General features: G+C 39.2%; 1 pseudogene; it reads right to left on the bottom strand.

Moving 5' to 3' along the window:
- Window positions 1-32,693: 32,693 nt before the first annotated feature.
- On the bottom strand, window positions 32,694-58,703 carry LOC100582313 (annotated as a pseudogene).
- Window positions 58,704-72,089: the final 13,386 nt, after the last annotated feature.

A 72,089-nucleotide genomic window follows, 5' to 3' on the forward strand; every position in this document is an offset into this window, starting at 1 on the left:
TAGAGACTTGTTGAATGGCCTTGACCAAAATGCTGAGAGTGATATGGACAATAAAGTCCAGACTTAGGTGGTTTCAGATGGAGGTGAGGAACTTGTTGGGAATGGAGCAAAGGTGACTCTTGTTATGCTTTAGCAGAGAGATTGGCAGCATTTTGCCCCTGCCCTAGAGATCTATGGAACTTTGAACCTGAGAGAGATGATTTAGAGTATCTGGAGGAAGAAATTTCTAAACGGCAGAGTGTTCATGAGGAAGCAGAGCATAAAAGTTTGAAAAATTTGCTGCCTGATGATACAGTAGAAAGAAAAACCTATTTTCTGGGGAGAAATTCAAGCCCACTGCAGAAATTTGCATAAGTAATGAGGAGCTAAATGTTAATCATCAAGACAATAGGGAAAATGTCTCCAGGACATGTCAGAGACCTTCATGGCAGTCCCTTTCATCACAGGCCCAGATGCCTAGGAGGAAAAAATGGTTTCATGGGCTGGGCCCAGGGACCCCCTGCTGTGTGCAGCCTGGGGGGACTTGGGATGTCCTGCATCCCAGCCACTCCAGCTGTGGTTAAAAGGGGCCCAGGTACAACTTGATCCATGACTTCAGACGGTGCAAGCCCGAAGTCTTGGCAGCTTCCATGTAGTGTTGAGCCTGTGGGTGCACAGAAGTCAACAATTGAGGTTTGGGAACCTCTGCCTGTATTTCAGAGGATGTATGGAATGTCCAGGCAGAAGTTTGCTGCAGGGACGGATCCCTCATGGAGAACCTCTGCTATGGCAGTGTGGAAGGGAAATGTGGGGTCAGAGCCTCCACACAGAGTCCCCACTGGGGCACTGCCTACAGGAGCTATGAGGCCACCATCCTGCAGACCCCAGAATGGTAGATCCACCAACAGCTTGCAGCATGTGCCTGGAAAAGCCACGGGCACTCAACACTAGCCCATGAAAGCAGCCAGGATGGGGGGCTGTACCCTGCAATACCACAGGAGTGGAACTGCCCAAGGCCTTGGGAACTCACCTCTTGCATCAGTGTGACTTGGATGTGAGACGTGGAGTCAAAGGAGATCATTTTGGAGCTTAAAGATTTGACTGCCCTGCTGGATTTTGGACTTGCATGGGACCTGTAGCCAATTTTGTTTTGTTTGGCCAATTTCTCCCATTTGGAATGGGTTTATTTACCCAATGCCTGTACCCCCGTTGTATCTAGGAATTAACTAACTTGCTTTTGATTTTGCAGGCTTGTAGGCAGAAGGGACTTGCCTTGTCTCAGATGAGACTTTGAACTTGGATTTTTGGGTTAATGCTGGAATGGGCTAAGACTTCGGGGGACTGTTGGGAAGGCATGATTGGTTTTGAAATGTGAGGACTTAAGATTTGGGAGGGGCCAAGGTTGGATTGCTATGGTTTAGCTCTGTGTCCCCACCCAAATCTTGTCTTCAGTTGTAGCTCCCATAATCCCCACGTGTCATGGGAGGGACTCTGTGGGAGGTAATTAAATCATGGGGGTAGGTTTTTCTTGTGCTGTTCTCTTGATAGTGAATAAGTCTCATGACACCTAATGATGTTATAAAGGGGAGTTCCCCTGCACATGCTCTTTCGTGCTGCCATGAAAGATGTGCCTTTGCTCCTCCTTCATCTTCCACCATGATTGTGAGTCCTCCCCAGCCACGTGGAATGGTGAGTTCATTAAACCTCTTTTTCTTTATAAATTATCCAGTCTCTGGTATGTCCTTATTAGTAGCGTGATAACAGACTCTTAGACTAATCTTGAATTTAACCAGGCTAAATGCCCCGCTTAAAAGGCACAGAGTGGCAAGCTGAATAAAAAAAGCAAGACCCAATGGTATGCTGTCTTCAGAGACCCATCTCATATGTAATGTTACCCATAGGCTCAAGAAAAAGGGATGGAGGAAAATGTACCAAGCAAATGGAAAACAGAAAAAAGCAAGGGTTACAATCCTAATTTCAGACAAGACAAAGTTTAAACCAACAAAGATAAAAAAAAAATACGAAGAAGGGCATTACATAATGGGAAAGTGTTAAATTCAACAAGAAGACCTAACTATCCTAAATAAATATGTACCAAACACAGGAGCACCCAGATTCATAAAGCAAGTTCTTAGAGACCTAGAAAGAGAGATAGACTTCAACACAATAATAGTGGGAGATTTAAACACTCCACTGACAGTATTAGATCATCCAGGCAGAAAATTAACCAAGATATTCAGGACCTGAACTCAACATTGAACCAAATAGATCTGATAGACCTCTACAGAACTCTTCACCCCAAAGCAGCAGAATATATATTATTCTCATCAGCATATGGCACATACTCTAAAATCAACTATATAATTGGACATACAACAACCCTCAGCAAATACAAAAGAAACAAAATCATACCAAACAGTCTCAGACCACAGTGCAATAAAATAGAAGTCAAGACTAAGAAAATCACTCAAAACCATGCAGTTACATGGACATTAAACAACGTGTTCCTGAATGACTTTTGGATAAATAATAAAATTAAGGCAGAAATCAAGAAGTTCTTTGACACTAACGAGAACAAAGATACAACATACCAGAATCTCTGGGAAACAGCTAAGGCAGTGTTAAGAAGGAAATTTATAGCACCACATGTCCACATCAAAAAGTTGGAAAGATCTCAAATTAACAACCTAACATCACAACTGAAAGAATTAGAGAAGGAAGAGCAAATCAATTCCCAAGGCAGTAGAAGATAAGAAATAACCAAAACCAGAGCTAAACCGAAGGAAATCAATACACCAATAACCATTCAAAAGATCAACAAATCCAGGAGTTTGTTTTTTGAAAAAGTTAGTAAGATAGGCTGCAAGCTATAAAGAAGAAAGAGAAAAGAGCCAAATATACTCAATTAAAAATGACAAAGAGAATGTTACCACTGACACCACAGAAATAAAAATAACCATCAGAAACTACTATGAACACCTCTGTGCAAACAAACTACAAAATCTAGACTGAATCAGGAAGAAATTGATTCCCTGATGAGGCCAATAATGAACTCCAAAACTAAATCCGTAATAAATAGCCTACCAACCAAAAAAAGCCCAGGACCAGATGGATATACAGCCAGATTCTATCAGATGTACAATGAAGAGTTGATACCATTCCTACTGAAATTATTCCAAAAATCTGAGGTGGAGGGACTCCTCCCCAACTCATTCTGTGAGGCTGGGATCATTCTAATACCAAAACCTGGCAGAGACACAACAAAAAAAGAGAATATCAAGGATATTCAGGCCAATATCCTTGATGAACATTGATGCAAATATCCTCAACAATATACTTGTAAACTAAATCCAGGAGCAAATCAAAAAGCTAATCCACCATGATCAAGTAGGCTTCATTTCCAGGATGCAAGATTGGTTCAACATACACAAATCAATAAATGTGATTCATCACATAAACAGAACTAAAGACCAAAACTGTATGACTATCTCAATAGATACAGAAAAGGCTTTTGATAAAATTCAACACCACTTCATGTTAAAAATGCTCAATAAACTAGGTGTTGAAGGAACATACCTCAAATAAGAGCTATCTATGAAAACCCACAGCTAGCATCATAATGGGTGGGCAAAACCTAGAAGCACTCCCCTTTAAAACCAGCACAAGACAAAGATGCCCTCTGTCACCACTCCTATTCAATATAGTATTGGAATTCCTAGCCAGAGCAATCAGGCAAGAAAAGAAATAAAGGGCATCCAAATAGGAAGACAGGAAGTCAATCTATCCCTGTTTGCAGATGACATGATTCCATAGCTAGGAAACCCTATAGTCTTGGTCCAAAAGCTCCTTGATCTGATAAACAATTTCAGTAAAGCTTCAGGATACAAAATCATTGTTCAAAAATCACTAGAATTTCTATACACCAACAACAGTCAAGCTGAGAGCCAAATCAGGAAGGCAATCCTATTCACAATGGCCTCAAAAAGAATAAAATACCTAGGAATACAGCCAACTAGGGAGGCAAAAGAGCTCTACAAGGAGAACTATAAAACACTGCTCAAAGAAATCAGAGAAGACAGAAACAAACGGAAAAACATCCCATGCTAATGGATAGCAAGAATAAACATCAAAATGGCCAGACTGCCTAAAACAGTCTGCAGATTCAGTGCTATTCCTATCAAAATACCAATGACATTCTTCACAGAACTTGAAAATATTTTAAAATTCATATGGAACCAACAAAGAGCCTGGATAGCCAAGGCAATCCTAAGGAAAAAGAACAAAGCTGAAGGCATCACACCACCCGACTTCAAACTATACTACAGGGCTACAGTAACCAAAACAGCATGGTACTGATAAAAAAACAAGCACATAGACCAATGGAACAGCATAGAGAGCACAGAAATAAGTTGCACACCTATTACTATCTGATCTTCGACAAAGCTGACAAAAACAAGCAATGGTGATAAGACTCCCTATTTAATTAACAGAGCTGGGATAACTGGCTAGCCATATGTGGAAGATTGAAGCTGGACCCCTTACCCCTTACACCATATACAAGAATCAACTCAAGATGGATTAAAGACCTAAATGTAAAACCCCAAACTATAAAAACCCTGGAAGACAACCTAGGCAGTATCATCCTAGACATAGGAATGCAGAAAAATTTCATGACAAAGACACCAAGAGCAGTTGCAACAAAACCAAAAATTGAAAAATGAGCTCTAATTTAACTAAAGAGCTTTTGACAGCAAAAAAAAAAAAAAAAAAAAAAAAAAAAAAAAAAAAAAAAAAAAAACTGTCAACAGAGTAAACAGCCTGTAGAATGGTAGAAAATATTTGCAAACTATGCATCTGACAAAGGTCTAATACCAAGCATGTATAACGAACTTAAACAAATTTACAAGTGAAAAGCAAACAACCTCATTAAAAATTGGGGGAAGGACATGAACAGACACTTTTCAAAGGAAGACATGCATGCAGCCAACATACATATGAAAAAAAGCTCAATGTCACCGTTTGTTAGAGAAATACAAGTCAAAACCACAATGAGATACCTTGTCACACTAGTCAGAGTGGTAATTACTATGTAAAATTACAGATGCTGGCAAGGTTGCAGAGAAAAGGGAACACATATACATTGTTGGTGGGAGTGTAAATTAGTTCAACCATTGCGGAAAGCAATGTGGTGATTCATCAAAGAGCTAAAAGCAGAACTACCGTTTGACCCAGCAGTCCCATTACTGGGTATATAACCAGAGGAATATAAATCATTCTACCATAAAGACACATACATACACGTGAATATTCATTGCAGCACTATTCACAAAAGCATGGAATCAATCTAAACGCCCATCAATGACAGATTGGATAGAGAAAATGTGGCACATACACACCGTGGAATATTATGCAGCCTGAAAAAGAATGAGATCATGTGTTTTGCGGGAACATGGATGGAGCTCGAGGCTGTTACCTTTAGCAAACTAATGCAGGAACAGAAATCCGAATACCACATGTTGTCACTTATAAGTGGGAGCTAAATGATGAGAACTCATGAACACGAAGAAGGGAACAACAGATACAGGTCTATTTGAGGGTAGAGGATGGGAGGAGGGAGAAGGGTAGAAAAGTTAACTATTGGGTTCTGGGCTTCATACCTGGGTGATGAAATAATTTGTACAACAAACCCCTGTGACATGAGTTCACCTGTGTGACAAACCTTCACGTGTACACCTGAACCTAAAATAAATGTCTTTTTTTTTAAAGAAACAAAAGTGTTTGTGCCTCAAAGGACACCATCAAGAAAGTGAAAAGAAAACCTACTGAAAGGGAGAAAATATTTCTCATATATAGACATATCATATCAAATATATAAAATACATGATAAGGGATTTTTATCTAGACTATGTAAAGAACTTTTACAAGGGCCAGGCACAGTGGCTCACACCTGTAATCCTATCATTTTGGGAGGCTGAGGCGGATGAATCACTTGAGGTCAGGAATTTGAGACCAGCCTGGCCAACATAGTGAAACCTCGTCTCTAATAAAAACACAAAAATTTGCCAGGCATGGTGGTGCACTCCTGTAATCCCAGCTACTCAGGAGGCAGAGGCTGGAGAATCTCTTGAACCCAGGAGGCAGAGGCTGGAGAATCGCTTGAACCCAGGTGGTGGAGATTGCAATATGCCGAGTTTGTGCCACTGCACTCCAGTCTGGGTCACAGAGCAAGACTCCATCTCAAAGAAAAAAAAAGAACTGTTTTAAGTCAACAATAAAGACAACCCAATCAAAAAATGGGCAAACAGTTTCAATAAACATTTCTCCAAAGACTACATAGAGATGGCCAATAGGCAAATAAAAAGATGCTTAACATCATTAGTTATTGGGGAATGCATATCAAAACTACGATGAGATACTTCTTTGCACCCAGTAAGATGTCTAAAATGAAAAACACAGACAATATCAAGTGTTGACAAAGATTGAAGAAATTGGAGCTCTCATACATTGTAAAATGGTGCAGCTGCTTTAGAAATGTTTGTCAGCTTCTCAAAATGTTAAACTTAGAGTCAGCATGTGACCTAGCAATTCTATACCTTGATATATGCCTAAGAAAATTGAGAATGTACATTTATCAAAAACTCACAGGCTGATGTTCATAACAGCATACTCATAATAGTAAAAAAATGGAAACCACTGAAACTTCAACTGGTGGTATTCTGTAATGGAATATTCAGCAATAAAAAGGAATGAAGTACTTATATATAGATCAGACTTGAAAAATTGTACAGTGTAAAAGAAACCAGTCACAAAAGGCTTAATCTTCTATAATTCCACTTAAGTGAAGTGCCCAGAATAGGCAAATCTATAGGTTAGTGGTTGTCAATGCTTGGGTAGAGGGGAGAATTTAGGAGTGACTAGTAATGGTACAAGGTTTTTTTTTGGTGATGATAGTTTACTGAAATTAGATAATGTTGATGGTTGCACAATGCTGAATATACTAAAAACCATTGAATTATATTTTAAAAGGATGAATTTTATGGTAAGGGAATTATATCAACAAGTTTGTTACTTAAAATACTTTAAAAGGATGAAATTTATAGTAAGGGAATTATATCTCAATATATCTGTTACTTAAAAAAGAAGAAAAGTAAAGTAATGATTAATACACCCTCACTTATAATTCTAACATGCCGTGGTGGAGGTCTTATTACAAATTTATTCCTTTGTATGCTTTCTATGAAAAATTACATTTTTTGCCATGACTGTCCTACAAAGGAGATAGAAAAATTAATATAATTCACCATATTAACAGAAAAGTGTTTAAGAAACTATATGATTATCTCTATAGAAAAAGCATTTGACAACACCTAATACCCATTCTTGAGAACAACTCTCAGCAAACTGGGAGTATACAGGAACTTCAGTAACGAAATAAAGTGCATTTATGAAAAAAGCCCAACAGTGAACATTACACTTAACAGTAAGAGTTTGAATGCTTTCCCTCCATTATTTATTTTCTATTGTGACCATAGCAAATTGCCACAGATTTGGTGTATTTTTTTGTTTTTATGTATTTATTTTTATTATATTTTAAGTTCTAGGGTACATGTGCACAATGTGCAGTTTCATTACATATGTATACCTGTGCCATGTTGGTGTGTTGCACCCATTAACTCGTCATTTACATTAGGTATATCTCCTAATGCTATCCCTCCCCTTCCTCCCACCCCACGACAGGCCCTGGTGTGCAGTGTTCCCCCCCCCGTGTCCAAGTGTTCTCATTGTTCACTTCCCAACTATGAGTGAGAACATGCAGTGTTTGGTTTTCTGTCCTTGGTCCTTGCAATAGTTTGCTCAGAATGATGGTGTCCAGCTTCAACTGTGTCCCTACAAAGGACATGACCTCATCCCTTTTTTATGGCTGCATAGTATTCCATGGTGTATATGTGCCACATTTTCTTAATCCAGTCTATCGTTGTTGGACATTTGGGTTGGTTCCAAGTCTTTGCTATTGTGAATAGTGCCTCAATAAACATACATGTGCATGTGTCTTTATAGCAGCATGATTTATAGTCCTTTGGGTATATACCCAGTAATGGGATGGTTGGGTCAAATGATATTTCTAGTTCTAGATCCCTGAGGAATCGCCACACTGACTTCCACAGTGGTTGAACTAGTTTACAGTCTCACCAACAGTGTAAAAGTGTTCCTATTTCTCCACATCCTCTCCAGCACCTGTTGGTTTCTGACTTTGTAATGATCGCCATTCTAACTGGTGTGAGATGGTATCTCATTGTGGTTTTGATTTGCATTTCTCTGATGGCCAGTGATGATGAGCATTTTTTCATGTGTTTTTTGGCTGCATAAATGTCTTCTTTTGAGAAGTGTCTGTTCATGTTCTTTGCTTAATTTTTGATGGGGTTGTTTGTTTTTTTCTTGTAAGTTTGTTTGAGTTCATTGTAGATTCTGGATATTAGCTCTTTGTCAGATGAGTAGGTTGCGAAAATTTTCTCTCATTTTGTAGGTTGCCTGTTCACTCTGACGGTAGTTTCTTTTGCTGTGCAGAAGCTCTTTAGTTTAATTAGATCCCATTTGTCAATTTTGGCTTTTGTTGTTATTGTTTTTGGTGTTTTAGACATGAAGTCCTTGCCCATGCCTATGTCCTGAATGGTAATGCCTAGGTTTTCTTCTAGGGTTTTTATGGCTTTAGGTCTTACATTTAAGTCTTTAATCCATCTTGAATTAATTTTTGTATAAGGTGTAAGGAAGGGATCCAGTTTCAGCTTTCTACATATGGCTAGCCAGTTTTCCCAGCACCATTTATTAAATAGGGAATCCTTTCCCCATTGCTTGCTTTTGTCAGGTTTGTCAAAGATCAGATAGTTGTAGATATGTGGCATTATTTCTGAGGGCTCTGTTCTGTTCCATTGATCTATATCTCTGTTTTGGTACCAGTGTCATGCTGTTTTGGTTACTGTAGCCTTGTAGTATAGTTTGAAGTCAGGTTGCATGATGCCTTCTGCTTTGTTCTTTTGGCTTAGGATTGACTTGGCGATGTGGGCTCTTTTTTGGTTCCATATGAACTTTAAAGTAGTTTTTTCCAATTCTGTGAAGAAAGTCATTGGTAGCTTGATGGGGATGGCATTGAATCTATAAATTACCTTGGGCAGTATGGCCATTTTCACGATATTGATTCTTCCAAACCATGAGCATGGAATGTTCTTCCATTTGTTTGTATCTTCTTTTATTTCATTAAGCAGTGGTTTGTAGTTCTCCTTGAAGAGGTCCTTCATGTCCTTTGTAAGTTGGATTCCTAGGTATTTTATTCTCTTTGAAGCAACTGTGAATGGGAGTTCACTCATGATTTGGCTCTCTGTTTGTCTGTTACTGGTGTGTAAGAATGCTTGTGATTTTTGGACATTGATTTTGTATCCTGAGACTTTGCTGAAGTTGCTTATCAGCTTAAGGACATTTTGGGCTGAGACAGTGGGGTTTTCTAGATATACAATAATGTCATTTGCAAACAGGGACAATTTGACTTCCTCTTTTCCTAATTGAATACCCTTTATTTCCTTCTCCTGCCTAATTGCCCTGGCCAGAACTTCCAACACTATATTGAATAGGAGTAGTGAGAGAGGGCATCCCTGTCTTGTGCCAGTTTTCAAAGGGAATGCTTCCAGTTTTTGCCCATTCAATATGATATTGGCTGTGGGTTTGTCATAGATAGCTCTTATTATTTTGAGATACGTCCCATCAATACCTAATTTATTGGGAGTTTTTAGCATGAAGGGTTGTTGAATTTTGTCAAAGGCCTTTTCTGCATCTATTGAGATAATCATGTGGTTTTTGTCTTTGGTTCTGTTTATGTGCTGGATTACATTTATTGATTTGCGTATGTTGAACCAGCCTTGCATCCCAGGGATGAAGCCCACTTGATCATGGTGGATAAGCTTTTTGATGTGCTGCTGGATTCGGTTTGCCAGTATTTTATTGAGGATTTTTGCATCAATGTTCATCAAGGATATTGGTCTAAAATTCTTTTTTTGTTGTGTCTCTGCCAGGCTTTGGTATCAGGATGATGCTGGCCTCATAAAATGAGTTAGGGAGGATTCCCTCTTTTTCTATTGATTGGAATAGTTTCAGAAGGAATGGTACCAGCTCCTCTTTGTACCTCTGGTAGAATTCAGCTGTGAATCCAGCTGGTCCTGGACTCTTTTTGGTTGGTAAGCTATTGATTATTGCCACAATTTCAGAGCCTGTTATTGGTCTATTCAGAGATTCAACTTCTTCCTGGTTTAGTCTTGGGAGGGTGTATGTGTCGCGGAATTTATCCATTTCTTGTAGATTTTCTAGTTTATTTGCATAGAGGTGTTTGTAGTATTCTCTGATGGTAGTTTGTATTTCTGTGGGATCGGTGGTGATATCCCCTTTGTTGTTTTTTATTGCGTCTATTTGATTCTTCTCTCTTTTCTTCTTTATTGGTCTTGCTAGCGGTCTATTTTGTTGATCTTTTCAAAAAACCAGCTCCTAGATTCATTAATTTTTTGAAGGGTTTTTTGTGTCTCTATTTCCTTCAGTTCTGCTCTGATTTTAGTTATTTCTTGCCTTCTGCTAGCTTTTGAATGTGTTTGCTCTTGCTTTTCTAGTTCTTTTAATTGTGATGTTAGGGTGTCAATTTTGGATCTTTCCTGCTTTCTCTCGTTGGCATTTAGTGCCATAAATTTCCCTCTACACACTGGTTTGAATGCGTCCCAGAGATTCTGGTATGTTCTGTCTTTGTTCTCATCGGATTCAAAGAACATCTTTATTTCTGCCTTCATTTCATTATGTACCCAGTAGTCATTCATGAGCAGGTTGTTCAGTTTCCATGTAGTTGAGCAGTTTTGAGTGAGTTTCTTAATCCTGAGTTCTAGTTTGATTGCACTGTGGTCTGAGAGACAGTTTGTTATAATTTCTGTTCTTTTACATTTGCTGAGGAGAGCTTTACTTCCAACTATGTGGTCAATTTTGGAATAGGTGTGGTGTGGTGTTGAAAAAAATGTATATTCTGTTGATTTGGGGTGGAGAGTTCTGTAGATATCTATTAGGTCCGCTTGGTGTAGAGCTGAGTTCAATTCCTGGGTATCCTTGTTAATTTTCTGTCTCATTGATCTGTCTAATGTTGGCAGTGGGGTGTTAAAGTCTCCCATTATTATTGTGTGGGAGTCTAAGTCTCTTTGTAAGTCACTCAGGACTTGCTTTATGAATCTGGGTGCTCCTGCATTGGGTGCATATATATTTAGGATAGTTAGCTCTTCTTGTTGAATTGATCCCTTTACCATTATGTAATGGCCTTCTTTGTCTCTTTTGATCCTTGTTGGTTTAAAGTCTATTTTATCAGAGACTCGGATTGCAACCCCTGCCTTTTTTTGTTTTCCATTTGCTTGGTAGATCTTCCTCCATCCTTTTATTTTGCGTCTACGTGTGTCTCTGCACGTGAGATGGGTTTCCTGAATACAGCACACTGATGGGTCTTGACTCTTTATCCAATTTGCCAGTCTGTGTCTTTTAATTGGAGCATTTAGTCCATTTACATTTAAAGTTAATATTATTATGTGTGAATTTGATCCTGTCATTATGATGTTAGCTGGTTATTTTGCTTATTAATTGATGCATTTTCTTCCTAGCATCAATGATCTTTACAATTTGGCATGATTTTGCAGTGGCTGGTACCAGTTGTTCCTTTCCATGTTTAGTGCTTCCTTCAGGAGCTCTTTTAGGGCAGGCCTGGTGGTGACAAAATCTCTCAGGATTTGCTTGTCTGTAAAGGATTTTATTTCACCTCCACTTATGAAGCTTAGTTTGGCTGGATATGAAATTCTGGGTTGAAAAGTCTTTACTTTACGAATGTTGAATATCGGCCCCCACTCTCTTCTGGCTTATAGAATTTCTGCCAAGAGATCAGCTGTTAGTCTGATGGGCTTCCCTTTGTGGGTAACCCGACCTTTCTCTCTGGCTGCCCTTAACATTTTTTCCATTTCAACTTTGGTGAATCTGACAATTATGTGTCTTGGAGTTGCTCCTCTCGAGGAGTATCTTTGTGGCATTCTCTGTATTTCCTGAATGTGAATGTTGGCCTGCATTGCTAGATTGGGGAAGTTCTTCTGGATAATATCCTGCAGAGTGTTTTCCAGCTTGGTTCCATTCTCCCCATCATTTTCAGGTACACCAATCAGACGTAGATTTGGTCTTTTCACATAGTCCCATATTTCTTGTAGGCTTTGTTCGTTTCTTTTTATTCTGTTTTCTGTAAACTTGCATTCTCGCTTCATTTCATTCATTTCATCTTCCATCACTGATACCCTTTCTTCCAGTCAATCGCATCAGCTCCTGAGGCTTCTGCATTCTTCATGTAGTTCTCCAGCCTTGGAGAACTATCAGCTCCTTTAAGCACTTCTGTGTATTGGTTATTCTAGTTATACATTCGTCTAAATTTTTTTCAAAGTTTTTAACTTCTTTGCCTTTGGTTTGAATTTCCTCCTGTAGCTTGGAGTAGTTTGATCATCTGAAGCCTTCTTCTCTCAACTCGTGAAAGTCATTCTCCATCCAGCTTTGTTCCATTGCTGGTAAGGAATTGCATTCCTTTGGAGGAGGAGAGGCGCTCTGCTTTTTAGAATTTCCAGTTTTTCTACTCTGTTTTTTCCCCATCTTTGTGGTTTTATCTACTTTGGTCTTTGATGATGGTGATGTACAGATGGGTTTTTGGTGTGGATGTCCTTTCTGTTTGTTAGTTTTGCTTCTAACAGACGGGACCCTCAGCTGCAGGTCTGTTGGAGTTTGCTAGAGGTCCACTCCAGACCCTGTTTGCCTGGGTTTCAGCAGCGGAGGCTGCAGAACAGTGGATGTTTGTGAACCGCGAATGCTGCTGCCTGATCATTCCTCTGGAAGTTTTGTCTCAGAGGAGTACCCGGCCGTGTGAGGTGTCAGCCTGCCCCTACTTGGGGGCACCTCCCAGTTAGGCTGCTTGGGGATCAGGGGTCAGGGACCTACTTAAGGAGGCAGTCTGCCCATTCTCAGATCTCCAGCTGCGTGCTGGGAGAACCACTACTCTCTTCAAAGCTGTCAGACAGGGACATTTAAGTCTGCAGAGGTTACTGCTGTCTTTTTGTTTGTCTGTGCCCTGCTCCCAGAGGTGGAGCCTACAGAGGCAGGCAGGCCTCTTTGAGCTGTGGTGGGCTCCACCCAGTTCGAGCTTCCCAGCTGCTTTGTTTACCTAGGCAAGCCTGGGCAATGGCGGCTGCCCTTCCCCCAGCCTCACTGCCACCTTGCAGTTTGATCTCAAACTGCTGTGCTAGCAATCAGCGAGACTCTGTGGGCCTAGGACCCTCCGAGCCAGGTGTGGGATATAATCTCCTGGTGTGCCGTTTTTTAAACCCATCAGAAAAGCGCAGTATTAGGGTGGGAGTGACCCGATTTTCCAGGTGCCGTCTGTCACTCCTTTCTTTGACTAGGAAAGGGAACTCCCTGACCCCTTGCACTTCCCGAGTGAGGCAATGCCTCGCCCTGCTTTGGCTCGTGCATGGTGCCCTGCACCCACTGTCCTGCACCCACTGTCTAGCACTCCCTAGTGAGATGAACCCGGTACCTCAGATGGAAATGCAGAAATCACCCATCTTCTGCGTCGCTCACGCTGGGAGCTGTAGACCACAGCTGTTCCTATTCGGCCATCTTGGCTCCCTCCCCCCTGTTTCCTGACTTTTTAATGATCGCCATTCTAACTGGTGTGAGATGGTTTCTCACTATGGTTTTGATTTGCATTTCTCTGATGGCCAGTGATGATGAGCATTTTTTCTTGTGTCTTTTGGTTGCATAAATGTCTGCTTTTGAGAAGTGTCTGTTCATATCCTTTGCTCATTTTTTGATGGGGTTGTTTGATTTTTTCTTGTAAATTTGTTTAAGTTCTTTGTAGATTCTGGATATTAGCCCTTTGTCAGATGAGTAGATTGCAAAAATTTTCTCCCATTCTTTAGGCTGCCTGTTCACTCTGATGGTAGTTTCTTTTGCTGTGCAGAAGCTCTTTAGTTTAATTAGATCCCATTTGTCAATTTTGGTTTTTGTTGCCATTGCTTTTGGTGTTTTAAACATGAAGTCTTTGCCTATGCCTATGTCCTAAATGGTATTGCCTAGATTTTCTTCTAGGGTTTTTACGGTTTTAGGTCTAACATTTAAGTCTTTAATCTATCTTGAATTAATTTTTCTATAAGGTGTAAGGAAGGGATCCAGCTTCAGCTTTCTACATATGGCTAGCCAGTTTTCCCAGCACCATTTATTAAATAGGGAATCCTTTCCCCATTTCTTACTTTTGTCAGGTTTGTCAAAGATTGGATGGTTGTAGATGTGTGGTATTATTTCTGAGGGCTCTGTTCTGTTCCGTTGATCTATATCTCGGCTTTGGTACCAGTACCATGCTGTTTTGGTTACTGTAGCCTTGTAGTATAGTTTGAAGTCAGGTAGCATGATGCCTCCTGCTTTGTTCTTCTTGCCTGGGATTGACTTGGCAATGCGGGCTCTTTTTTGGTTCCATATGAACTTTAAAGTAGTTTTTTCCAATTCTGTGAAGAAAGTCATTGGTAGCTTGATGGGGATGGCATTGAATCTATAAATTACCTTGGGCAGTATGGCCATTTTCACGGTATTGATTCTTCCTATCCATGAGCATGGAATGTTCTTCCATTTGTTTGTGTCCTCTTTTATTTTGTTGAGCAGTGGTTTGTAGTTCTCCTTGAAGAGGTCCTTTACATACCTTGTAAGTTGGATTCCTAGGTATTTTGTTCTCTTTGAAGCAATTGTGAATGTGAGTTCACTCATGATTTGGCTGTTTGTCTGTTATTGGTGTATAGGAATGCTTGTGATTTTTGCACATTGATTTTGTATCCTGAGACTTTGCTGAAGTTGCTTATCAGCTTAAGGAGATTTTGGGCTGAGATGATGGGGTTTTCTAAATTTAAAATCATGTTATCTGTGAACAGAGACAATTTGACTTCCTCTCTTCCTATTTGAATACGCTTGTTTCTTTCTCTTGCCTGATTGCCCTGGCCAGAACGTCCAATACTATGTTAAATAGTAGTGGTGGAAGAAGGCATCCTTGTCTTGTGCCAGTTTTCAAAGGGGATGCTTCCAGTTTTTGCCCATTCAGTATGATATTGGCTGTGGGTTTATCATAAATAGCTCTTATCATTTTGAGATATGTTCCATTGATAGCTAGTTTATTGAGAGATTTTAGCATGAAGCAGTGTTGAATTTTGTCGAGGGCCTTTTCTGCATCTATTGTGACAATCATGTCGTTTTTGTCATTGGTTCTGTTTATATGATGGATTATGCTTATTGATTTGCATATGTTGAAACAGCCTTGCATCCCAGGGATGAAGCCCACTTGATCATGGTGGATAAGCTTTTTGATGTGCTGCTGAATTCAGTTTGCCAGTATTTTATTGAGGATTTTTGCATCAATGTTCATCAGGGATATTGGTCTAAACTTCTCTTTTTTTGTTGTGTCTCTGCCAGGCTTTGGTATCAGGATGATGCTGGCCTCATAAAATGAGTTAGGGAGGATTCCCTCTTTTTCTATTGATTGGAATAGTTTCAGAAGGAATGGTACCAGCTCCTCTTTGTACCTCTGGTAGAATTCGGCTGTGAATCTGTCTGGTCCTGGACTTTTTTTGGTTGGTAAGCTATTAATTATTACCTCAATTTCAGAGCCTGTTATTGGTCTATTCAAGGATTCAACTTCTTCCTGGTTTAGTCTTGGGAGGGTGTATATGTCCAGGAATTTATCCATTTCTTCTAGATTTTCTAGTTTATTTTCAAAGATGTATTTATAGTATTCTCTGATGATAGTTTGAATCTCTGTGGGATCGGTGGTGATATCTTCTTTATCATTTTTTATTGCGTCTATTTGATTCTTCTCTCTTTTCTTCTTTATTAGTCTTGCTAGCGACCTATCAATTTTGTTGATCTTTTCAAAAAACCAGCTCCTGGATTCATTGATCTTTTGAAGGGTTTTTTTGTGTCTCTTATCTCCTTCAGTTCTGCTCTGATCTTAGTTATTTCTTGCCTTCGGCTCGCTTTTGAATGTGTTTGCTCTTGCTTTTCTACTTCTTTTAATTGTGTTGTTAGGGTGTCAGTTTTAGATCTTTCCTGCTTTCTCTTGTGGGCATTTAGTGCTATAAATTTCCCTCTGCACACTGCTTTAAATGTGTCCCAGAGATTCTGGTATGTTGTGTCTTTGTTCTCATTGATTTCAAAGAACATCTTTATTTCTGCCTTCATTTCATTATGTACCCAGTAGTCATTCATGAGCAGGTTGTTCAGTTTCCATGTAGTTGAGTGGTTTTGAGTGAGTTTCTTAATCCTGAGTTCTAGTTTGATTACACTGTGGTCTGAGAGACAGTTTTTTATAATTTCTGTTCTTTTACATTTGCTGAGGAGTGCTTTACTTCCAACTCTGTGGTCAATTTTGGAATAAGTGCAATGTGGTGGTGAGAAGGATGTATATTCTGTTGATTTGGGGTGGATAGTTCTGTAGATGTCTATTAAGTCTGCTTGGTGCAGAGCTGAGTTCAATTCCTGGATATCCTTGTTAACTTTCTGTCTCGTGGATCTGTCTAATGCTGACAGTGGGGTGTTAAAGTCTCCCATTATTACTGTGTGGGAGTCTAAGTCTCTTTGTAGGTCTCTAAGGACTTGCTTTATGAATCTGGGTGCTCCTCTATTGGTTGCATATATATTTAGGATAGTTAGCTCTTCTTGCTGCATTGATCCCTTTAACATTATGTAATGGCCTTCTTTGTCTCTTCTGATCTTTGTTGATTTATAATCTCTTTTATCAGAGATTAGGATTGCAACCCCTGCTTTTTTTTGTTTTCCATTTGCTTGGTAGATCTTCCTCCATCCCTTTATTTTGAGCCTATGTGTGTCTCTGCATGCGAGATGGGTCTCCTGAATACAGCACACTGATGTGTCTTGACTCTTTATCCAATTTGCCATTCTGTGTCTTTTAATTGGAGCATTTATCCCATTTACATTTAAAGTTAATATTATTATGTGTGAATTTGATCCTGTCATTATGATGTTAGCTGGTTATTTTGCTCCTTAGTTGATGCATTTTCTTCCTAGCATTGATGGTCTTTACAGTTTGGCATGTTTTTGCAGTGGCTGGTACCGGTTGTTCCTTTCCATATTTAGTGCTTCCTTCAGGAGCTCTTTTCAGGCAGGCCTGGTGGTGACAAAATCTCTCAGCATTCACTTGTCTGTAAAGGATTTTATTTCTCCTTCACTTATGAAGCTTAGTTTGGCTGGATATGAAATTCTGGGTTGAAAAGTCTTTTCTTTAAGAATGTTGAATATTGATCCCCACTCTTTTCTGGCTTGTAGAGTTTCTGCTGAGAGATCAGCTGTTAGTCTGATGGGCTTCCCTTTGTGGGTAAGCCGACATTTCTCTCTGGGTGCCCTTAATATTTTTTCCTTCATTTCAACTTTGGTGACTCTTACAATTATGTGTCTTGGAGTTGCTCTTCTCAAGGAGTATCTTTGTGGCATTCTCTGTATTTCCTGAATCTGAATGTTGGCCTGCCTTGCTAGGTTGGGGAAGTTCTCCTGGATGATATCCTGCAGAGTGTTTTCCAACTTGATTCCATTCTCCCTGTCACTTTCAGGTACACCAATCAGATGTAGATTTGGTCTTTTCACATAGTCCCATATTTCTTGGAGGCTTTGTTCATTTCTTTTTACTCTTTTTTTTTCTAAAGTTCTCTTCTCTCTTCATTTCATTCATTTGATCTTCAATCACTGATACCCTTTCTTCCAGTTGGTCGAATCGGCTACTGAAGCTTGTGCATGCATCATGTAGTTCTCGTGCCATGGTTTTCAGGTCCATCAGGTCGTTTAAGGTCTTCTCTATGCTGTTTGTTCTATTTAGCCACTTGTCCAATCTTTTTTCAAGGTTTTTAGCTTCTTTGTGATGGGTTTGAACATCCTCCTTTAGCTCAGAGAAGTCTGTTATTACCGATCTTCTGAAGCCTCCTTCTCTCAACTTGTCAAAGTCATTCTCCATCCAGCTTTGTTCTGTTGCTGGTGAGGAGCTGTGTTCCTTTGGAGGAGAAGAGGCACTCTGAGTTTTAGAATTTTCAGCTTTTCTGCTGTGGTTTCTCCCCATCTTTGTGGTTTTATCTACCTTTGGTCTTTGATGATGGTGACGTACAGATGGGGTTTTTGTCATGATGTCCTTTCTGTTTGTTAGCTTTCCTTCTAACAGTCAGACTCTCAGCTGCATGTCTATTGCAGTTTGCTGGAGGTCCACTCCAGACCCTGTTTGCCTAGGTATTACCATCGGAGGCTACAGAGCCGCAAATATTGCAGAACGGCAAATGTTGCTGCCTGATCCTTTCTCTGGAAGCTTCGTTTCAGAGGGGCACCTGGCCGTATGAGGTGTCAGTCGGTCACTACTGGGAGGTGCCTCCCAGTTAGGCTACTTGGGGGTCAGGGACCCACTTGAGGAGGCAGTCTGTTCTTTCTCAGATCTCAAAGTTTGTGTTGGGAGAACCGCTACTCTCTTCAAAGCTGTCAGACAGGGACGTTTAAGTCTGCAGAAGTTTCTGCTGCCTTTTTTTCAGCTATGCCCTGCCCTGAGAGGTTGAGTCTACAGAGGCAGGCAGGCCTCCTTCAGCTGTGGTAGGCTCCACCCAGTTCGAATTTCCCAGCTGCTTGGTTTACCTACTCAAGCCTCTGCAATTGCAGGTGCCCCTCCCACAGCCTTGCTGTCACCTTGCAGTTCGGTCTCAGACTGCTATGCTTGCAGTGAGCAAGGCTCTATGTGCGTGGGACCCTCTGAGCCAGGCGTGGGATATAATCTCCTGGTGTGCCATTTGCTAAGACCATTGGAAAAGCACAGTATTAGTGTGGGAGTGACCTGATTTTCCAGGTGCCATGTGTCACGGCTTCCCTTGGCTAGGAAAGGGAATTCCCCGACCCCTTGCACTTCCCGGGTGAGGTGATGCCTCACCCTGCTTCGGCTCACGATCCGTGGGCTGCACCCACTGTCCTGCACCCACTGTCTGACAAGCCCCAGTGAGAATAACCCGCTACCTCAGTTGGAAGTGCAGAAATCACCCTTCTTCTGTGTTGCTCATGCTGGGAGCTGTCGACTGGAGCTGTTCCTATTCGGCCATCTTGGAACTTCCCCTTCAGATGTGGTCTCTTAAAACAATATCCTTTTTTTTTTTTTTTTTTTTTTTTTTGAGACAGAGTCTAGCTCTGTCATCCAGGCTGGAGTCCAGTGGTATAATCTTGGCTCACTGCAACCTCTGCCTCCCAGGTTCAAGTGATTCTCCCGCCTCAGCCTCCCGAGTAGCTGGGATTAACAGGTGTCCACCACCACACCCAGCTAATTTTTATATTTTTAGTAGAGATGGGGTTTCACTGTGTTGGCTAGGCTGGTTTCGAACTCCTCACCTCGTGATCCTCCTGCCTTGGCCTCTCAAAGTGCTGGGATTATAAGTGTGAGCAACTGCACCCTGCCTAAAACAATATCCATTTTTTAAATCTTACAGTTCTCTATGTCAGAAGCCTGTGTACAGCATCACTCAGTTTGTGCTCTCCTCAGGATTTTAGCAGGAGCATCTCAAAATATTGATAGGGCTGGTTTTGTGTGTGTGTGTGTGTGTGTGTGTGTGTGCATGCTTTCCTGGCGGCTTTACAAATGAATCTACTTCTAAGCTCAGTCAGGTTGTTGGCAGATTCCAGTTCCACACATTTGAGGTAATGGGGTCCCTGTTTCCTTGCTTACTGTCAGCTGAAGATTGTTCTCAGCTTATAGAAACCACTCATATTCCTATGGCCCCTTTCTCAATCTTCAAAGTCAGCAATGGCAGCTTACATCCTCCTTATACTTTGAATCTTTCTGACCTCCCTTTCTGTGTCATCTTTTCTCTGCTACTTCCTGTTTTTCAGCATGTATCTGATTGACTCTTCTGCCTTCTTCTACTCTCAAGGGCATATGTAATTACATTGGGTCCACTTAGCTAATTCAAAATAATCTCTTTGATTTAAGGTTAGTTTATTAGTAACCTTAAATTTATCTTCAGAGTCTCTACACGGCAGTAACTGGACTAGTATTTGAATAATCAGGGGATGGGAATCTTAGGGCCCATCTTTAGAATTCTGCCTATCATACCCTTTAAGAATAGGAACAAGACAAGGATATTCACCATAACCACTCTTATTCAACATTGTGTTGGAGATTTGACCTATTGCAAGAAGCAAGAAAAAAATAAAAGTATATAGATCAGAAGTAAATACATAAATTGCTTTTATTCATAGATGACATGTTAATCTATGTTGTAAATCACAAGAAATCTATGAAGAGGGGGCTAGAATTAGCAAGTGAGTTTTCTAGAATTAATAAGTGAGGATAAGACAGCCAGTAGGAAAATCAATTATATTTCTATATGTTAGCAACAAACAATAAAAAATCTGATTTTTTTAATAGAAGGAACCACTTATGATAATAAATATTAATTGAAAGTAGATTATGAACATAAACATGAAATAAAACTTATAGAAGGAAACATAAGGACATATCTTTGCACCATGGGAGAGGGCAAAGAATTTTTAGACAAGTCATAGAAAGGAATAACCATAAAAGAAGACATACATTAAAATTAATCAAATATAAAACTTTTTATCAAAATGAGCAGCCAAGCTATATTGGGAGGAAATAAGAAAGAAAATATATATAGCCACCAAGATAACTTTTCAATAGGTGAATGGATAAACCAACTATGATATATCCATGCAATGGAATCTTAGTCAGTGATAAAAGATGATGTATCAAGCCATGAAAAATGTACAGATGAACTTTAGATGCATAATACTAAGTGAAAGAAGCCAGTCTGAAAAGGCTACATACTGCATAATTCTGATTATAAGACTTTTTGGAATAGGCAAAACTAAAGAGTTAGTAAAAGTCAGTTGTTAGCAAGAGTTTAGGGGGATGTAGGGAGAGTTTGATAGTTGAAGTTAGTTTTAGTTTTAGTTTTAGTTGAATGGTTGAAAGTTTAATAGTTGACTAGTTAAAGTTTAGGTTTGTGAAACTATCCTCTATGATACTGTCATGGTAGATACGTGGCATGCGTTTGTCAAAACCCATACAACTTTACGACACTAGTGTGAAACTCAATGTATGCAATTTAAGAAAATCATTTAAGAGATTGGTGTATCCAAGAAGGAATGCATATATGACAAGAGAATCTGTATCACAAATATATAAAACAACTCAGTGAAGGTGGTGGGGAAGGTGACAACCTAGATAACTATGGAAATGAGTGAAGTCTGTAAGACTAAATACAATAGGAACTGCATATAAGCACTGTACTCTAGTTGATAAAGATGTTTTCCATGAGGATATGGATTAACAATTCTAATACTGCTATGTACTATACTGGAATTGAACAATTAAGTAAATGGATGATGTAGGGTACAAGCCAGTTTTCTCACTGCTGGAGTGAGAATCTACAGTTAAGCCAGAAGAGGAGATTAGAATGATCTATATGGTACTGTATAAGAGTTGGAGACATATGTATGAACTCATATTTAGCTAAATAGATCTACAGATAGTTGCAAGCAGAAATATTTATAGATACATGTATTGCACAGGTTAGTACACACACACACACACACACACACACACACACACACACACACATATATCCTTGCTCTGTCAGCTGAGACAGCCTAGAAGCAGCAATATCCCAGTAGCAATGAGCAAACGTGGTCTCCAGATTCTAGTTTCTAATAACATTCTCTAATAAAAGGAATCAGGACTTGGAGAAATGGCTGATTCCAGAACTGGGGCAGGAAATACTCAAGATTAGCCAAGAACATCCTGTGGTAACAGAATGTAAGGAAGTGCTCAAAACAAACAAAAAACCAAATAACACACCTACCTTTATAAGGATACTTTATAAGAGCACAGAAGCAAACTAAAACAGCTTCCAATGGCCAAAGCTGGAACACTTTGAACAACAAAATAAAGAGCATGAGGTGCTTAATATCATTCGTTATTAGAGAAACTCAAAAGCGAAATCACAATGAAAAAACACTATTGACTCACCAGATGATTAAAATGAAAAGACTGGAAAGATAAAATGTTGATCAAGATGTATTAATATTAATATAATTCATACATTGCTGGTGAGATTATAAAATGGTACAACCACTTGGGGGAAAGGTTTGGCAGTTTCTTATACAATGTCAATTTTAGGTATTTACCCAAGAAAAATGAAATTATATATCTATAAATTATATGTGTATAAAAAGGCTTATACATGAATGTTTATAGCACCTTAACTCATAATAGCTAAAAACTGGAACTAATCCAAATGTCCATCAATATTTATCTTCATTGGATAAGCAAACTGTATTGTATTCATAAAATGGAGCACTACTCAGCAATAAAATGAAGCAAACTGACAGCCACAACATGAATGTGTGAAAAAACCCAAACAAAATAATTTATACTGTAATGTACTTTATCTGATGTTCCAGAATAGGCAAAACTATAGTGAAAAAAATCAGAAAAATTGTTTTCTCTGGGTGAGGGGGTGGTGTATGGTCTGGAAAGCGGCATGAGAGTACTCCCTTGGGTGATGGAAATACTCTGTATCTTGACAGATGTGAATTACTTGGGTGTATACATTTATTAAAAGTCATCAGTTTGTAAAATAAAGATGTGCATTTCACTGTAGTATAGTAAATTTTACCTAAATAAAAAAACTCCTCAGGGAGAAAAAAGTTTAAAAACAAAGGTTTTATATTGGTAATTTTGATAAATTGAACATTTATATTTATTTTATTTTAGATTCAGGGGGTACATGTGTAGTTTTATTTCATGGATATATTATGTAATAGTGAGGTTTGGGCTTCTAGTGTGCCCATAACCCAAATAGTGAACATTGGACCCAATGCTTAATTTCTCAACCCTTACCCTCATCTCTCCCTGCCCACTTTTGGAGTCCCCAGTGTCTATTATATTCATCTTTATGTCCAGGTGTACCCATCATTTAGCTCCCACTTACAAGTGAGAACATATATTATTTGGTTTTCAGTTTTTGGGTTATTTAGGAGGATGACCTCCAGCTCCATCCTGGACTGCAAAGGACATGATTTCATTCTTTTTTTATGGCTGCATAGTATTCCATGGTGTATATTTACCACATTTTCTTTCTCTGCTCATCTGTGGATGGACACTTAGGTTGACTCATGACTTTGCTATTGTGAATAGCGCTGCAATAAACATGAGTGCAAGTGTCATTTTTATATAATGATTTTTTTTTTCCTTTGAATAGATATCCAGTAGTCAGTAGTAGGATTCCTGGGTTGAATGGTGGTTTTACTTTAGTTATTTGGGGAATCTCCATACTGTTTTCTATAGAGGTTGTACTAATTTACATTTAAACCAGTAATGTATGTGTTCCCTTTTCTCCACATTCATACCAACATTGTTATTTTTTGACTTTTTAATAATAGTCATTTTGACTTGTGTGAGATAGCATCTCATTGTGAGTCGTATTAGTCGTGGTTCTCTAGAGGGATAGAACTAACAGGATATATATATATTATATATATTATATATAATATATAAAATATATATGTATCCTGTTATATATCCCATATATATATATCCTGTTATATATCCCATATATTTATATATATATATATATATGCTGTTACATATCCCATATATATATCCTGTTATATATCCCATATATATATCCCATTATATATCCCATATATATATATCCTGTTATATGTCATATATATATATATCCTGTTATATATCATATATATATATATATATATATCCTGTTATATATGGGAGTTTATTAAGGAGTATTAACTCACACAAGGTCCTACAATAGGTCATCTGCAAGCTGAGGAGCAAGGAAGCCAGTCTGAGTCTCAAAGCAGAAGAACTTGGAGTCTGATGTTTGAGGGAAGGAAGCATCAGCATGGGAGAAAGATGTAGTCTGGGAGGCTAAGCCAGACTGGTCTTTTCACGTTCTTTTGTCTGCTTCTATTCTGGCCACACAGGCAGCTGATTAGATTTTGCCCACCCAGATTAAGGGTTGGTCTGCCTTTCCTATTTCACTGACTCAAATGTTAATCTCCTTTGGCAACACCCTCACAGACACACCCAGGAACAATACTTTGCATCCTTCAATCCAATCAAGTTGACACTCATTATTAACCATTACTTGGGTTTAATTTGCATTTTTCTGCTTAGTGATGTTGAGCATTTTTTCATGTTTCTTGGCCACTTATGCATCTTCTTTTGAGAAATATCTGTTCATGTCATTTACCCACTTTTTAATGGGATTGTGTTTTTCTCGTTGATATGGTTGAGTTCCTTGATGATTCTGGATAATAGTCCTTTGATACATGCAGTTTGGAAATATTTTCTCCCATTCTGTAGGTTGTCTGTTGACTCTGTTGATTATTGTTTTTACTCTGCAGAAGCTTTTTAATTTAATATAGTCCCATTTGTCTATTTTTGTTTTTGTTGCACTTGCTTTTTGATGTTGTAGTTATAAATTATTTGCCTAGGCCAATGACCTGAAGAGTGTTTACAGGGTTTCTTCTAGGATTTTTATAGTTTAGGGTCTTACATTTAAGTCTTTATTTAATCTTGAGTTAATTTTTGTGTATGGTGAGAGATACAGGTCCAGTTTCATTCTTCTGTATATGGCTAGTCAATTTTTCCAGCATCATTTCTTGAATAGGATGTTTTTTCCCCACCATGTGTTTTATCAAAGATCAGTTGGTTGTAGGTATGTGGATTTATTTCTGGGTTCTCTATTCTGTTCCATGGATCTATATGGTTTTTATACCAGTACCATGCTGTTTTGCTTACTATAACCTTGTAGTATAATTTGAAGTCAGGTAATGTGATACCTCCAGCTTTGTTCTTTTTGCTTAGGATTGCTTTGGCTATTTATACTCTTTTTTGGTTCCATATGAATTCAGAATTTTTTTTTTCTAATGCTGTCAAAAATGACATTGGTAATTTGATAGGAATTGCATTGATTCTATATATTGCTTTGGGCAGAATGGTCATTTTAACAATATTGATTCTTCCAATCCATCAGCATGAGATATTTTTCCATTTGTTTATGTCATTTATAATTTATTTCATCAGTGTTTTGTAATTCTCCTTGTAGAGATCTCTCCCTCCTTGCTTAAATGATTAAATGTATTCTTAGGTCCTCTGTGTGTGTGTATGTGTGCATTGTAAATGGAATTGAGTTTTTTATTTCATTCTCAGATTGAACGTTATTGGTACATAGAAATGCTCCTGATTTTTGTATGTTGGTTTTGTGTCCTGAAACTTTTTTTTTTTCCAAGTCTAGGAGTCTCTTGGAGGAGTCCTTTAGAGTTTTCTAGGTATAAGATATGTCATCAGTGAATAGAGATAATTTGATTTCTTCTTTTTCAAGTTGAATGCACTTTCTTTCTCTTGCCTAATTGCTGTGGCTAGGACTTCCAGTACTATGTTGAATAGAAGTGGTGAGGATGCACACACTTTTCTCATTCCAGTTCTTAGGGGGAATGCTTTGAACTCTTCCCCATTCAGTATGATGTTGATGGTGGGTTTGTCCTACATAGCCTTTATTATTTTGAGGTATGTTCCTTCAGTGCCTAGATTGTTGAGGGTTTTAATCGTGAAGGAATGTTGGATATTATTGAATACTTTCTTTGCATCTATTGAGATAATCATATCGTTTTTGTTTTTAATTCTGTTTATGTTGTGAATCACACTTATTGATTTGTGTATGTTTAAGCATCCTTGCATCCGTAGAATAAAATCCTTGCATCCCTTGCATCCCACTTAATCATGATGTATTATATTTTTGATGTGCTGTTGGATTCAGTTTGCTAGTATTCTGTTGAGGATTTTTGCATCTATTATTCATCAGGGATATTGACCTTAGTTTTCTTTTATTGCGTTCTTGCCTGATTTTGGTATCAGGGTGATACTGGCTTCATAAAATGAGTTAGGGAGGAATCCTTCCTTCTTGATTTTTTGGAATAATTTCAGTTAGATTGATACCAGACTTCTTTGTACATCTGGTGAAATGTGGCTGTGAATCCATGTGGTCCTGGGCTTTTTTGTTGGAATAATTTTTATTACAGCTTCAATTTGATTACTCATTATTGGTCTGTTCAGGGTTTCTATTTCCTTCTGGTTTAATCTTGGGAAGTTTTATGTTCCAGGGATTTATGTGTTTCCTCTAGGTTTTCTAGTTTATGCTTTTAGAAATGAGAGAGGTAGGGCCTTTTCTGGATTAGCCTTTGTCTTAAAGGGAATTTTGTGGGTTGTTTGATCTTCTATCTAGACCACTAAAAATTTCCCCATATCCACAAGGAGGCTGATTTGCTTTCTTACCATTCATGTGTTCACTGGAGTAGCACTTTTAATTTCCTTCAAGAACTTTTGCTTTGCATTCACAACTTGACTACCTGTTTGATGCAGGAGGACTAGCTTTTGACTTGTCTCAGCTTTTGGTATGCCTTCATCACTAAATTTAGTTATTTCTAGCTTTCGATTTAAAGTGAGATATGTGTGACTTCCTTTCACTTGAAAACTGAGTAGTCATTGTAGGGTTATTAATTGGCCTAATTTAAATACTGTTTCTCAGGAATAGGGAGGGCTAAGGAGGGAGGGAGACAGAGAGAGAGAGGAGAGAGGAGGGAGGGGAGAGGGGAGGGGAGGGGGGAGAGAGGGAAGAGGAGAGAGGGAAGGAGGAACAGCCAGTTGGGGGGGCAATCAGGTAAACACAGTCGTTATCGATTAAGTTTGCTGTTTTATATGGGGGCAGTTTGTCATGCCTCAAAACAATTACCATAGTAGTGAGAGGTGACAACGTGGTTGCAGCCCTCGCTCACTCTTGGCGCCTCCTCGGCCTTGGTGTCTGCTCTGGCCACGCGTGAGGAGCCCTTCAGCCTGCCACTACACTGTGGGAGCCCCTCTCTGGGCTGGCCCCCTCTGCTTGCGGGGAGGTGTGGCGGGAGAGGCGCAGGCGGGAACTGGGGCTGCGTGCAGTGCTCACAGGCCAGCTGAGTTCCAGGTGGGCACCGGCTTGGCAGGTCCCACACCTGGAGCGGCCGGCCAGCACTGCTGGCCCCGGGCATTGAGGGGCTTAGCACCTGGGCCGGCAGCGGCAGAGGGGGTGCCCGGTCCCCCAGCACTGCTGGCCCGCCCACGCTGCACTCAGATTCTTGCCGTGCCTCACCTCAGCTGCCTCCCCACGGGGCAGGGCTTGGGACCTCCAGCCTGCCTTGCCCAAGCCCCCCTGTGGTGGGCTCCCTCGAGGCCCGAGCCTCCCCAACGGGCACCGCCCCCTGCACTGCAGAGGCTGGTCCCATCGACTGCCCAAGGGCTGAAGAGTGCAGGCGCTCGGGGCAGGACTGATGGGCAGCTCCACCCACGGCCCTGGTGCGGGATCTACTAGGTGAAGCCAGCTGGGCTACTGTGTCGGGTGGGGACTTGGAGAACTTTTATGTCTAGCTGGAGGATTGTATATGCGCCAATCAGCACTTTGTGTCTAGCTCGGGGTTTGTGGATGTACCAGTCAGCACTCTGTATCTAGCTACTCTGGTGGGGACTTGGAAAACTTTTATGTCTAGCTACAGGATTGTAAATACAGCAATCAGCACTCTGTATCTAGCTCAGGGATTGTAAATGCCCCAATCAGCACCCTGTCAAAACGAACCAATCAGCTCTCTGTAAAACGGACCAATCAGCTCTCTGTAAAATGGGCCAATCAGCAGGATGTGGGTGGGGTCAGATAAGGGAATAAAAGCAGGCTGCCTGAGCCAGCAGCGGCAACCTGCGTGGGTCCGCTTCTGTACTGTGGAAACTTTGTTCTTTCCCTCTTTGCAATAACTCTTGCTGCTGCTCACTCTTTGGGTTCATACTGCGTTTATGAGCTGTAACACTCACTGCGAAGGTCTGCAGCTTCACTTCTGAAGCCAGGGAGACCACGAACCCACCGGGTGGAATGAACAACTCTGGATGGGAGGAACGAACAACTCTAGATGCGCCACCTTAAGAGCTGTAACACAGCCGGGCACGGTGGCTCATGCCTGTAATCCCAGCACTTTGGGAGGCCGAGGTGGGCGGATCACCTGACGTCGGGAGTTTGAGACCAGCCTGACCAACATGGAGAAACCACATCTCTACTAAAAATACAAAAAATTAGCAGGGCGTGGTGGCGCATGCCTGTAATCCCAGCAACTCGGGGGGCTGAGGCAGGAGAATCGCTTGAACCAGGGAGGCGGAGGTTGCAGTGAGCCGAGATTGTGCCATTGCACTCCAGCCTGGGCAACAAGAGTGAAACTCCGTGTCAAAAAAAAAAAAAAAAAGCTGTAACACTCACTGTAAAGGTCTGCAGCTTCACTCCTGAAGCCAGCAAGACCATGAACCCACCAGAAGAAAGAAACTCCGAACACGTCCGAACATCAGAAGGAACAAACTATGGACACACCATCTTTAAGAGCTGTAACACTCACCGCAGGGGTCCATGGCTTCATTCTTGAAGTCAGTGAGACCAGGAACTCACCAATTCTGGACACAGTAGCATTAAAAATCACTGATCATAGATTACCATAACAGATTGTCTTAGTCTGTTTTCTGTTGCTTATAACAATACCTGAAACTGGGTAATTTATAAGGAGAAGGAATTTATTTCTGACACTTATGGAGGCTGAGAAATCCAACATCGAGAAGACTTATCTGGTGAGGGTCTTCTTTCTGCTAGGGACTCTACAGAGTCCCAAGGTGGTACAGAGCATTACGTGGCAAGGAGGCTAGGTGTTCTAGCTCAGGTGTTTTTTCCTTTTCCTATGAAGTCTTCAGTTCCAGTATTATAATAACCAGTGAATCCAGTAACCCATTAATTCATGAACGGATTAATCTACTTATGAAAGCAGAACCCTCATGACCTAATCACCTCTAAAAGGTCCAGCTCTCAATTCTGCCACAATGGGGATTATGTTTCAACGTGAGTTGTGGAGGGGACAAACATTCAAACTGTAGCACAGATATAATAATAAAAAAATTGGAAATATTGTGAGAATTATCAAAATCTGACATAGAAGCATAAAGTGAGCATATACTGCTGGAAGAATGCCACTGATAGACTTGCTCAACGAAGGGTTGTCACAAACCCTTAATTTGTAAAAGAAAAAGCAGTATCTGCAAAGCACAATAAAGCAAAGGACAACAAAACAAGGTGTGTGTGTATTTTAAAAGAATATTGGATTCAATTTGCTGAAACTTTTGTTTATAATTTTTGTGTTTGTGTTCATGAGGGATATTGGTTTATAGCAAGCTTGTTTAATCCATGGCCCACAGGCTGCATGCAGCCCAGAACAGCTTTGAATGAAGCCCAAGGCAAATTTGTAAACTTTCTTAAAACATGAGATTTTTTGCAGTTTTTGTTTTTGTTTTTCACTCATCAGCTATCATTAGTGTTAGTGTATTTTATGGGTGGCCCAGAGAAGCCAAAAGATTGACACCCCTGGTCTATAGTTTGCTTATAATAGCTTTATCTGGTTTGATGTCAGAGTAATGCTAGCTTCATAGAATGAATTGGGAAGTATTACTTCCTTTTCAATTTTTTGAAAGAGTTTGTATAGAATAGATATTATTTCTTCCTTAAATGCATGGTAGAATTCACCAGTGAAGTCATTTGAGCCTTGAATTTTCTTTTAGGGAAGGTTTTTAAGTATATTACTGATTTTTAAAATAGATAATAAGGGTAATTCAAGTTTTAAACTTCTTCTTGCATGAGTTTTGGTAATTTGCCTTCCAACTAGTTTGGAAATTGTTGGATTTATTGGCATAAACTTGTTCATAATCTTTCCATATTATTCTATTTTTTAAAACTTTCTTTATAATAGAGACTTGCATTGGTCAGTTCAAAAATTAAATTAAGTATTATAAACCCTTAATAATAGCATTTGGAGAGGCAAGAGCAGCTCCAGCTTGGAAGAGAACATTTGCAAATCGTGACGGCCACGGCTTAATGCCATCACTGGTGTGTGCGTGCATTGATGCTGGAGGCTGCTACATAAAGGAAAAGAAAGGACCAACAGAATTCAGTGTATCTAAAGTTTCATCTAGTGCACTGACTGGAGGCGCTACAGTTTAATACAGCTGAGGTTCAAGGTCTCTCACACATCCTTCATCCAGGAAGGATGCACCACACATTCAAATATAATCCCATGGTACGCCCTGATGGACTGGCCACAAAATGCACTCAAACACAGTAGAGAATTATGAGATTGTCAGCAAGCAGTGCTCCAGAAATTGTTTTTAAGTCATGTCTAGTTTTAAATCTTTGGAATAAAACTGATTTTTTAAAATATCCTCCAACTAACATACATTTAATTGCCTCTGGCAAATGGACAGATTTGTGTGTGTGTGTGTGTGTGTGTGTGAAGGGTGTTTGTGTATGTGTGTAAGAGTGTTTTTTCTTTTTTTGTTGTTTTGTATTTTTTGTTTGTTTTTGTTCTAAATAGAAAAAAGGAAAACGAGAAAGAAAATTCTTGAGGCCAGACCTCGAAATGCCCCAAGTGTCCAATTGGCAGCTACAGCATTTGTGAGGAGGTTCCTTTGCCCTCAGATGAGTAGTTTCAACATTTCAGTGAAAACAAAGGCTGCAGAAAGCTGAAAACCCAGATCTTGAAGGTTGCTGTCATATATGTGTTTGTGTTTCTTATATTATTATTTCCTTTTGACTTCAGTTTTGCATCCCAAATATGTATGGGGTGGCATTTTAACAGTCAATGAGTCAAATAGTCAAAGGAGGACAGGAGGGGAGCCAGCTGGTAGGAGGGAGCAGCAACTGTGTGTGGACCAAGCGCTATTTTTATTTTACAGACCTGTCTTGAAGCTATGGTCCCAGAATATACAAAATATACAATCTGTCCTAATAACCACCTTACTTGCTTGCATAGGCCATTTGATGGTCCTAAAGGCAGTCTTTGGAGTTGAGGCCAGTAACAGCTAGCTAGGAATACGGGTAGATAGAGACCAGTATTGGATGTGTGTGTGTGGTATGAAAAGTAAGGACTGTAGACTCCTTTGGAGTCAGCTTGCACAGTAAATATGGGGCCTCTGTTAATCCTGAGGATTCTAGGTCACAAGTCATGGTGGGCCTAGCAAAAAAAAAAAAAAAAAGAAAGAAAGAAACGTGTCTCTCCTTTTAGAAAGCCCATGAGAGAAACACCTCAACCTTTTTCTTGAATGTCAACCCTTCACTCCCACAATGGCATTTTAAATTGTGTATTGTAACAAATGGAGGAATAGGAGCTCAGTGGGCATGAGAGAGAAGATAGGGTGATGTTTTGTGAAGCCACTAGACTTGGGAGGCATCCTCAGTTTTCCCCACTCCTGGAAAGAGTGATATTTTTGGCTTTTTGTCACATCATAAACCAGAGTTAAATACACAGCTGCCCTCTGAGACTAGCGACATCTATGCTTTAACTGGTGATGGGGTAGCAATGACACCCAGCACAACGGTTGATCACTATGAGCTGAGGTCATTATGCCTCAAGGAGGATGAGAGAACTGTGATTGTCTATTTCGAGAGCTGAACATCCAGGTACCGAGAGAGTCCTGGAGAGGTTTAGTCCGTGGAGAAAAGATAAAACACTGAAGCTTCAAAATAAGCTTTTCAAGTTTTCATTAGCAAAAATGGAGAGTTTAAAAAGAAAAAATCTAGCACTGGCAATAAGGTGAGGCTCAAGGGATATACCGTGATTTATCATCAAGGACTTTATTCCCTTCACCACTTTGCAGTCATGCTAAAAGTTTCCAGAATCCCTAGGGCATATGGTGTGCAAGAGTCAAAAAGTAAGAGAAGAAAACTCCTCCTTTGAGAGTGAAGTCTACAGAAGTGCAGGCCAGAAAGGTGTAAGGTGTTATTCCAGAGTCTGCTGCCGCTAAAGCCTTTGGGATTGACGCGAAAGATCTCAGTAGTACTAAGAAGAACCAAAACCACTCAACAGTTCTGTGAGGAAGTCTGACCCATGGAATAGTAGGACTTTTCACACACAAAGGACAAATAAATCAAGAGTTAATTTTGGCTACCAAACTGCAATTTGGTTTTCTAGGTCATTTTCCCCCAACTATTTAAAAACAAACTTTAGTGCTACACATAAACAACTTTAAGATGCTGAATTCTCCTATCAAGTTGCACTGAGAAGCAAGTGAAATAAGCCCCTCGGACTGCCATCCACCTGCAGAGACGTCACATTCATTTACTTTGATTTCCATTGGCAACAGCGGGAAATAATTCGAATAGTGCTGAAGTAAGCAGCCAGTCTGCCTTGCTGAGTTCACCTGGTTTCCTTCTTCATCTTCTTCCATCTGGCTAGGGCAAGGCGTAAAGAATAGACATATATATTTTAAATACAGTTGAGTGCATGACAGTGTGTATGTGTGTGGGTCTGTGAGTGTGTGTATGTGTGTATAGAGGTTTATAAGTGAGAACTTTCTTCTGAGAGGCAGTGGTTCTCCACCTGAAGTCCAGCCTCCTGCCTCATGGTATTTCCTTAAGACACTAGCTGATGCCACCGCAACTCTGGCCTTTCTGTTTTTTAGATATGTCTCTTCATAGGGAGGGCAAGATGGTCAGACCTGGAAAAACACCTGTTGCAGTGGTTGCATTTGAAGAGGTTTGCACCTGTGTGTTTCCCAGAGTGCCTCGTGAGCTCATCGCTTCATGCAAAACGCCACTAGCATCCCTCCCATGAGTACCTGTAAGGCTTCTCACCTGTGTGAGTCCTCGGATGGGCCTTTAAGTGGGAGCTTTTTGTATAAACTTCCTGGCACCTGTTAAACTGACAGCAGTGAACCCTCTTGTTTTCAGGACATGCTTCAGCCCCTAGCCCTCCTTGGTCACTGTCGCTCTGTCCACTCTTAACGGCCCTGGCACCATCACGGCTGCTGAAGCTGTTGTGACCCCTCCCACCTTTACGGAGATGAGAGCAGCTTTCTTGGCCACTAGTTTCAACGTGCCATCCACGGCAGAGAGAGTTTGTGAGGTTTTGACCAGATGGCGGCTGAGCTCAGGGGACAATAGGGGCATTAATGAGGTCGTTGTGTTGAGCTGGACCTGGTTGACAGCTGTGTAGCTGTCTAGAGAAGAGTTGGCGGCTGGAGGCTGAGGCAGGTCTCAGCAACTTGCCCCGAGAGAGCAAGATGTCCACTGCTGAGCTCTTCTCACAGATGGCCACTTCCACGGGGAGCAGCAGGAGGTCTAAGCGACGGAAGCTTTCCTCAATGCACCGGGGAGGAGAAGCGTGGAGCAAACAGGCCAAGTCCTCACCAAAGGTCTCCGAGGTCCTCCTGGGCTCTGTCTGTAGGTAGCGTTCCAATTCAAGGCATGTCTCCTCTGGAATATTCCCTCTTCTCTCAGTCTCTATTCTCCTTAGGGGACGCTTTCTTTTATCCTGTGCTTCCTCGAGGGTCTCCACTCCCACAAGTAAATATCTTCCAGGATATCCTGGAAGTAAGGCTTCTGGACTTCCTTTTTTCCATTTACTTATTCCTGCTGCCAGGTCTCCAGGGATGGCAAAGCTGAGAAGTAGCCGGTGTCGTGGACAAGCTGTAGCTCCTGGAATATACTATAACTAGCCAACACGTCCGTGCTGCTGCTGCCGGGCAAAACCGGAGGTGAAACCCTCCCCCAAACACAGTTGGGCCTGTTTGTCAGTGTCTGGCTCACCCACAAAGAAGGCAGACATCCAGTGGCCCTTTTGTTTTGTTTCAGTCAAACGAAGCTGCCATCTATTTCGGCAGCGCTGTTCGCTCCTAATGCAAGCTTTGCCTTTTATTTTGGGAGGTTGCATTTTTTTCTCTTGCGATCGCTTCTCTCCCCCACTTTCCTTCCCTCCCTTCCCCACCCCCACCCCATCCTTGCTAGTTTGTAGTCTCGCCCTTCCTTTTCTCCCATATTATTCTTTTAATATTTGTAGACTCTATAGTGATGTCACCTCTTTCATTTCTGATGTTGGTAATTTGTGTCTTTTTTTCTGATCTGTCTGCCTACAGGCTTTATTGATTTCGAAGAACTGTTTTTGCTTTCATCAGTTTTCTCTGCTTTTCTGTTTTTTATTTCTTTAATTTCCACTTTGACTTTTATTATATCGTTTTTCCTGCATACTTTGGTTTTATTTGCTCTTTTGCTGCTAGTTTCTTAAGGTAGAAGCTGAAATTCATTTATTTGAAACCTTCCTTTATTTTTTCACTCAATCTGGATTGAGTGCTACAAATTTCCTGTTAAGTATTGGCTTAATGACATCTGATATGTTGTGTTTTCATCTTTAATTCAAAATACTTTCAAATATCCATTTTTAGTTACTTTTTTGATTCATGAGTTATTTAGTGTTTTAATTAGCTTTCAATGATTTGGGAATTTTCTAAGGGTATTTCCATTACTGGTTTTTAAAAATTCCGTTGTGGTCAGATAACATATTTTATATAGCTTGAATCCTTTTTGATTTATTAAGATCTATCTCATGGCTCAGAATATGGTCTATCTTGGCAAATGTTTCATAGGATTTTGGGAAAAATATATATTCTGATATTATTGGGTGTGGTGTTCTATAAGTATCAATCAACTCAAGTTGATTGATAGTATTTTCCTAGTCTACTCTATCCTTATTGAGTTTTATACTTGTTCTACTAGTTATTGAGAAGATATTGAAGTCTCCAACCATAATTATGGATTTATCTATTTCTCTTCGCATTACTATCAGTTTTGGCTTCATGTATTTTGAAAGTCACTTGTTATTAGGTGCTTAAATATTTATGATTGTTACATATTTCTCATTAATTTACCTTCTTGCCATTATGAAATGTCCTTTTTAATCTTTTTTGCTCTAAACTATATTTTTTTCTGACATTAATACAGCCACTGCCACTTTTTTCTTACTGGTGGTAGCACGGTGTGTGTGTGTGTGTGTGTGTATGTGTGTGTGTGTGTGTGTGATATAGTTCGGATGTCTGTCCCTGCCCAAATCTTATGTTGAAAGGTAATCCTGAATGTTGGAGGTGAGCCTGGTGGGAGGTGATTGGATTATGGAGGTGGATTTCTCATGAGTGGTTTAGTATCATCCGTTGGTGCCGAGTTCTCCCAAGATCTTATCATTTAAAAATGTGTGGCACCTCCCCGTCCTCTTTCCTGTTCCTGAAGTGCCTGTTCCTACTTTGCCTTCTGCCATGTGTAAAAGCTCCCTGAGGCTTCCCCAGAAGCAGATGCCACCATGCTTCCTGTACAGCCTGCAGAACAATGAACCAGTGAAACTTCTTTTCTTATAAGTTACCCAGTTTCAGGTATTTCTTTTTTGTTTTCTTCAACTTCTATTTTAAGTTCAGGGGTACATGTGCAGGATGTGCAGATTTGTTACATAGGTAAACGTGTGCCATGATGGTTTGCTGCACAAATCACCCCATCACCTAGGTATTAAGCCCATCATCCATTAGCTATGCTTCCTGATGCTCTCCCTCACCCCACCACCCTCCTCCAACAGGCCCCGATGTGTGTTGTCCCCCTCCATGTGTCCATGTGTTCTCATCATTCAGCTCCCACTTATAAGTGAGAACATGTGTGTTTGGTTTTCTGTTCCTGCATTAGTTTGCTGAAGATAATGGCTTCCAACTCCATCCATGTCCCTGCAAATGGATGAGCCATGAGATAGATCTTAATAAATCAAAAAGTATTCAAGTTATATAAAATATGTTATCTGACCACAACGGAATTTTTAAAAACCAGTAATGGAAATACCCTTAGAAACGTTGTTCCTTTTTATGACTTCGTGGTATTACGTGGTGTATGTGTACCACATTTTCTTTATCCAGTCTATTGTTGATGGATATTTACATTGATTCCATGTCTTTGCTGTTGTGAATCATGCTGCAATGAACATATATGAGCATGTGTCCCTGTAATAGAAATATTTATGTTTCTTTGGGTATATGCCCAGTAATGGGATTGCTGGGTCAAATGGTATTTCTGCCTGTAGGTCTTTGAGGAATGGCCACACTGTCTTCACAATGGTTAAACTAATTTACATTTCTACCAACAGTGTAAAAGCATTTCTTTTTCTTGGCAAACTCGCCAGCATCTGTTGTTTTATGTCTTTTTAATAATAGCCATTCTGACTGGTATGAGATGGTATCTCATTGTGGTATTGATTTGCATTTTTCTCATTTATCAGTGATGTTGAGCTTTTTTTCATGTTTGTTGGTGGCATGTATGTCTTCCTTTGAGAGGTGTCTGTTCATGTCCTTTGCCCACTTTTTAATCCTTTTTTTTTTTTTTTTTTTTTTTTGTACATTTAAGTTCCTTAATTCTGGGTATTAGACCTTTGCCAGATGAATAGATTGCAAAAGTATTCTCCCATTCTGTAGGTTGTCTGTTCACTCGGATAGTTTCTTTTGCTGTACCATTTGTCAATTTTTGCTTTTGTTGAATTGCTTTTGTCTCAGGTATTTCTTTAGAGCAGTGTGAGAATAGACTAATATAGTGTGTATAGGTATTTACATTCTTTTACTTTTTACCTTCTTGTGTCTTTTTGATTAAAGTGTATTTCTTGTAGGCAGCATATAGGTGAACCTTGCTTTTTTATTGTGGTAAAATATACATAACATAAAAATACACCATTTTAAAGTATACAGTTCTGTATCACTAAGTACATTCACATTGTTGTACAATCATCACCATCCATCTCTAGAACTTTTTTTCTTTCCCAATAGAAATTCTGTACTGATTAAACATTAATTTCCCATTCTCCAACCCCTAAAGCCCCTGGTAACTATCATTCTATTCTGCTTTTCTGTCTCTAAGAATTTGACAAAATTTAAGTTATTCTAGAACCTCATGTAAATGGAATAATATATTTTTACTTTTGCATCTGGCTTATTTTACTTAGCATAGTACCCTCAAGTTTCATTCATATTGTAGCATGTGTCAAAATTTCCTTTCTTTTTTTTTTTTTTCTTTTTTTTTTGAGACAGAGTCTCGCTCTGTCACCCAGGCTGGAGTGCAGTGGCGCAATCTTGGCTCACTGCAAGCTCCGCCTCCCGGGTTCATGCCATTCTCCTGCCTCAGCCTCCTGAGTAGCTGGTACTACAGGCGCCTGCCACCACGCCCAGCTAATTTTTTTGTATTTTTTTAGTAGAGACGGGGGTTTCACCGTGTTAGCCAGGATGGTCTCGATCTCCTGACCTCGTGATCCACCTGCCTCAGCCTCCCAAAGTGCTGGGATTACAGGCGCAAGCCACCGTGCCTGGCCTAATTTCCTTTCTTTTTGAGGCTGAATAGTATTTCTTTGTATGTACAACATTCCGTTTATCTGTCCACAGATTAATGGACACTTTAATTGCTTCTACCTTTTGGCTGTTGTTAATAATGCTGGTATGAACATGGATATACAAATATCTGTTCAAGGCCCTGCTTTCACTTCTTTTGGGTATATGCACACAAGTGAAATTGCTGGATCGTATCATAATTCTATATTTAATTTTTTGAGGAATTGACATAGTGTTTTCCACAGTCACTGCACCATTTTACATTTCTACCAGCAATGCAGAAGACTTCCAGTTTCTCCACATCTTTGCCAATATTTGTCATTTTTCTGTTTTTTTCTTTTTTAAATAATAGCCATCCTAATGGGTGTGAGGTGACATATCATTGCAGTTTTGATTACCATTTCCCTAAAGTGATAGTTTGAATGTGTTCCCTAAAATTTATGTGTTGCAAACCTAATTGCTACTGTAACAGTATAAAGAGGTGGAGCCTTTAAGAGGTGATGAGGTCATGATGGTTCTGCTCTTATGAATGGATTAATGCCATTATCATGTGAGCGGGATAGTTATCTTTTGTTCTGGACTTTTTTGGATTAATCAAGTATTTAAAAAATTATCCCATTAATCTCCTTTGTTTGCTTATTAGCCATAACTCCTTGTTTATTAATTTAGGGATTGTTTAAGGATTTATAGTATACATCTTTTACTTTTCAAGGTAAAAGTATGTTATATGTATATATAATATATAAATACATGAATTTTATACTAGGATAGTTCCCTTCCTGACCTTCTGCTATTTTTTCAAAGATTCTACTTGAATATATGTTATAAACAATACAATAATTGTTACGATTTTCATACCTTTAAAGAGATTTAAATAATAGTTAAAAAAAGAATTGGCCTATTTACCCATGTAGTTACTATTTCTGTGTTCTTCCTTTCCTTATATACATCCAGATTTCTATCTCGTATGATGGTCTCTCCGACTAAAGGACATTATTTAATACACAACATTTCTTATAGTGCAGGTCTGCTGTGACAGATTATTTTAGTTTTGTACCTTTGAAAAAAATCTTTATGTTCATTTTTGAAATATATTTTTGTCAGGTGGTGTGTATTGAGTTGTGTCCCTACAAAAGATGTGTGAATGTCCTAAGTCCTAGCACCTGTGACTGTAGCCTTATTTAGAAATAGGGTCTTTACAGATTTAATCAAATTAAGATGAAGTCATATTGATTAGACGTGCTTTAAATCCAGTAACTGGTGGCCTTATAAGGAGAGAGAGATTCGGAGACACAAACACTCTCTCTCTGTCACACACACACACACACACACACACACACACACACACACAAAGTAGGGAGACAGAAGATGGCTTTGTGAAGATAATAGCAGAGATTGGAGTTATGTGTAATCTGTCTGCATCCACTACAAATCTGGGAAGATAAGAAAAGATTCTTCCTTAGAGCTTCAGGAGCATGACTCCGTCATCACCTCTATTTCAGACTCGATTTTGGAATTTGGCCTGCAGACCTGTGAGAAAATAGATTTCTGTTGTTTTAAACCACCTAGTTTGTGTTACTCTGCTATGGCAGCCCTAGGAAACTGATACACCAGGTATAGAATTCTGGTTAGAGATTTTATATTTCAGCCCTTTATGATGTTGCTTTACCGACTCACCTTGTTTCTAACTAAAAATCTGATGTCATTCTTATCTTTGTTTCTCTGTATGAATCATGTTTTTTCCCTTTGCTGCTTTTAGGATTTTCTCTTTATTACCACAATTGTGCAATTTGATTATAATATACCCTGGTATAGTTTTCTTCATGTTTCTTATGCCTAGGGTTCATTGAATTTTCTGAATTTGTGGGTTTATGGTTTTATTACGTTTGAAAAGTTTTTTGCCTTTATTTCCTCAGTCATTTTTTCTAAAGCCTCCCTGATTTGTGAACTCCAATTGCCCATACATGAGGCTGCTTGAAGTTGTACTACTCACTAATTTTTTTTCTAAGATACGTTCTTTTTTTTCTCCATGTATTTTATTTTGGATAGTTTTTATTGCTATTCCTTCAAATTCACTAAACTTCTTCAATGTCCAATCTGTCATTAATCCCATCCACTGTATATTTTATCTTAGTTATTGTGTTTGATTTGAATCTCTTTTATATTTCTAGGTCTCAACCTTGTGAACATATGTAAAAACGGTTTTAATGTCTTTCTCTGCTAATTATAACATCTTTGTCAGTTCTGAGTTGATTTCTATTCATTGATTAGTCTTCTCTTTATGTGTTGTATTTTCCTTCTCCTTTCCATGGCTGGTGATCTTTGATGAGATATCAGACATTGTTAACTTTAACTTGTTGAGTGCTGGATATTTTTGTATTCCTATAAATTTTCTTGAGCACTGTTCTCAGATGCAATCAAGTTACTTGGAAACAATTTGATTTTTTTAGGTCTTGCTCTTACAGTTTTTCAGGTGGGTCCAGAGCAGCACTCAATCTAGAGCTAAGTACTTCCTGCTGCTGAGATAATGCCTTCTTGAGTACTCTACTCAATGACCCTGATTTATGAGATTCTTACAGCTGGCTGGTGGGAACAGTCACTGTTCCCAGGCCTGTGTGAGTTCTACACATTATGTCCTTTATCCTTTCAGATGGTTCTTTCCCTGGCTTTAGTTAGTTTTCTTAAACACATTTACATAATTTTTAAAAAAATTTTTATTTTAAGTTCCAGGATACAGATGCAGAATATGCAGGTATGTTACATAGGTAGACATGTGGCCATGGTGATTTGCTGTACACCCTCAATGCCCTTTGGATACTTGGAAAGCTTTCTTAAGGACAGGTGTAAACAAGCCCAGAATGCAAAGATTGGAACAAATACCTAATTCTTCAATACCCAGACACCAGCAAACATCCACAAGCATCAGAAACATCCAGGAAGCATGACCACACCAAATGGACTAAATAAGGGACTAAGGGCAAATCCTAGAGAGACAGAGATATGTAACCTCTCAGACAGAGATTTCAAAATAGGTGTTTTAAAAGACAATGAAATTCAAGATAACACAGGGAAGAAATTTAGAATCCCGTTGGATAAATGTAACAAAAAGATTGAAATAATTGTTAAAAATCAAGTAAAAATCCCAAAGCTAAAAAATACAATTGATAAATGGAAGAAAGCTTCAGATTCTCTCAACAGCAAAGTGGATTAAGTGGAAGAAATAATTAGTGACCATGAAGACAGGCTGCTTAAAAATATACAGGCAGAGGAGACAAAAAAGAATAAAACGGAATGAAAGATGCCTACTTGGCCGGGCGCAGTGGCTCATTCCTGTAATCCCAGGACTTTGGGAGGCTGAGGTGGGTGGATCACGAGGTTAGGAGTTCAAGACCAGCCTGGCCAAGATGGTGAAACACCGTCCCTACTAAAAATACAAAAATTAGCCAGGTGCAGTGGCAGGCACCTATAATCCCAGCTACTTGGGAGGCTGAGGCAGGAGAATTGCTTGAAACCGGCGGGGCGGAGGTTGTAGTGGGCCGAAATTGCCACATTGCACTCCAGCCTAGGCAACAGAGTGAGATGCCATCTCAAAAAAAAAAAAAAAAAAAAAAAGGAAAAATGCCCACAAGATCTAGAAAGTAGCCCCTAAGGGGCAAATCTAAGAGTAATTGGTCTTAAAAAGGAATTAGAGAGTCCAGGATACAAAGTTTATTTGAAGAGATAATAACAGAACTTTCCAAACCTAGAGAAAGATATCAATATTCAAGTACAAGAAGGTTATAGAATAACAAGCAGATTTAATCCAAATAATATTACCTCAGGACATTTAATAATCAAACTCCCAGAGGTCAATGCTTTCCTTCAACAGATAGTATTTATTGAGCACTTTCTGTATGCCAGGCACTGTTCTGGGTACCGAGGATGGAGCAGTGGGCAGTGAACAAAACAAAATCCTTCTTCTCATGGAGCTGATACTTCAGTGGGAAGAGACAGGCAAGAAAAAAAAAAAGGAAGAGGGAAAGCCGCTAAATGCTGAGTGTCAATAAATGTTAAGTAAAATGGGGGCAGAAAAGCAAAGATAGAAAAGCATCCACCCTACGGTGGATCTTGGATAAGATAGTCAGCGAAGGCCTCCATGGAAGGCCAAAATAAAAAGTGAGAATTGCTCTAGATTAAAAGAGACCCCGAAACATGTCAACCAAATGCAAAGCATAAGTCTTGATTACATTCTGGCCTTAAAAATGCAAACTTAAAAACATTTTTTTATGAAAACTTGGAAGATTTGAATATAGCTTGCATATTAGATGATGGTATAAAATTATTAATTTTTCAGGTAAGGAGATAGTATTGTCGTTATGCAGAGGGTATCCTTTCAGGAAGTTTATGCTGACAGTTTTTGAATTGTTTTAGTGTCTGTAGTTTACTTTCAGATGGTTCAACACATAGAGGAAGAACTAAAGCAAATGTGGCAAAACATAACAATTGGTAAATATGATGAAGGTGTAAGGGTGTTATTACGGTATTCTTTCAAATTTTATGTATGTTTGAAATTTTTTCAAAATCAAAACTTGGCAGAAAAACAGATGGAATTTAGGGTTGTTGGAGTCTGAGTTTTCATCACCAGGTGGTGCTAAAGCTTTTTAAATGTAGTTAAATTAACAGCAAACGATCTGTGCTGACAGTTGCATATTAATTTAGGAAAAATTTGGGTGGGAGGAACATAGACTATAAATCAAGCTTTTTAAATTTGCCAATTTTACTCTTGCTTGTATTATTATATTTTACACAATTTGAAGAGGTTCAGCTATACGTTTTCTGTCTGTCAGTTTCCTTCTCTTCAACCTTTCCCATTTCCAGGCCCTTATTTTCTTCTCACAAAAGAGCTACTGTGATAATTCCCGACACCAGATGCCACTGTGATCCACATGGCTCACAGAGTAACCTTCGTGCAGCATTTCTCTCCCCTTCATCAGCTCCCTATTCCCCTCCAACTAGTTTCCACTCCTCAGCAAATAATTTACAGTTCGATACCAATCTTCTTTTCCCAGTGTATCTATTATTATTGCCTTGCATTAACCCTACTCAGGAGAAACATTGTCTGCTGTCCTTTTTTTTTTTTTTTTCAAATAAATGTCATACACTTTTTCGCCGCTGACTATTCTGCTTTGTGTGTCTCTATACTCCCAATGGCCTTCTGCCTATTGCCAGTTCAAAATCTGACCTTGCCCATCATCGAAGCCTAAATTAAATATCATTTCCTTTATGACAATTTCCCCAAACACCTTACTCAGAAATATTCCTCTTTCTACAGCACTTTTAAATTTTCTTACCAAACTGATAACATTTTGTATTACATAATAATGTGTGTACACTAAATTATAAACACTTCCAAGGTAGGCAGTTTATGTTTATAGTCTTTGGATTGTGTTTAATACGATGTGGCATTTACTAAAGGTCAGTAGAATTGAATTTCAAGATTATTCAAAAGTAGTTTATAGTAGTTGTAAAAGTGCTGACTAATTACCACCAATTGCCAGCCTTACTCTGGCTGTTCATTTCACAGATAAGCAATGAGAAGCCACCATAGTGAGAAACGAACCTGGATAAAGGATGTTCATGGTTTAGCGGCCCCACCTACCAAAAAAAAAATCCTCAATTTGAAGTAAAATTTCCTTTCAATTTGACTCTGTCAAAACCCTTAAATTCTTGCACGTCATTCAATCTATATATTCTTCTAGGTAAAAACATGAAAAGAATGATCAAAGATTTGCTTTAAGAATATTTCGTATATGTTACAAAATATGTTTATAAAAGCTAAAAATTAGAAGCAGCCTAACAATACAGAGTTGGTTAAAGACATTCTAATAGATCCATACAATGAATTACTATGGAGCTATTAAAAATGGTGCTTGAGAACAATATTTCAGTGGCATAGAAAGAGGCCCCCAATGTTATTATAGGAAAAAAATACGCCATATTGTTGACATAATGCTTTTTAATAGAAGAAAAGATTTGCATAGAGAAAATACTAAAATTGATGGCATAGATATATTTCTGGATTTGGAGATCGACTGATTTAAATTTTCTCTCTTGCTATCTTTTTTCCCCCTAAGTTTTAACTCTGAGCACCTATATTAAGCAAACAATAAAAATATTTAGGAGAGAAATTATATTCCTAATGTTATTCCATTGTGTACATTCATTAATGCAGGAAGGAATTTCGGGCTCTAACATTGTTACTTGGGCCTAACACAGAACCAGAGGATAAGGAGGCCAAATGATAACCCAAGAGAAGACAGTATTGGAGGTCAGAAAAGGTAAGAAAGCCAGGTAGAAAAAAATGAGAGTTAAAGAGTGGGGTTATCATGCTCAGGAAAGGAGGGAGGCAGGAATACAAGTAGGAGAGCCATAAAAATCTAGTAGATACCAAGAGTGTAATGAAATAGAAAGGTAACTGCATTTAGAAATCTGGGTCCAATATTTAGTATTATTGTTTATTAGATAGGTACTCTTGAGTAAATCATTTATGTTTTCAAGGGTCAGAAAATACCTTGAAGGTATTTTTATTCCCATGTTACAAGTGAGTAAAGTAGCCCTCAGAAAATATAAATGAGGTCATATATACATAAACTGGGGTTTCTCAACTTTAGCTCTATTGACATTTTGGGCCAGACATTTTATTGTGGGAGCTGAACAAGCACATTTGTATGGGATAATAAGTGATGATGTCGATTTTAATGAAGAGGAAGTTGCCCAGTGAGAAGGAAAGCAGGTGAGAGATATTTTGTAGTTAAAGAAACTAAAATTTTACCAATTTACATAAAATCCCCCTAAATACTCAGTATACACATCTCACCAAGGAATGTTTTCCCCTGGTGTGGGCCTTTAGAGAACTCCAATACCTATAGTTGGCAGGCATATATGTCCCAGATCTGTACAAGTCAAATCAAGCCACTAGCATATGCATCTTGAGTGATAGATTTTAAGCTCAATCTTTTTCAGAATGGGGTCTTTTATATCTTTCCTGTCTATGCTGAGATGGATCCCAACGGGGCCCAGATATGTATATGAGGATGAGTCATTGTCCCTGATATGGATAAGTGAAAAGGGTAGGGAAAAGGGTTTCTGACCCTGATGGAGCTATTTGTGGGTAGGGAGGACTCTAACTCTTGAAATCATGATAGAATGTTAAAGTCTCCTGCATTTGGAGTATATGTTGTTTGCATTAATCCCATTTATTTTTGAAGAGAAATATTTATTATTACTTACACAGCTCACCCGAACTTTATTTCAAATTGGGAATATTAATTAAAATAGAAATTTAATTTTATGTTAATTTGAGGGTTACTTTTTTGAAAAAAAAGGCTTTTTCATATGCAACTTAAACACTTGCATGCTTTTAAAGATCAAACAAGAACAACAAAAAAGTATAATTTATATGTAATTCTACCACCCAGATAGACCCAGTATGAATATTTTGGTGTATACCCTTTCAGAGTTCTTAAATTGGGGGTTCTGGATCCAGCCTGTACATTAGGTTCACCTGAAGAGCTTTGAAAATAAGACTCTGACTAGTCTCATCCCAGAACAAATAAACCAGAATACCTGGGGGATGGAGCAGGCCTGGGTAATTTTTTTTTTTTAACTTCACAGGTGATTTTAATGTACAGACAGGGTTGTGAATCACTCTCTTAAATGAATGACAGATTAGTGCTGAAGCACTAGGCCAAGCACTAGCTGAAGCAGCTAGGCCAAAATAAAAGATGCCGGTGCCTTCAGCTAAGTGGCACTTTGGCTGTAGTTGCCATTGACAATTAGGAAATGAGAGTGGTAGAGAGGCCACTTGGTATGCAGCAACCCTCCGTGGCCTGGCACTGTCCAAGCCATGCCACTGCTGTCTGCGGTAAGCAGTAATCAATAATTTGGGCAGTAGAAGCTATAGATATTTTGCAAACAGCAGACAGTCAACCACACAAGCAGGAACTGCCAGTTACTCTCTCCTTAGTGTACATGACAAGGCTAGAATTTATCACCTGAATGTCACCATTGAATATACAAATTCAAATGGCCTGTAAGCTTTGTTAAAAGGCTCCCAGGTGAGCTAAGTGGTGGGCATGTGTGGAGAGCGCAGGTTACTTTGCCCCGGCCCCAATATGGCCGGCTTATAGGCTCTGGTGAACTAATTGGACAAGGGTAAGGGAAGCAGTACGGAGGAAGCACATTATAAAAGCAGATTGAAAGAAGCATCAGACACCGAAGAAAGCCTGTCCATCAGCTGTTGCCTGTGGAGAGAGAACATAGTGGAAGGGAGGCAGGTTGGTTGCTCTCTTAAGGTCTCATGGGCTGCCTTTACCACAGTGGTATCTGCCATCAACTTTGTACCGCTCAGAGGTGGAATCTCTCCAGTCTCTCCAGTGGATAATTAGCTCTTAGGGCAGCTACACACATTAATGCTACAGCATTTTTCAAAGTAGGAGAGTGCTCATCGGTGACCAGAATAATTTGTGTTCATTACTCAAAGGACTCCATCTTTCTTAGGGAGGGAAACTAGAGAGAATGAGTGAATATTTATTAAAATGTCCATGTGTCATGTGCTTTACATTTTATTGTATGATTTACAGATGAGGAAAAAAAATCATGGAGAACACACCCAAGTTTCCAAAGCTGATCAGTGTGGTGAGGGCAAGATTCAAACCCTGGTCTCTCTGGTTCCAGAACTGTGCTCTCTATAGCTACTAGCCTTCTCAGGAGATTGAACAAACATTTGGAAGACTGAGAAAAGGGAAAACCATCCTGACAGAAATGTCAGGAATGCTTGCACTATACCTGTCCAATAAAGGGATAATAATAGTACCCACATAAAAGTGCTATTGTGATAGAAAATTTATTATGGGTAAAACATTTAAAAGAGTACCTGGCACATAGTATATGCTTAATTCATGCAGTGCTCACGTTGGCAGGGAACTTATTGTACATTGAAACATTTGTTAGGAATTCATTATGCTAAGCTGAAATTGGGCTCCTCTAGCTTTTACCTGGAAGGTGTTCCCACCTGAAAAATGGAAGAAATTTTCAGTGAGGCAGATTTTGGGTTGATTTAATGAAGTAGTTTCCAACATTTAGAGCTACTTAAGAGAAACAAACTGCCTCAGGAGGGGCAATTGTTTTTAACAGACTATTTTTAGGGCAGTTTTAGGTTCACACCAAAATTGAGAGAAAGGTGCAGAGAGTTCTCATTTACCTCCCCCTCACACATGCACAGCTTCCCCCATTATCAGCATTTCCCACCAGAATGGTGCATTAGCTACAATCCATGAGCCCACATTGACACATTATTGTTATCCAAAGTCCATAGTTTACATTAGGGCTTGCTCTTCATACTGTGTATTCTATAGATTTGGACAAATGTATAATGACATGTATCCACTCGTATAGTATCATGTAGACTAGTTTTACTGCCCTAAAATTTCTCTATGAGGTGGAGTGATTTTCATAAGTTAAAATAACCACACTTGGCAGAGAGTCCCCTGGATAAAATCCACAATTGCAAATTTCGGAGCTTATCTGTGCCACAAGTGGACTCTGAAATGCATTAGGAAAGCACATGAACAAAGGCACATTAAACTTTGATTTTGTACTACAGAGGCACTGTTATTGACAAACCCAACTTCAAATTACAGATTTGCATCAGAACATGAGCGTGTTATCTTGCATTGAATTCCACAAAGGAATTAATATTCCCACACCCTCAGATTAAATTTGGCTGTATAATAGATAATTGGGGACCCCTCTCCTTTGTTACTCTTGAATCTATCAATATTTATGATAAAATTTAGATTCTGACACTGCAATCAAAACCAGCCTTCTACCAGAGACCCCTCAAAATATTTTTCCTGCAATGAAGAGACATTGAAAAGAAGACAAAAGGAACCATGCTACATTTTTGTTAAGCTTGCTTACAAGGTGTAAGTGGAATAAATATGCTTGTTATTGAGTGAGATTTTTCACCATGGGTTTCCTAGTGTAAAATGTTTTTGACATATTTTGGACTAATGAAAAACAACTATGCTTTGGAACAGACTTTAAGTGGGAGTTGATATGTGCTGATCAGTTTTAAATTGATTTACAATTCATGAAGCTCTTGGATAGCAGAAAAGAATGACAGCCGAATGAGACAGCTTGGTGAAGGTCACAGGGATAATCAGTAGAGGTCAACAGGACATTGAGGCTGGGAATGGAGCCTGGCAGGAGCCCACTGCTACTGTTGCAGTGCCCATTTGGTCACAGGGAGTGACTGACTCTTCATACATGGTATTTTCATATCCTTTGAGATATTATGTTTTATATAACTGAACAGTTTATTCTTAGAGGTTATTATTCAAGTTGGATTATTTCTAAGGTCAGACTACTGTAATACCTAGGAACTATGTAGAAATCTGCAGAGGAAAATTGGAAGTGGCATTGTATAGGCTATCATTATAATATGCTGTGGGGTTTTTGTTTCTTTAAGAAAACGTTTCAGCTCTTCACTTTTAGGTAAGTTTGCCTTTGTTTTGGTGGACGGGCAGGGTCTTACTCTGTCACCCAGGCTGGAGTGCAGTGGCATGATCATGACTCACTGAAGCCTTAACCTCCGAGGCTTAAGGAATCCTCTTGGCTCAGCCTCCCAAGTAGCTGGGACCACAGGCACCTGCCACCACGTCCAGTGAGTTTGCCAGTTTTGAAGGGGCAGTTTCTTTGGCTTATTTAAACTCACAACTGACTTCCTTATCTTCCTCTTAAAGTCACTTCTCTTTTTCCAGTGAAGGCCGGTGCCATCTATTCAAGCCAGCCAGGCTCAAACCTGAGTCTCAGAGTCATCATTCTCAGAATTGGAAGGGACCTTAAAGGATACTTAGTTTAGCCACCCGTTTGGTGCTTGAACCCTTTATTATCACATAGTTTGTGATTCCTCAAGTATTTAAGCACTTACTCAATATCAGGTACTCTGCTCATTCTACTAAATAATAATTTCTGCCAAATATTGAGCATCTTCTAGAAAGAAAAAAGATTTAGCCATAAAAAGGCACAGCTTGGCCTAGTGGAAGAGATAGCTGAGAACATTTTAATATGATGTCATGGGTGATTTGTAGAGGTAATGCAGAGGAAGAAACAGGGAAGAGAGGAAGGATGCCTGGCTCAGAGGAGGCTCCAGGGAGGGAGAGTTGGGGCCTGCTTTCTAGAGGAGGAAAGAGTAGAATTGAATCTTGAAGGATGAGTAGGAGTGATCCAAGTGACTGACAGATGTGTGTTCCAGGCAAGGAAACTGCAAGGGAAAAATCTCAGAGGGACCATGTATATCTCTCTACATTGTGGTTTTCTCTTCTGTAACAGCATTTACTTTATAGGAATGTTGTGTGGAATAAATAAGAAAATATTTATGTTTATAATGGACAGAGCAAATGTTTACCAAATTATTATTATTATTATATTATTATACTGCTAACATATATCAGTGCAAAGATATGCAAAATAACCTTATAGCAACCAGATAGGCCCCTCGAGCCTACAATTTTTGCCTCATAAATAGACTAATATATTTGTAGAAAGACTGTCCAATCTGAAACTATCTTAGACCCTAATGCTACAAGATACTTAAGTTATAACAACTCCTCTTGCTTGCTGATATTCCACGTTTACCAAGAACCATGTAGATTTGTCTTTTCTTGGGACCAGGTCGGGTCGACATGAGTCTCTACTTGCTCCACAACTTTATTTCCTCATTGTCAAATAATTTCCCACTCCGATATTAAGACCAGTCTCTTATCAATCTTTTAATAACACTGATATAGCATGAACCATGTGCCAGACACTGATCTTAACACTATTCAAATATTAACTTATTTCATTCTCATAGCAATCATAGAGGGTAGCTGCTGCTGTTATCATCACCATTTTTAAAATGCAGAAACTGAGACACAGGGAGGTGAAGTAACTTGCTGCTGGTAAAGGGTAGCGCCCAGGTTCAGACAGAGGTAGTTTGACTCCAGAGTTTCTGTTCTTTTTTTTTTTTTTTTTTTTAATTTAAGTTCTGGGGCACATGTACAGAACATGCAGTTTTGTTACATAGGTATACACGTGCCATGGGGGTGTGCTGCACCCATCAACCCATCATCTACATTAGGTATTTCTCCTAATGTTATCCCTTTCCTAGACCCCGACCCCCTGACAGGCTCCGGTGTGTTATGTTCCCCCACCATATCCATGTGTTCTCATTGTTCAACTCCCACTTATGAGTAAGAACATGCAATGTTTGGTTTTCTGTTCTCGTGATAGTTTACTGAGAATGATGGTTTCCAGCTTCATCCATGTCCCTGCAAAGGACTTGAACTCATCCTTTTTTTTTTTCTTTTTTTTTTTTTTTTGAGACGGAGTCTTGCTCTGTCACCCAGGCTGGAGTGCAGTGGCGCGATCTCGGCTCACTGCAAGCTCCACCTCCCAGGTTCACACCATTCTCCTGCCCCAGCCTCCTGAGTAGCTGGGACTACAGGCACCCACCACCACGCCTGGCTAATTTTTTGTATTTTTAGTAGAGACTGGGTTTCACCATGTTAGCCTGGATGGTCTCTATCTCCTGACCTCATGATCCACCCACCTTGGCCTCCCAAAGTGCTGGGATTACAGGTGTGAGCCACCGTGCCCAGCTGAACTCATCCTTTTTTATGGCTGCATAGTATTCCAAGGTGTATATGTGCTAGATTTTCTTTATCTAGTCTATCATTGATGGACATTTGGGTTGGTTCCAAGTCTTTGCTATTGTGAATAGTGCCGCAATAAACATACATGTGCACATGTCTTTATAAAAGAATGATTTATAATCCTTTGGGTATATATCCAGTAATGGGATCGCTGGGTCAAATGGTATTTCTAGTTCTACATCCTTGAGGAATCGCCACACTGTCTTCCACAATGGTTGAACTAATTTACACTCCCACCAACAGTGTAAAAGTGTTCCTATTTCTCCACATCCTCTCCTGCATCTGTTGTTTCCTGACTTTTTAATGATCACCATTCTAACTGGTGTGAGATGGTATCTCATTATGGTTTTGATTAGCATTTCTCTGATGGCCAGTGATGATGAGCATTTTTTCATGTGTCTGTTGGCTGCATAAATGTCTTCTTTTGAGAAGTGTCTGTTCCTATCCTTTGCCCATTTTTTGATGAGGTTGCTTGTTTTTTTCTTGTAAATGTTGTGTTTACGTTCTTTGTAGATTCTGGATATTAGCCCTTTGTCAGATGGATAGATTGCAAAAATTTTCTCCCATTCTGTAGGTTGCCTGTTCACTCTGATGATAGTTTCTTTTGCTGTGCGGAAGCTCTTTAGTTTAATTAGATCCGATTTATCAATTTTGGCTTTTGTTGCCATTGCTTTTGGTGTTTTAGACATGAAGTCCTTGCCCATGCCTATGTCCTGAATGGTATTGCCCAGGTTTTCTTCTAGGATTTTTATGGTCCTAGGTCTTATGTTTAAGTCTTTGATTCATCTTGAGTTGATTTTTATATAAGGCATAAGGAAGGGGTCCAGTTTCAGTTTTCTGCATATGGCTAGCCATTTTTCCCAACACCACTTATTAAATAGTGAATCTTTTCCCCGTTGTTTGTTTGTGTCAGGTTTGTCAAAGATCAGATGGTTGTAGATGTGTGGTGTTATTTCTGAGGCCTCTGTTCTGTTCCATTGGTCTATATATCTGCTTTGGTACCAGTACCATGCTGTTTTGGTTACTGTAGCCATGTAGTATAGTTTGAAGTCAGCATGATGCCTCCAGCTTTGTTCTTCTTGCCCAGGATTGTCTTGGCTATGTGGGCTCTTTTTTGGTTCCATATGAAGTTTAAAGTAGTTTTTTCTAATTCTGTGAAGAAAGTCAGTGGTAGCTTGAGGGGGATAGCATTGAATCTATAAATTACTTTGGGCAGTATGGCTGTTTTCACGATATTGATTCTTCCTATCCATGAACATGCTTTTCCATTTGTTTGTATCCTCTTTTATTTCATTGAGCAGTGGTTTGTAGTTCTCCTTGAAGAGGTCCTTTACATCCCTTGTAAGTTGGATTCCTAGGTATTTTATTCTGTTTGTAGCATTTATGAATGGGAGTTCACTCATGATTTGGCTCTGTTTGTCTGTTACTGGTGTATAGGAATGCTTGTGATTTTTGCACATTGATTTTGTATCCTGAGACTTTGCTGAAGTTACTTATCAGCTTAAGGAGATTTTGGGCTGAGACGATGGGGTTTTTAAAATATACAATCATGTCATCTACAAACAGAGACATTTTGACTTCCTCTCTTCCTATTTGAATACGCTTTGTTTCTTTCTCTTGCCTGATTGCCCTGGCCAGAACGTCTAATACTATGTTGAATAGTAGTGGTGGAAGAGGGCATCCTTGTCTTGTGCCAGTTTTCAAAGGGGATGCTTCCAGTTTTTGCTCATTCAGTATGATATTGGCTGTGGGTTTATCATAAATCTTATTATTTTCAGATATGTTCCATTGATACCTAGTTTATTGAGAGTTTTTAGCATGAAGTGGTGTTGAATTTTGTCAAAGGCCTTTTCTGCATCTATTGAAATAATCATGTGGTTTTTGTCATTGGTTCTGTTTATGTGATGGATTACATATTGATTTGTTTGTGTTGAACCAGCCTTGCATCACAGAGATGAAGCTGACTTGATCATGGTGGATAAGCTTTTTGATGTGCTGCTGGATTTGGTTTGTCAGTATTTTACTGAGGATTTTTGCGTCAATGTTCATCAGCGATATTGGCCTGAAATTTTCTTTTTTTCTTTTTTTGTGGTGTCTCTACCAGGTTTTGGTACATGGATGATGCTGGCCTAGTAAAAGAAGTTAGGGAGCAGTCTGTCTTTTTCTGTTGTTTGTAATAGTTTCAGAAGGAATGATACCAGTTCCTCTTTGTACCTCTGGTAGAATTCGGCTGTGAATCCGTCTGGTCCTGGACTTTTTTTGGTTGGTAGACTATTAATTATTGCCTCAATTTCAGAACTTGTTACTGGTTTATTCAGGGATTCGACTGTCTCCTGGTTAAGACTTGGGAGGTTGTATGTGTCCAGGAATTTATCCATTTCTTCTAGATTTTCTAGTTTATTTGCATAGAGATATTTATAGTATTCTCTGATGGTAGTTTTATTTCTGTGGGATCAGTGGTGATATCCCCTTTATCATTTTTTATGGCATCTGTTTGATTCTTCTCTCTTTTTTATTAGTCTGGCTAGCAGTCTATCTATTTTGTTGATCTTTTCAAAAAACCAGCTCCTGGATTCATTGATATTTTTGAAGGGTTTATTGTGTCTCTATCTCCTTCAGTTCTGCTCTGATCTTAGTTATTTCTTGTCTTCTGCTAGTTTTTGAATTTGTTTGCTGTTGCTTATCTAGTTCTTTTGATTTTAATGTTAGGGTGTCAATTTTAGATTTTTCCTGCTTTCTCTTGTGGGCACTTAATGCTATAAATTTCCCTCTACACACTGCTTTAAATGTGTCCCAGAGATTCTGGTATGTTGTGTCTTTGTTCTCATTGATTTCAAAGAACATCTTTATTTCAGCCTTCATTTTGTTATTTACCCAGTAGTCATTCAGGAGCAGGTTGTTCAGTTTCCCAGTAGTTGTGTAGTTTTGAGTGAGTTTCTTAATCCTGAGTTCTAATTTGATTGCATTGTGTCCGAGAGACTCCTTGTTATGATTCCCATTCTTTTGCATTTGCTGAGGAGTGCTTTATTTCCAACTATGTGGTCAATTTTGGAATAAGTGCAATGAGATGCTGAGAAGAATATATATTCTGTTGATTTGGGGTGGAGAGTTCTGTAGATGTCTGTTAGGTCTGCTTGGTCCAGAGCTGAGTTCAAGTCCTGAATATCCTTGTTAATTTTCTGTCTCGTTGATCTTTCTAACATTGACAATGGGGTGTTAAAGTCTCCCACTGTTATTATGTGGGAGTCTAAGTCTCTTTGTAGGTCTCTAAGAACTTGCTTTATGAATCTGTGTGCTCCTGTATTGGGTGCATATATGTTTAGGATAGTTAACTCTTCTTGCTGCATTGATCCCTTTACCATTATGTAATGCCCTTGTTTGTCTCTTTTGATCTTTGTTGGTTTAAAGTCTGTTTTATCAGAGATTAGGATTGCAACTCCTGCTTTTATTTGCTTTCCATTTGCTTGGTAAATATTCTTCCATCCTTTTATTTTGAGCCTATGTGTGTCTTTGCACCTGAGATGGGTCTCCTGAATACAGCACACTGATGGGTCTTGACTCTTTATCCAATTTGCCAGTCTGTGTCTTTTAATTGGGGCATTTAGCCCATTTATATTTAAGGTTAAAATTGTTATGTGTGAATTTGATCCTGTCATTATGATGCTAGCTGGTTGTTTTGCCCATTAGTTGATGCAGTTTCTTCATAGTGTCGATGTTCTTTACAATTTGGTATGTTTTTTCAGTGGCTGGTTCTGGTTGTTCTTAACATGTTTAGTGCTTCCTTCAGGAGCTCTTGTAAGGTAGGCCTGGTGGTGACAAAATCTCAGAATTTGCTTGTCTGTAAAGGATTTTATTTCTCCTTTGCTTATGAAACTTAGTTTGGCTGGATATGAAATTCTGGGTTCAAAATTCTTTCCTTTAAAAATGTTGAATATTGGCCCCCACTCTCTTCTGGCTTGTAGGGTTTCTGCAGAGAAATCTGCTGTTAGTGTGATGGGCCTCCCTTTGTGGGTAACCCAACCTTTCTCTCTGGCTGCCCTTAACATTTTTTCCTTCATTTCAACCTTGGTGAATCCGACGATTATGTGTCTTGGGGTTGCTCTTCTCAAGGAGTATCTTTGTAGTGTTCTCTGTATTTCCTGAACTTGAAAGTTGGCTTGTCTTGCTAGGTTGGAGAACTTCTCATGGATAATCTCCTGAAGAGTGTTTTCCAATTTGGTTTCATTCTCGTCACTTTCAGGGACACCACTCAAATGTAGAATTGGTCTTTTCACATAGTCCCATATTTCTTGGAGGCTTTTGTTTGTTCCTTTTTATTCTTTTTTGTCTGATCTCGTCTTCTCTCTTTATTTCATTAAGTTGATCTTCAATCACTGATATCCTTTCTTCTGCTTGATCAATTCAGCTATTGAAACTTGCGTGTGCTTCACGAAGTTCTCGTGCTGTGTTTTTCAGCTCCATCAGGTCATTTATGTTCTTCTCTACACTGGTTATTCTAGTTAGCAATTCGTCTAACCTTTTTTCAAGGTTCTTAGCTTCCTTCCTTTGGGTTAGAACATGCTCCTTTAGCTCAGAAGAGTTTGTTATTACTTCTGAAGCCTACTTCTGTCAATTCATCAAACTTATTCTCTGCCCAGTTTTGTTCCCTTGCTGGCGAGGAGTTGTGATCCTTTGGAGGAGAAGAGGTGTTCTGGTTTTGGGAATTTTTAGCCTTCTGGTTTCTCCTCATCTTTGTGGATTTATCTACCTTCAGTCTTTGATGTTGGTGACCTTCAATGGAGTCTTTGAGTGGACATGCTATTCCTTTCTGTTTGTTAGTTTTCCTTCTGACAGTCAGGCCCCTCTGCTGCAGGTCTGCTGGAATTTGCTGGAGGTCCACTCCTGACACTGTTTGCCTGGGTATCACCAGTGGAGGCTGCAGAACAGCAAAGATTGTTGCCTGATCTTTCCTCTGGAAGCTTCATCCCAGAGGGGCACCTGCCAGAGCTCTCCTGTGTGAGGTGTCTGTCGGCCCCTACTGGGAGATAGCTCCCAGTCAGGAGGCACAGGGGTCAGGGACCCACTTGAGGAGGCAGTCTGACCCTTAGCAGAGCTGGAACATTGTGCTGGGAGGTCCTCTGCTCTCTTCAGAGCTGTCAGGCAGGAACGTTTAAGTCTGCTGAAGCTTCGCCCATGGTTGCCCCTTTCCCCAAGTGCTCTGTCCCAGAGAAATGGGGGTTTTATCTGTAAGTCCCTGATGGGGGCTGCTGCCTTTTTTTTTTTTTTTTTTTTTTTTTCCAGAGATGCCCTGCCCAGAGAGGAGGAATCTAGAGAGGGTGTCTGGTCACAGCGGCCTTGCTGAGCTGCAGTGGGCCCCGCCCAGTTCGAACTTCCGGGTGGCTTTGTTTACACTGTGAGCGTAAAAGCGCCTACTCAAGCCTCAGCAATGGTAGACGCCCCTCCCCACCCCAAACTTGGATGTCCTGGGTCGATCTCAGACTGCTGCTGTGCTGGCAGCGAGAATTTCAAGACAGTGGATCTTAGTTTGCTGGGCTCCGTGGGGGTGGGTCCCGCTGAGCCAGACCACTTGGCTCCCTGGCTTTAGCACCCCTTCCTAGTGGTGTGGACGCTTCTGTCTCCTTGGCATTCCAGGCGCCACTGGGGTATGGAAAAAAAGAACTCTTGAAGCTAGTTCGGTATCTGCCCAAATGGCCACCCAGTTTTGTGCTTGAAACCCAGGGTCTCGGTGGGGAGATTCATCAGAGGGAATCTCCTGGTCTGCAGGTTGCGAAGACTGTGGGACAAGCGCAGTATCTGTGCTGGACTTCCTCAGGCTTAGACCCTCACAGCTTCCCTTGGGTAGGGGAGAAAATTCCCTGACCCCTTGCGCTTCCCAGGTGAGGCGATGCCCCACCCTACTTCGACTTGCCCTCTGTGAGCTAACCCACTCTCCAACCAGTCCTAATGAGATGAACGGGGTACCTCAGTTGGAAATGCAGAAATCACCTGCCTTCTGCATCAATCTCACTGAGACCTGCAGACAGGAGCTGTTCCTATTCGGCCATGTTGCCAGCACTCCAGGAGTTTCTATTCTTTATCGCCACATATGCTGCATCCCTGAAGTAGGCAGCTCTGGGACCTACAAGAATGACTTCTGAGCCCACAAGGCTGAGGTCAGACCCTGAATCCTGGTAAATGTGGCAAGATTACGCCACTTTGCTGGGCTTGTCTGGTTGCCTTTGGGAGCTGGTCTTCTGAAGTGCTTGAATATCAGCTTTGCTTGGAGTTTAGACCTTCCAGTTCATCGTCAATAGAATAAAGAAAGTGATGGGTCATCTCTTGCTTTGAAGATATCCAGTGCAGTGGCCTTCACTGAGACTTCTAGCTTACCCTGCATTGGATCCAAGTTTTGCCCTAATCTAAACAGGAAGGCAGGGCCCTCAGGTCTGAAAAAAAAAATATCTCTGAGGCCTACAGCAGAATAGTTCTTCTGCCATATTCAGAACAAGGATTTACATTTCTCGTTTAAAAGTGGTTTTTCCATTCCTATGGAGAATAGTATAGTTTGAGTTTATCTCTAGTGAAAACAGAGGTGGCCAGTAGCCCACCATTACAGGCACCCTGAGAGAGTCATACAGAGAAGCCAAATTCTAGGAGGGTATGCATTGCTCATTCCTGAATAAATTTGACCACAAATCCTGTGAGGCATCCTGGCCTTGCTGAACTAGGCTGAACTGTGTGAGAACCAGGACTCCTTTTGCCTTTCTAGCATAAGGCCAAATCCGAAAACAGATTTTCATTGTCCCTCCCTTATTGCTCACACTCCATACTTGACCACTGAGGTCTTACCACACTGGTGACAGAAAGAAGCAAGGACAGGTGAGTTGCTAAACCCCGGAGGAGTTTTGGCTTTTCTCCACTTTCCAGTCCTCTTTAGGGTTGGGGAGTCCTTCCTAAGGCAGAGCTCAGACCTATCCTCAGCATCATCCTGGAAGAGAACAAAGCTAAGGGAGATGAGAACCAAGAAAAGCTGGAAAGAGAGAAGTTAACCCAAAGAGCCCTTCTTACTGAAGCAAGGGCTTTTACCCTCTTCTGACCAAAAGCTGCAACTCCCAACAACACACTCTTGGAGTGTTTTCTATCAGTGCCCCTTGAGGGGTGGATGAGATTGTGTTGAGTGGGGGTGGAGATGGGAGAGAGTAGAGAGAGGGATGGTGTTTGAGCTCCCCTAAAAGTTGGCTTGTGCCACAAACACCTTGTAAAGAGCAAATAAAGTCATGGTTTCATCTTAGCTGCTCTTGAAATTCATAGATGAGGCAGGATACAGGTTATTGTGGAAGAAAAGAGCATGGACTTGGGCTTCCACGAGTAGTAAATGGTAAAGTAGGATTCAAGCTACCTCAATTTGAATCCTGCTTTACCATTTACTAGTTGAGTGGCTTTGCACAATTCACTTGACCTCTCTGTGCCTCAGTTTCCTCATTAAAATATGGTGGTACTAATAGTAGAGTTTAGAATTGTAAAACTGTTGGGGAGGAGTGTGTTTGACAGCGGCACAGGTTATACAACTTGACAAATCCACAGTTATAGTTGGAGATTTCAACACTTCTCTCTTAGTGATTGATGGGACAAGTAGATAAAATCAGTGTGGATATAGGAAATCTGAACAACCTTATCAACCAAATTGACTTGATTCACACTCATAGAACACTGTACCCCACAACTTAGACTACACAATTAGACTGTCCACCAGATGATTCAGTGCCAAAGTTACTGGAAGGTTATTTTTTTTTTGGTCTGTAATTGCTAAGTTGATACAAAATGAAATTTTATAACAATTGTAGAACCAATAGGACAGTGATTCTTGTCTCACTATGTATGTAGCTTATCTTGAGTTTTTTTTCCTTTTCATAGTTCTGTATTTACAGCATTCAGATGCTTTCTCCCTTTGGGAAGTGCAAATGAAGGACATCTACCTTGTTCATCCTTGTACTACTTCCCTGGGAATGTGAGGTGGGCAAGGGATGATGACAGAGATGGGAAAGTGAATTTGAGGATGGGCACTGACTTTCAAAAAATATTTTCACATATGCTTTTATTTGATAGTAATAATAATGCAGTAATAGTAATGCGGGGGAAGAGGGTAGGTCTTTGGCCATGTTGTCAGGCTATTACTTGCTCCTCTGCTTGTCTTTCACTGAAGTGCTTGGTTCTCAGAAACCATCACCTGTTTCTTATTCTAGGAAAGTGGTGGTAGGTGATGTAATAGTTAATTGTGTAAGACATCCAAGATTATTTTTCCTACATACAAAATAGGCTTTTTAGGACCTATTAAGAATGATAGGACAAAGAAGATCCTATACACAGGAAAATAAAAATTATATAAAAAGAACTATTTGTGAGAAGAGTGTGAGATAATGCAAGCACATGAAGAAATCTATACTGGGGTGGATGAATCATTACCCTGACTTCCCCTGGGTTTTTGCTTGCTGATGCCCTCCTGCTGAGATAGATGTGCTTTTGCAAAGCAGAATTGGAGGTGAGTAAATAAGAAGGGGGTTATTCACTTTTATCATCACAGTACCCCACATGTCGGTTCAAGGAAATTCTAATGAAGAAAGTGCTGTGAGTTTCTGGAATTAGAACCCAAATTACTCTTAGAATTAAAAGAATGAGAGTAGGGACAGCACCAGTTGCTTATTTGATGAAACAGAAGAAGCCTGATGGAGATCATCTTGGCGCATTAGGAAAACAGCCTCAGGGCTCCCGCTGACAGGACACTTTTCCCAAGTACTATTAATTATAATGCGTTATTAGCTAACTGCAGGCAGTGGACATCCTTTGCACGTTAACTAAAGTGCAACAGCCATTTAGCTAGTGGGGCCTGCTCAGTCTTTAAAATTGTCTTAATCATTAGTGAATTAGTTAAACTATAACGTTAAGAGATAAAAATAATCATCGTTGTTGCTTGGGAACAAGTCTAAACTGAAACTGGTTTTCAGAGGTTCTGAGTACAAATGTTCTTGACTGTGTAGATTGACGGGAGCTCTAGACTCAGCCAGCCTCACCCCAACCTCTTCAGGGTTACACAATATCCTAAGATCATTGTTATGGGTTTGATATTTGCTTTGGAGCTGCAGTAGGATATGAGGCAGGGAAGATGGTACCATCGGCTTTATATTCAGTTCTCAATCATTCAGAAATTTGCAATGCAGTTGGCAAATTTTTGAAACTCATATTCCTTTCAGTGCTTTCTTTTTTTGGGCCATTTCACTGATTATTAATGGCTCCACCTGGGGAGGCCTGGAAATGATGCTGAAACTCAATCAAGCCTCCTTGGCAGTTCTGGAAAGAGGTTTTGAGTGTCAGTGCAGAGGCTATGAAGAGAAACTCAACTTGTGCTTTAGGATTATCTCTGGATTTTGATGATTGGCATATTCTTCTTCTGCCACAAATTACCGAGACTTAACAGAACAAACAAGCTTAATTGGTTTGGTTTTGATTCATGTTTTGATGACTGACCACAAGCAGAAAACATGGGAAAAAACCTCTCCTCAAGTGACCTGAGAAGAGAAGAAGTTTATTGCTTTTCATTTTATCCAAATGTTTTAAAATATTTAAATTTAATTAAAAAATTTACATACATTAAAATTTATACTCTTTGGTATTTCATTTTATGAGTTTGGACAAATATATGGTTCAGCAAACCACCACCACAGTCAAGATAAGGAACAGTTCCATCACTGTCCCACATTACTGCTGCTTTATATGTCAACCCCAATTCCTTGCATGTACTACTCAAGTTATCTAGTCCTATACTTTTACGCTTTCTAGATGTCATATCTATGGAATCAGATTATGTAGCCTTTTGAGTCTGGTGTCCTTCACTTAGCCTAACACATTTGAGATTCATCCATGTTGTTACATGAATCAGCTGTTTATTCTTTTTTATGGAGAAGTATTCTGTAATTTATCCATTCATCAGTTGAATGACATATGGTCATTTCTGCTTCTGATGTTTATGAAAAAAGCCACTATAAGCATTTCTACACCAGTTGTTATGGGAACATAAATTTTCTTTTCTCTTGGGTAAATATCTGGGTGTGAGATTGCTGGGTCTTATGTTAAGCGTATATTTAACTTTATGACATTGCCAAACTGTTTTCCAAAACGGTTCTACCATTGTGCATTCCCACCAGCAGTGAATGAGAATTCCAGGTACTTTCTATCCTTAATAGCACTTGGTGTTGTCAGGTATCTTTCTCTTATTGATTTCTAATTTAATTTTTAATGGTTAGAAAATATAGTTTGTATGATTTCAATTCTTTTACATTTGTTAAGATACATTCTGTGGCCCAGAATATGATCTGTTTTGGCGAATGTTTCATGTACACTTGAAAAGAATGTGTATTCTGCTGCTAAAGGGGAGAGTGTTTTTAAAATGTCGATTAGCTTAATTTGTTTGTTGGTCAGGTCTTGTACATACTTACTGATTTTTTGTCTACTTGTTTCTATCAGTTACTGAGAAGGGGTGTCAAAGTCTTCAACTACAATGTAGATTTGTCTATTTTTTTTCCCCTTTCATTGCTATCGTTTTTCTTCATGTATTTTGAAACTCTTGTTAGGTACATGCATGTTTAGGATTTTTATATCTTCTTGGTGAATTGACCTTTTATTATATAAGATCTCTCTTTATCTTCCATTGTATTTGTTGTTCTGAAGTTTACTTTATCTGGTATTAATATAGCTACTCCAGCTTCCTTCTTTTTTTTTCATTCTTCTATTTTGAATCCACCTATATGTTTATGTTTACAGTGGATATCTTGTAGATAGAATATAGTTAGTTGAGTCTTACTGTAATGCCCAGTTGTACAATCTCTGTCTGTTAATTGTTTAGACCATTTATACTTATCATTATTGCTATAGTTGGATTTGTCTACCATTGATTTTTTTAAGTATTCCATTTTATTTTATGTATTGGCTTTTTGTCATATCTCTTTGTATTATTTGTATTATTTTTCTAGTGGTGGCTGTAAGAATTACAACATACGTAGCTAACCATTCACAGTCTACTTAAAGTTAATATTATTACTCACTTAAGTAAAATGTAGAAGCCTTAAAACCATACAGGTTACTTTGTCTCTCTGCCCTTATGTCATAGTGGTCATATGTATTATATCTATATGCACTGAAAATCTTACTAGATAATATTATAATTTTTGCTTTCAACAGCAAAACATATATGTGTTTTAAAGAACTTAAGATGAAAATAGTTTTTAAAAGTATTTTATCCAGATGTTGCTATTTGTTTTACTTTTCCTTCATTCCTGAATTTCCCAGTTTTTTTTTTTTTTTTTTTTTTAAACATTTCCTTTAAGCCTTTAGAACAGATCTGCAGGCAACAAAAATTTCCTGGCTTTTCTTCACCTGAAAATATCTTTTTGTACTCTTCATTACAGAAATATATTTTTGCTACATATACCAATTTATGCTTCCATCAGTGTATGAGGGTCCTGTTTTCTTAGCACTTTGGTCAACCTCAGTAATACAGGTTGAATATTCCTTATCTGAAATGCTTGAGACCAGAATGTTTCAGATTTCATATTATTTCAGGCTTTGGATTATTTGCCTTATACCTACAAGTTGAGTTTGTCTAATCTGAAAATCCAAATTGCTCCAGTGAGCATTTCTTTTGAGCCTCATGTTGATGATCAAAAAGTTTTGGATTTTAGAGCATTTCAGATTTTGGATTTTCAGATTAGGGATACCCAACCTTACCATTTTTAACTTTGCCAATTTGATGGGGAAAACAATGGCATCTCATTCTTTAGGCATTAAGAATATCTGCCTTGGAGATTGCAGTGAGCCAAGATGTGCCAGCCTGGGCAACAGAGTGAGACTCTCTCCCCTGCCCCACCCCACCCCCCAAAAAAAGAATATCTTCCTTTTGTTATATATGGTGAATTTTTTTTCACTTTGTTATTTATTTTTTATTTTTACAAAACATATACAAATATTTAATTTGTAGGCAGGAAAAACTGTCATTTTTTTCCTCTTATAGTTGTTTTCTTTTATGCTTTTATTTAGAAAGATATTTTGCACCCCAAGATTAGATAAATATCCACATTTTCTTTTTTTTTTTTTTTTTTTGAGACAGAGTCTTGCTGTCTCCCGGGCTGGAGTTCAGTGGCGCAATCTCGGCTCACTGCAAGCTCCGCCTCCCGGGTTCACGCCATTCTCCTGCCTCAGCCTCCCGAGTAGCTGGGACTACAGGCGCCCGCCACCACGCCCAGCTAATTTTTTTTGTATATTTAGTAGAGACAGGGTTTCACCGTGTTAGCCAGGATGGTCTGGATCTCCTGACCTTGTGATCCGCCCGTCTCGGCCTCCCAAAGTGCTGGGATTACAGGCGTGAGCCACCGCACCTGGCCAATATCCACATTTTCTTTTGGCTCTTAAAAAAATAAATTTGGCATTTTTCTTCATGTGCCACTAATTGTTTTGGTTAGCATAAGGTAGGCATTTAAGTTTATTTTCCTAACTAGTAAACACATGTTCAGCAACATTAACTTATATATACTTTTTCCTTGTTTGAAATACCTACATTATCAAGTATTAATTATTTTTATTATTTATTTTAGAGCTAGGGTCTTATTATGCTGCCCAGGCTGGACTTGAACTCTTGGGCTCAAGTGATCCCTCTACCTCAGCCTCCTGAATCCCCAGCTGGGACTACAGGCTTGTGCTACCACACTTGGTTAAGTATTAATTACTTTTATGAGGTTGTGCCTGTTTGAGTTTTTAATATTTTGCCTGTGTACTTATATTTTACCATGCCACAGTTTTATAATGAAAACTTTTTAGTGTTACCAGATTTAGCAAATGAAAAATCAGAACACCCAATTACATTTGAATTTCATATATACACAATTTTTTTTTTAGTATATGTTCCAGATATTGCATACAGTTCTGAAATTTGGCCAGGCACAGTGGCTCACACCTGTAATCCCAACACTTTGGGAGGCCAAGGTGGGAGGATCACTCGAGCTCAGGAGTTCATGACCAGCCTGGGCAACATGGTGAAACCCATGTCTACCAAAAATACAAAAAATTAGTCAGGCTTGGTAGTGGCATGCATTTGTGGTCCCAGCTACTTGGGAGGCTGAGGTGGGAGGATCACTCGAGCCCCGGAGGCAGTGGTTGCAGTGAGCTGAGATTGTACCACTGGACTCCAGCCTGGATGACAGAGTGAGACCCTGTCTCAAAAGAAAAAAAAGATTATGAAATTTCATTTATTTTTATTTTATAAATTTTATTTTTAATTGACAAGTAATAATTGTATATATTTATGAAGTATAATATGCTTTAATACATGTATAAATTATAGAATGATCAAATCAGGCTAATTAACATATTCACCTCAAATACCTATCATTTCTCTGTGATTAGTACATTCAAAAGTCACTGTTTTAGCTATTTTGAAATATTACAATACATTAAATACATTATTAATTATAGTTATTAAGTGCAATAGGTCACCAAAACTGACTCCTCCTGTGTAACTGAAACTTTGTATTCTTGGATCAGTGATTTACCTGCACCCACCCACAGGCTCTGGTGACCACTATTCTACTCTCTGCTTCTATGAGTGACTATTTTAGGTTCCACATGTAAGTGAGATCATGCAGAATTTTGTCTTTTTGTACCTGGCTTACTTCAGTTAGCATAATATCTTCTAGGTTCATCCATGTTGTCACAAATGATGGAATTTCATGCTTTCTAAAAACTGAATAGTATTCTATTTTGTGTATGCACTACATTTTAAACATTCATCTGTTGATGGGCATCGTGGTTTTTTTCAAGCCTTGGCTATTGTGAATAATGCTGTGATGAACATGGGAGTGCAAACATCTCTTTGACACACTGATTTCAATTCCCTTGGGTATAAACACAAGAAATGGGATTGCTGGATCATATGATAATTCTAGTTTTTGATTTTAAAGGAACCTCCATGTTGTTTTCCAAAATGGTTATATTAATTTACTTTCCCACCCACAGTGTACAAGCATTTCTTTTTCTCCACATCCTCACTAACTCTTCTTATCTGTCCTCTTTTGGATAATAGCCAGTCTAACAGGTATGGGGTGATATCTTATTGTTATTTTAATTTGCAATTCTTTGACGATTAGAGATACTGAGCATTTTTCATATATCTTTTGGCCATTCATATGCCTTCTTTTGAGAAATTTCTATTTAGGTCCTTTGTCTGTTTTTAAATTGGGTTATTTTCTTGTTATGGAGTAGACTGAGTTCCTTGTATATTTTGTATATCAGCCTCTTATCCAATGTGTGATTTGCAAATATTTTCTCCCCATCTGTAGGTCGTCTCTTTACTCTGTTAATTGTTTCCTTAGCTGTGCAGAAGTTTTTAGTTTGATGAAATTCCTTGATCAACTTTTGCTTTTGTTGCCTGTGCTTTTGGGGTCATATCCAAGAAATCACTGTGTAGACCAGTGTCTTGGAGCTTCTGCCCTATGTTTTCTTCCAGTAGTTCTAGTGTTTATGCCTTTAATTCATTTTGAGTTGATTCTTGTATAAGGGATGGAATAAGGGTCCAATTTCATTCTTCTGCATGTGGATATCCAGTTTTTCCAACTTTATTTGTTTATTCGCTTTTGGTTTCTTTTAGAGACAAGGTCTCATTCTGTCACCCAGTCTGGAGTGCAGTGGCATGTTCATAGCTCACTGCACCTTCAAACTGTTGGGCTGAAGTGATCTTTCTGTCTCAACCTCCCAAGTAGTTGGGACTACATGTGTGTGCCACCATGCCCAGCTAGTTATTTTTTATTTTTTTCATGGAGATAAGGTCTCACTGTGTTGTCTAGGCTGGTCTTGAACTCTTGGGCTCAAGTAATACTCTCATCTTGGCTTCCCAAAGTGCTGGGATTACTGGCATGAGCCACTGTGTCTGGCCCCAACATTTATTGATGAGACTATCCTTTCACCATTGTATGTTTTTGGTACCTCTGTTGAAAATCAATTGACTATAGATGTGTGGGTTTATTTCTGGGTTCTGTATTCCATTTCATTGGCCAATGTGTCTGGTTTTATGCCAGTACCATGCTGTTTTGATTACTATAGCTTTTTTATATGTTTTTGAAATGTATTAGTGTGATGCTGTTAATTTTGTTCTTTTTGATCAAGATTGCTTTGGCTATTCAGGGTCTTTTGTGGTTCCATACTGAGATTCTGAAATTTAAATATAACAGGGTGTCTTGTATTTTATCTGGCAAGCCTAAGTTCTAGTATCTGGCTATACAAGTTGTCTCCAGTCTTGCTTTCCAAAATATCTTTTTTTTTTTGAATAGAGTCCTTTGAAAACCAATGGGTAGAGTTTTTTTGTTTTTTTGTTTTTTTTTTTGAAAGTATTTCAATGTTATTTAATGGCTACAACATCAAAAGAAAACAAAAATGGGTTATATTTTCATTCTTCAAAATAGATTAATATTGAAACATGCTAATTTCTCCAAAGCAGATTGGCCCTTTACCCCCACCCTCCCACAGTATGTCTTTTCTTTTTCTTTCCTGGAGATAAAAGCTCTTTACCATTCATTATGAATTTAATATTTGTATCTCCCCAAAATTCGTATGTTGAAGCTCTAACCTCCAATGTGACTGTATCTGGAGGTAGGGCCTATGATGAGGTAATAAGAATGGGGCTCATCAATAGCACTGATGCTTTTATAAGAAAAGGGATACCAGAGCTCTATTCCTCTCTACCATGTAAGTACACTGGGAGAAGGGGGCCACCTAAAAGTCAGAAAGGGAGCCCTTACCAGAAACCAAATAGGCTGCCATTTTCATCTTGGACTTTCCACTCTCCAGAATTGTGAAACATAAATTACTGTTGTTTAAGCCATCCAGCCAATGGTGTTTTGTTATGGCAGCCTAAGCAGACGAATGCACCCTTTGAAGACTAAATTATTTGCATGTTGCATAGCACATCTCAGTTTTTAAAATTTAACAATTATTTCTCTCTCACAAAATCCTACAAGTCAAGCATGCTACTTTTATTTTCATTTTATGTGGTAGCAAATGATTGAAATTTTAGAAGATTATTTGATCCACCCAAGATGACTCAGCTGATAAATCCATAATCAGGCCTCAAGTTTATGGTGCAGCTGGTTTATAGGAGCCCATACCTTCTTAGGTTATGAGCTTATGTAATACTTTCTCTGGTGAAAAGAGCTATTCCACCTAATACAAGCATCCTCAACTTTCCTACTCTGTCTAAAAATGTCTGTACAGCTTTATTGATTTTCCTCTTACCTTTCTGTCTCCTTCCTAATATAGCTGTGATTTTTTTATATCAAATTTTCTCATGGTCCACTTATTCTCCTCTCACTCACCCTAAAATTATTTCTCAATTTGTTTTGTTCCCTCAGCCTACACATACATTCTCACACTCTCCCACTGGAAAGGACAGAAATAGATTTGGAGGGGCAAAGGAAAAATTACCAGCACATGTACCAGTATATTTGTTGGTATTTCTTGCTTTACTGATTTGGGTTGTTTTGTGTTGACAAGTTATTATGATAAACAATAATTGAGCTTTCTTTTCCATACTTTCTCGTTCTTCTTTTCCTCATATCTCATAATATAGTCCTACTATAAATTTTATTCCAAAACAAGGATTATAACAATATCCAGTGTTTTCCATAATTATGTAAATAATCATTCACTGCCAAGCCAAGTAGGGTATTATAATGTTTTCTTTCTTATGCTACTCTCTTCGCAGGACCTAATAATTATGTTATATTTTCATTTGTTTAGCTTTCTATGTATTTGTCACTATTTTTTTCTGAATGCTCCAAATTATTCTTCATATAGCCACACACATCAGATAATCCTTAAGTTCTGTTTTTCCCTAGAACTTTATTTTCCTTGCTTCAATTTGAATTGGTTGCTTTCTAGGCCCTGATGCTGGCTGTCTATCTATGACTTCTCCCTTGGAACTTCATAACTCTGCTTTTTCTGAATCCCATGTCTTCCTTTCCCCCATACTTTGTTTTGGTAGGATATACCTTCTACAAGTTTCATGAGAAAATATCCAAAAGAGATAAAGTTTTGAATCCTTGCATATCACAGATATCTTTATTCTACTTTTGCACTCAATTATCAATATGTCCAGACATAGGGTTCTAGATTGAAAATGGTTTTTCTTCAGAATTTCTTCAGAAGGCATTTCTTTTCAGCTTTTTAGCTTCTACAGTTGCTGTTCAGCTATTACATGTTTTTATGAGTTTTGTTCCTTTGTGATCTGGCTTTCCTTTCTAGATGTGTTTATGTGCTATTATGTTTTCTTAATCTCAGCTGTTTGGAAATTTCATGATGAAATTTTGGGGTTTGTTTATTGTGTTTGGTGTACAATTTCAATCTCAAGTCTTGTTCTTCAGTTCAGCAAAATGTCAATATAATGTATCTTCGATAACTTCCTTCCCTCCATTTTGTTTTTCCTCTTTCAAAACCTTGTTGTTTGGATGGTGGCTCCTCTGGGCGGATCCTTTGTTTTGTTTTTTTCCCTACCTTCAATCCCACCTCCAATAGTATTTAGTTTGTGAATAAGTTGTATAACTATTTTCAAAATTGGAAATGTTATCCCTTGTTCGTAGACAAAAATGTTTGCTTTCATGCTCAATAATGTGGCTGCAGTTGGGTATTAAGCTAGTTCTTTCCAATACTTCTTTCATAATTATCCTCCCACTTTGCAAAAGAAAGTCATAATCCTCATTGGATCCTGACTCTCACCATGGTGCACTCAGAGTATTAAATCTTTAGAGGGCCAAATAAAGAGTAATTGGAAATCATTTTACCTATGCTGCCTACCTCAGTTAAAGTGCCATAAGAAATTGTATATTTTGGCCTGGGTTAGGATATTTTGAATTCAGGCATTGTAGAACTGGATAATGTCCACTTTTGTTTAGCAGACCTTACCGAATTATTTTTAAAGTACATTGCTTCTGAGGGAAAGATCAGTAAAGGTAAAGAAGACAAAATATCTGTAAGAAATGCAGGAGACAGGCTTATGACAAGTATCCATGCCTCATCAGTGTTTACCTGTGTAAGCGTGGGGATTCAGACAGGAGATAGTTGTTACAGGTAAGTATTAAGGTACTTACTGGAATTGAAAAATGAAGTCAGATGGAAAGTAAGTCTGATGTGGAAAATTAGTTTGACGATGAGGACTGGATTTGCTCATTAGGTTATGACAGACATTTCCCATGAACTGAACAAGCTAACAAGCGAAATCCAAGTTCTAATAATTTAATGGAAATAGAGCATGTGATAAGATACAAGAGTTTTATTTTATATCTGTGAAAATGCATAAAATTAATAATAATTCTCCCAACTCTTTCTGAGTATATCAGATTAATCAGAGTGCCTCTAAGTAAATGATTCAACAATATAATTAATATTTTGTTAAGTCTTAGTAAAGCCCTTTTGCCCAGAAAATAAGTGAGGGAATGACTGTAACAAAAGACTAACAATTTCTTTTGCAATGTATGTTCTTCAAAAAAATTGAAGAACTCAACTGAGTTATTAGCTGATAGATTATTAAAAGTTATTTTTATGATTAATTTTTATGAGCTTTTTGGCTATAACTTGGAAATGATTCATGCAATTGAATGACATTGGTCCTTCCATTCCCATCTACTTATTAACAAAAACAAGATTTTCAAAACTTACATCTATATTAGCAAAAAGTAATAAAGGAATTTATGCCTAATACTGCTTTACCTTAGCAATAAGTAATATCCATCTATTAATAAATTAATTGAAAAATAACCCCACATTTCTCATTGAGATCTATTTCTAAAATAAGTACTTTTACAGTTTGATAAAATAAATTTTATCAATATTTGTAGAGAGATTAAAAGATGGCTGACTGAATGCAGCTGGATTGTGCTTTCTCTCATGGAGAAGAACCAAAATACTGAGTAAACCTTCACACTTTGACCAGGTGTTTTGAGAGAAAGAAAACAAAATTTAACAGAGAGGTGACAGAAGACAGCATGGTTAAAGAGGAAGGAAGCAGGGCTGGCTGCTCAGCATCACTGGGCATCAGGACCCTGCTCCTGGGCCTGGACCAGACCCAAGGAAGGAGTGAGTAAAGGAACCTCAGAGCACCATGTTCCTGCTGTGGACCTCTGAGATACTAGCTACAGGAGTTCCCATCACACCAACAAACCTTTGGCCTGGCAGAGGGAACAGCCTGAAGAACACATAGAGACACTGCTTGAATCTGCATGAAGCCCAAAAAGCTTCAGTGTGCTGGGCAAGTGAAGCAAAATGTGACTCTGGTCACCTACCCACCCCAGAGTTCTGTGTCTGGATCTAAGTGGCTACAGCTCCTGCTCTTTGCTGGCTGAGAGAGAGCAGGGCAAGGGTATGCTCACATGCCCAAGATAGGCCTCATCACCATTGCCACAGGACAGGACTGGGGTTACATTTGAATCATACACCCCTATGCCTGATGGTCCCTTTCAAGACTGCTTGCCTGGCCTCCTGGAGGGGGTAGGGGTGGAGGGTCACAGTATATCCTCCATTGCTCCCCCCGAGTGGTTTGTTGGTGGCCTGGGAGCGGTTCATGCCCGTGCCGTGCTTGACCTTGAGGGGCAAGAGGACAAATCCACTGCTCTTGTCCCAGGTCCTCAAGACTTGAACACACTACCCAGAGGTATGGAGATGAGATCTGTGGCCTGATTTTGAGCAGGAGCAGAGATCCCACTGTCATAACACAGAGAAAAGTATGGTGTGGGTTCATGTGGAGGTGGGGAGCTGGGCATCCCTCCCTTTGTGAGACTGGACGGCAAGACGTATGACCTGATAGCTACAGCTTCTGCACAGGGAGTCTCATGGTCTGGAATACCTGGAATACCTTGAAAATCTGGGCACAGAAGGCTTGTGACTAGCCCAACCAGTTGGGCTTGTTGCTGGGTATGCCCTAGCCCCCTGCTGGGTTGAAAACCCAGGGCTGCCCCTTTTCCCCTGAGTGGGCTCTGTGGCACAGTAGAGGCACTTCCATTCCTCCCCGGAGGAGGGGCCCCATGGCCTGAGAGCTGCCTCAGGCCCCCACCAAGGTTGGTGCTTGGACCAGCCCAGTTTTGCCTGCTCCAGCTACCTTAGCGGCAGAGCTTTGGAAGGGACCCCTGGGAACCCTATACTCTGCCTAGTGTCAGAGGTACTAGTGCCAGAGGCACACAAACTAGAAAACCTAGAGGAAATGGATACATTCCTGGAAACATACAACCTCCCAAGACTGAATGAGAAAGATACAGAAATCTGGATCAGACCAATAGCAGTTAATAAAATTGATGCAATAATAAAAATCTTTCAACAAAGAAAGCCCAGGAACAGACAGATTCACAGCCAAATTTTATGAGACATACAAAGAAGAGCTAGTACCAATCTTACTGAAACTATTCCAAAAAAGTGAGAATGAGGGATTTCTCCATAGCTCATTTTACAAAATCAGTATCCCTGATACCAAAATCAGGCAAGGACACAACAAGAACAAAAAAAAACTACAGAACAATATCCCTAATGAACATAAATGCAAAGATCCTTAACAGAATACTAGCAAACCAAATCCAAGAGTATGTCAAAAAGATAATTCATTGTGATCAAGTAGATTTTATTCATGGAATGCAAGGATGATTCAACATATGCAAATCAATAAATGTGATTAACCACATAAGCAGAATTAAAAACTTTTAAAAAACCCCAAAATTGAATATGAAGAAGGGATAATAAACACAAAATGAAAACAAAAACGTAAACCATATGATCATAACAATAGATACAGGAAAAGCATTCAGCAAAATCCAACATCCCTTCATGATGAAAACTCTCAAGACTCTAGGCATTGAAGGAACATACCTCAAAATAATAAGAGCCATATATAACAAACTCACAGCTAATGTCATACTGAATGGGGAAAAGTTGAAAGCATTTCCCATAAGAACTGGAACAAGACAGGAATGTCCACTCTCACGACTTCTATTCAACACAATACTGGAAGTCGTAGCCAGAAAAATCAGGCAAGAGAAAAAATAAAAGGCACCCAAATTGGAAAAGAGGAAGTCAAATTATCTCTGTTTGCTGATGACATAATTTTATACCTAGAAAACCCTAAAGATTCCTTCAAAAGACTGCTAATCCTTATAAAAAATTCCGGTAAAGTTTCAGGGCATAATATTAATGCACAAAAGTCAGTTGCATATCTATACACCAATGATGCTCAAGCTGAGAACCAAATGAAGAACTCCATCCCATTTACAATAGCCATGCACACACAAAAAGTAGGATTATACATTTAACCAAGGAGGTGAAAGACCTCTACAAGGAGAAATACAAAACACTGATGAAAAAAACAGTAGATGACACAAACAAATGGAAAAACATCTCTTGCTCATGGATTGGAAGAATCAATATCATTAAAATGATCAAATCACCCAAAGCAATATACAGATCCAACACAATTCCTATAAAATTAATAACATCATTCTTCACGGATTTAGAAAAAACAATCCTGAAGTTTATATGGAACCAAAAAATAGCCTGAATAGTCAAAGCAATGCTAAGCAAGAAGAGCAAAGTCAGAGGCATCACATTATCTGACTTCAAATTATACTGCAAGCTTATAGTGACTAAAGCAGCGTGGTACTGGCACAGAAATAGACACATAGATCAATGGAACAGAATAGAGAATGCAGAAATAAATCCACACGCCTATAACCAACTTATCTTCGACAAACATAAACAATGGGGAAAGGATACCCTATTCAATAAATGGTGCTGGGAAAATAGGCCAGTCATATGCAGGATAATGAACTGGGACCCCTAACTCTTACTATATATAAATAACTCAAAATGGATTAAAGACCTAAATGTAATATTTGAAACTATAAAAGCCC

This window comes from Nomascus leucogenys, chromosome 11 (assembly GCF_006542625.1).
Source record: "Nomascus leucogenys isolate Asia chromosome 11, Asia_NLE_v1, whole genome shotgun sequence".
Classification (NCBI taxonomy): domain Eukaryota; kingdom Metazoa; phylum Chordata; class Mammalia; order Primates; family Hylobatidae; genus Nomascus; species Nomascus leucogenys.